Source organism: Spinacia oleracea, chromosome 6, assembly GCF_020520425.1.
Source record: "Spinacia oleracea cultivar Varoflay chromosome 6, BTI_SOV_V1, whole genome shotgun sequence".
NCBI lineage: Eukaryota > Viridiplantae > Streptophyta > Magnoliopsida > Caryophyllales > Amaranthaceae > Spinacia > Spinacia oleracea.
The window spans coordinates 47,401,480-47,473,568 of NC_079492.1; the positions used below are offsets into that span (position 1 = coordinate 47,401,480).

Consider the following 72,089-nt stretch of genomic DNA (forward strand, 5'->3'; position numbering starts at 1 on the left):
GTATTTAATACGGACGGGAGTAATACATATCTGATATGGGTTTTTACTTCCTCCATCCTTGTCTCCTTGACTTGACATATCTCTTATCTTAACACTTCTTTTTCGTCTACAATCTTGACATTAAATCACCACTTTCTCTCACCTACTTTTTATTCTCACCTACTTTCGTCTACATATATATATATATATATATATATATATATATATATATATATATATATATATATATATATATATTACCTGACAGCTATGCTTGCTACCTGTAATAGAAGGTCCGTACGTATTAGTATAGTACTTTTGAATGCTTTTTCTTATCTATCTTAACAAAAAACAATATTGTCTTGTAAAAATAGAAGAGAATTCTCGCTAAAATAAGATTAAAGACGAGAGACAAAACGTCACATCGATATGTCATAAGCAAAGCAAGCATAAAGAACAACGGAGATTGCCTACAAGTTCCTCTTGTATGCAAAATGATCAAAATAAAGACATGTTCTCCCTGTTTCATCTGCAATCAAAAGGTCACAACTTTTACAGGCTTCGTGTTTCATTTTTTTCCCTTTATATATGTATTTTATTAGTAATAATCGAACTAATGACCTTGTTTACATTAATGTAAAGTTTAAACCACACTCTAATTGTGTGACTTATTTCTCCAAAACCATCAAAAATAGAAAATATGTTCCTACTAACAGTTTAATTGCGGGAAGAAGAATAACCACAATCTTGCTCTTTCCTTTCTTCGGTGTTGCCCTTTTCTTTGTACTACATACCACATCATTGGACGGCTCGCCTAAATGCCATTTTTTCCGATGTCAACTTCGCCGCCGTCACCTGCAAGATAACGCCAAAAACTTGACCTTACCAACAAGCAAAGAAAAGAAAGACATAAGAAGCTAATCTAAGTATGGATCGATCGAGTAGCAACTTTATCTCTAGATATTCTCTGTTATCTTGCAAGATAAGGCCAAAAACTTGATCTCATTGTGTCCTCTATGAGTTGGATGTATGGATGTAGCGACTTTATCTCCAGTGATTCTGTTCTTTTTGTTCTGAACATTCTTGTATTGGAGCTATCCCTAACTAAGTGATGACCTTTGTCTAACTTTTATTGATAATTAAACTTTTTATTCTTAACTTGTATACTACATATAATATAATATAATGACATTTATAGCCGGTGAATATTTTTTTAGAATAAATATAAATAATTTTAAACTGTATGTAACGATAGAGTTTTATCCGGATCAATAACCAGTTGTGTCAAAAAATCTCCTATACTTGCCACTCAATTGATAAACGTAGGCTTTGGTGTAACAAATACTAATATATACTCGTATTATTTCTTATATTCATGAGCTCACAACTCACAGGTTTTTTAGTCTAACGCCAATGATGAGTTAGACTCGCTACATTGCATTGGGACGTTAGTGGGTAATCGTTTCCGTACCAGTCCCTGTGAGACAGAGAGATTGACTTGCGGATGTCTGAGGGAGTACGTTGTATGTCAGCTGGAATATGGAGTGTGTTTCATCCGTTTCTTACTCTATTCTTATTAATGGGAAAAAAGAAAGAGAAAAAAAATTTGAATCCAAAATTTGTGGCAAATTGGTTGATCTTTCCCAATTATTTTGATCGGAACTCGGTCCTCCAAGGCCTGTTAGAGCTCTCTTCAGCCAAGCTTTAGTGAATCAACTTCCTCTAGTTGAAGCAGTGACTTTCCTACTGTTTTCATCACTTAAATGAATGCCAATAGGACAAAGAGTGGAACGAGGAACTACGCTTTCTATCTTTTAATTATTTACTTTCTTAAGTGAAGCTTTTGTCACCAAAGTTGCCTCTCACTCTTAACTTTTTAAAACTATATTTTTGTGGGTTTTTTATGTAACTTGGTCTTATTAACGCTATTATTACATTATTAAAATTTTATTGATGTATTATCTCTATTATATAAGGGAGCACATGAGCGGCGTCAATAGTGATTGTCTATTTTACCTTTTACAAATATTTATAAAATCAAAGCAAATCAAAACGCAAAATATTTTATATTTCAATTAAAAGGGAATTAATTTGAAAGACATTTACTAAAATCACCAAATAATAAAACTTAGAAAAAATATCAATAAAAAGAACAAAAAGTTATTAACTAAATGTAGTAAGTATTATTGTAAGTGCATTTTTAAATTATAAGCACGCATAGCGAGCATAGAAACTTAGTTAATATTATTCATTCTCTTGTTTTGTATTTTTAAATTTTTTGCAAATTGTATTTTTTTATTTTATTTTTGTCGTACCCGTAAATTTTAAATTTTGTTGTTTCCCGTCCCCGTGCTCGTATTCGTACAATATTGTTGACTCATTTATTATTGAAACTATAACTAAGCTTGAATTAACAAATGAATCAAACTATTTGTGAAATATGTTCTAATGGTGTCGAGTCAGCCTTCCACGCAATGTGGGAATGCAAATTTGTTAAAAGGTGTGTGGGAGGAGTGTGGGGTGGAAAACATGATCGGAGTGCCCACGAGTAGGTTTTGTAGTTGACTAATTGGATTGGTGGTTGCAAGTAGTAATGGTGACTTGGAGTGTATGGAATGAGAGGAACATAGTGATCCATGGTAGGGGGAAGCTCGTCTTCCTGCCGAAGTTGTAACAGCAACGAGCTCATTGTTGGTAGCATTCACACAAGCTAGAGAGGAGTGTATCGTAAGGAGGGGTGGAGTATGTAGGGAAAGGGAGGAGGCAAAATGGAGACCACCTGATGTTAGTGTATTAAAATCAATGTTGATGGTGCAACTTATAAAGAGAGTGGAGTGGGGATGGGAGTTATAATAAGGGACAATGGAGGAAACATAGTTCGTGCGGTTTGCTAATAGGTGAGACAAAGTTGGGATGCAAATGTTACACAGGCAAAGTCAATCATTCTTGGCTTGAAAATGGCGATTCAATGCAATGCTAGTAAGGTAGTAGTTGAATGTGATTGTTTATAAATAATTGATTTAATTAACATTAGGAAGTATGATGGCTCTTAGCTTGGCATGCTTAGCCGAGAAATTAACGTTATCGCTAGTTCATTTGATGTTATTTCCTTTTGTTATGTTTATAGCGAGGCTAATTTAGCGGCTAATGTTATGGCTTACCTTAGCCCACTTGAGTATTCTACTAGAGTATGGGTAGGGAGTTATCCAAGCGTAATTGAAGATGTAATTGCTTTAGTTTTTTTGCTTAAACGTTGATGAAAGTTAGAGGCCGAAGCCGTTCCCCTCAAAAAAATAAAAAATAACAAATGAATCAAACTCGAACTAAATTTTGACCGAATACGATTCTTGAAGTGTCCAACCACTTAGGGGTGTCAACTCTGGAAAATGGGTGGGGTATGGGTTGACCCACGATGGTAGGTGGATCCATATTGGGTTGACCCACGACGGGTCGGATAATTGGATTCAAGTTATAACTCATTTCATTTCATTTTTAAATGGTTTTAAACTAGTTTAATTGGGCCCGTGTAAACTTTGGGTCAGGTAATTTTGGTTTCGGATCTGGTCATTTCAATCTCATTTAGATTATGGGACAATTATTATCAGGTAATTAGCTAGTTGTTATAGATTGTTTTTCATATAGTGTTCGGCCTTATCAATTTGTAACAGGTCATTATTTAGATCAAATCATTGTTAGATCACTTGCTCACTTCGATCAATTGCAATTTTCAATTATGATTATAAAAATGACTTAATTACGAAAAGGATTAAAATCGTTTATTAATTATCCATAATTCCATATATAACCGAGGATGAAAATAATAAATGCATAAGTGATAAACTGATTGTTGTTAGCGGCATGGAGTAATAGACCGGTTCAAGTTGAAGTTCGGTTGGGTATAGGTCATCTCAGACTCAATTTTTTTACGGGTTAAACCAAGTCAATGAAGCTCAAATATAAATCACTTGACAAATAGGGTCAGTTTTTAACATCAAAATACACAATTAGTTATGCAAAATTAAGGGACATCCAGGTACATACGTGTTTTGTTTTGTTTCCAAAGGACAAAAGTCACAAAATTTCAACAAAATACGCGCGTGGTTTTAAAAGTTGGCGTTTTAGGTTAGGGGGTGGGTCCAAACAAGAGGAAAGTTAGAGGATGGCCATGTTTAAACAAATTTGATGTTAAATAAATTAAGAAACAATGCCATATTGCCATACCTCTCCAACTAGCAATTTTGGCCATACTATAACGGCCAATTGCTTAATCATGTGATTATTATGTTCTTCATTTTGGAATAAAAGGTTATCAAATATAAGTACACTTGTTAAACGAATGCCAATAGAATATAACTGTTTATTGATAAGTAATACTTTATCAGCTTTATATGACTATGTCAATAGAATGTTAGAGCAACAATAAGGAGAGACTCTTATTTAGGTGATTCTTAATCTCTTTTCTATGTTACCTAAGCATAAACTCAAAATAAGAATCTTTTCCTAAAAATTGTAGAATGGCCAACTCTTAACACTACCTCTTATTCACTCTTATCCTATATTTGTATTTTATTTTCATGCACAAAGAATGATGTGGCACTAGCTAGTTCTTTCAGAAATTTCTCTTACCATCTCCAAATAAAAGACTTCCATTACCTACTTAAGAGCTAGGTCTTATTTTTTCTCTCCCCTAAAGACTCACCTAAGAACTCCCCCTTATTCATGCTCTAACTCTTTATTGATAAGTAATACTCGTCCGCTTTTTTATATGATAAATAATAGAATGAACTGTTTATTGATAAATAATACTCCCTCCAGTTTTTTATATGATTACACTTTAATTTTGTGGTCAAACTTTATAAACCTTTACCGTAAATTCTAACTAAGCACTTAATTTGTCACGATGTATATTGTCAAAGTATAAAATTTAATTTTTCCAAATTAAGAATTGAACACATTAAACAATCAAAATTATGTATTGACAAATTGTGGCAATCAAAGCGGAATTCAAAACACAGGAAGTAACAATTACTCTTATCAAAACTTTGTTTCGAACAAAACACTCGAGATTCATTCACAATATCACCCGAAAGCCAAAGGCCTTTGAATATGAATATTCTGCTGAGATTACTGCAGCTGATGAATGCAGAAGAATTTTTTATATAACTTCAACAATTGCTTTCTTAAATACCTCAACAAAACTCCCTAAACATCACATTTTGTGAGTTCTCTTGACAAAAAATAACGAATTTTACGAAGTTACAAAATACAGTCAAGTAATTCCATGATGTCAAGGTCCAGAGTTAAAACCTGCATTACCATTTACCATATTGATGGGTTCTCCTCAGCCGAATATGCAGCTTGTCCTCTTCTCCTGCTGCTACCTACAAAAGACTTGAAGTATAAGCTTCACAACCACTTATTGACTTGTTTAGCAAAACTAATACTCGATCCAAAAGAAAATCTACAAATTCAACAGCTTGAGCAATGTGTACCCACATTTTTCGAAGTAGTGCTGCCATGCAGACCGTTATCTTCAGGATGAGTCAATCTCCAAGAAAAATAGAATCATAAGGGATTCAATTTGCAAGTTCACGCAAATTGCTAGATAAACAACAAATGCTTATTGATTCTGACCCCACAAATGCTTCGGCTTAAATAACAGATGACTTAGATTCTGACCCCACAAATGCTTCAGTTGCAGATGCCACGAGACTGTATACGATCACAGGGAAGAAGAAATGTGGAGGACTCAATTCATATCTCTCTAATATACTTCATATGTAATACAGAGATACACATCACATCCAACATTTCTCTAGGAAGCCAGCTATGCTTTGGCATGATTAAATAAATGGAATAATGCTCAGGCATCTACTTTCTTCACCAAATACCAAGTTCAAAGACTTCAGTTGCATGTTGATCATGTACTTCAGATCCAAAAACAAGGATTATATTGATTTTCAACAGATTTTGATGATTTCGACAACACTTGTCGAGTTGAATGTTGATCTGGATGATAATTTTTACAGAAATAGTCAGAAAACTGCCCGTCAACTGGTCCTCCTCTCAAGCAGAGAAGAGACAATCTTTCCAAAAGAACCAAACCTGATAACAGAAATGAAGTAAGTGGCATTTAGAAAAGATAAAAACAAAATGCTATATTTTTGGCCCCACCTCTTCTCCGAAATAACTAAAAAGAAATAAATACATACACAAATAAGCACGGAAAATAACACATAAAACCATATATGCAGCTTCATATTCAATTCGTCTACTAGAGTAAAAGTGCATATGTGAACATAAATGAATTTCAAACTTCAAAGCATTATGGCCAGTTAGTTATACGTCTACATCATCACTTTTCCCATGTCAAGTGTCATTCTTGCCCAACAATACTTGGGTTTTGAAGCAGTCACCTCACAACCTCCCCCACTTGAAGAGCAGTTAAACTTGGAACTCATTAACATTAGTCTCTACATAATAACATAAAAGTACGGAACGTTTGGAGATCTCATATTAGAAAGTCGAAAGGCTGGGAACTTGTACATAAGTAGGACAGATCAGGTTTCACAATAACTCTACGGAAACGATAAAGTTCCCATCAGATGACCAGATCTGGTTTCACAGAATACTCTAAAGGTTACCTTTAAGCCTTCCTGTTTGATAAATAAAAATTACCCAGCATGCCTAGCCCGAAGGGGGAGACAACTCTCTTCATTTCATTCCCTCATTTTCTAACAACGGATAACTAACAACCAGGCTGAAAAATATTGAAAACAAAAGTAAACATGAATAGAAAGGTGCCTACCTGAAAAGGTAGTGGCTTCCCCAGGCTCTTTATCCGACATTTTTTACCCTCAATCAACATAATTTTTCCCGAGCAGGTGTACTGAAAAGAGAAACCAATTTTCAGCAGGCACAGAAGAAAGAGCAACCACTTGTTAGTGAATTATCATGTATTTGTGTACACAAGCAGCTTGGATAGAGGGCATAGAAAGAAACAGGGCCGAAGGGCAAAGGGATAGACAACAAGAGTTATTTCACGAACTCAAACAAATCTTCTAGCCATTAAAATTAACAACATAGGTCAAACTGTCGAAGTCAACCATTTAAGTCTGAGCTCCCAGCAGAGACACATTATATACCTTGAAAGAGCAACAGAAAAATCAGCCCTCCTCTGACAAATCCCCGATCTTGCTCTTCCCGAATCATCTACAGACCCTGGCCTTGTAAAATGCGCTATTCCTGCACCATGAGAATGTAATAGCACGTTTACCCATAAGAAGTATTGAAAGATTTTAAAACCTGTAGAACACGTCTCAATTTACTGTCCCCAACTTCCTCTAAATACACGTGAAATACAGAAATAACATATTTAGAAATTTTGGTGCTGCCGTTTTAACATGAACAATTGTACTGGTGATAAAGAACATTAGAAAATCATATGTTAGATAAATAATACACTTTTGGTGGTAAACACCATCAGAAAATCTGATGGTTAATTGTTATCAAACTGGAGAACTCCTACAATCTTCATTTCAAATTACTTGCTCCTTTAGCCTCACTCATTTTTTGGGTTTGTTTTGTAATGCTCGTTGCATGAAAATACTAGTGGGGTATAATTTGCCACTTAAAAGTGCTAATGAAATGTTGTCTATCATTCTACAAAACCAATGCAACAATCACCAAATCCATAAATCTTGCTAACCTAAAACAATGAGAATTCCGTAATTAAATGCATTACTCTGTATATAATGTTTTCTTTTACAATTCCAATGTGTAGTGAACTTCTGTCAACCCACTCTAGTGATAAAGCATTAATTGCTGTTAAATCGTTCTTATGAATGGGCAAAAAATTTAAACAAAAAGCCCTCAATCCCTCATCCATCCAGTGACTCCAGTCAGAAACCGGCAATTGAACAGATAAACATTAAAAGCAACAATTGAACAGATAAACATTAAAAGCAACATACCAGCAAAGCTGACAGCCAAAAATATCTCGTATGGACAAGGAAACTTTATGAATATGGAGCTGCTTTGACATTTAGTATACCTGTCAGAAAAAGAGAACCCTTAGTGTGTGACATAGTTATGCGTAGTTAGTAGCATGTCGATGTTCTATATTCCTATTCATTGTGCTTGCAGATCTGATACTAATCACAGTCACATATTCTTGAAACCAAATGCTTAATGTCAAGGATATAAGTAAAAAAGTTCTTCTGAACTACCAAGAAGATGCTTATCCAGCTGTCTCAATTTCACATGCAAATGTTAATCAAAGGACACATTGTCAAAATTTAGATTTACAGAACTTACAAGAAATATACACAAATTTCCACCAGCTTCGATGCTCAACCATTGAGCTTTGACAGAAACTGGTCAAGATTGTATTCTTCAGTGTATTGTGATTGATCCCAGAGGTCTTCAAGACCATTAAGAATGGCTTTCAATCCTTTACCGCTTCCAGACGCTTTTTTATTTTCATTTGAATTGCCATCAGAGTTCTTCATTTTAAAGCCTCCCTTTCTGGAGTTCTCAGCAGGTGTGAAAAGGTCTAGGAGCTGATCTGTGTTCATCGTTTTCAAGCTGGCATTATCTGAATTGATAACAGAATTAGCAACTGAAACTTTGAATTTTTGAAGGCTCATAACTTTCTCTTCCAGAGTTCCCCGCATGATGAGACGATGGACATTGACTACTTTCTTTTGACCAAGCCTGTGTGCTCTATCCATTGCCTGGAGATCTCGCATCGGATTCCAATCATGCTCCATAAAGATAAGAGTGTCAGCTGATGTCAAATTCAAACCAAGCCCACCGACATGTGTTGTAAGCAGCAATACATCAATGGTAGGATCAGAATTGAAAGCTTTGACTATATCAAAACGCTTTTCTGTATGAACAGATCCATCCAAGCGCAAATACGCCACATTCCTCATATGGGCACGGAACAAATCTCTTTCTATTATGTCCAACAAAGCCTTGTGCTGAGCAAATATCAGAACTCTATGCTGACCAAAATTAATCATGCTCTCAGAGTTTGATGTATCCACACCTATGCCACACTCTTCCAATATCTCCTGAAGAGCAATCAATTTAGGAGAGTGGTGAATTTTATGTAGTTCAGAAATAATATCAGAATTTCCAGGGAGGAGATCTGACAAGATATATCTCAGTGAATCAACAGCTTCCACACTAGCTACTAACAGCGGATGACTGCAAAGTTTGAGCAGGTACTGTAGTGCCTGGAAGATATGTGATGATGCTTTAGGTGCAACTTTTTCATCTTTAGTCTCTTTGGAGTCATCCAGATTGACTATACTTGAAATTTCCTTTTTAGCATGAGAGCCTGAAAACTGCTCATAAAGTTTCAACTGAACAGGGCTGAGGTCACAATATCTGTCCTGTATGATTTTCTCTGGAAGATCAGATAGGACTTCGTCTTTTGTTCGTCGGAGCAAGAATGGCATGACCTGCTTGTGCAGTGCTTCCATAGCTAAAGCGCCTGCTTCAGCATCCTTGGCAGAACATTTCGGATCTCTCGCAGCTAACAGAGGCTTTCCATATGTAGCTTGAAATTGTCTATCTGATCCAAGAAAACCAGGCATCAAAAAATCAAAAAGGGACCACAAATCCAGAATGTTATTTTGGATTGGAGTCCCACTGAGTATAAGACGGTTTTGGGCTTTCAACTGTTTCACAGCAGCAGTAATTTTAGACCTGGCATTTTTTATAACATGCCCCTCATCCAAGATGCAATAATTCCACCAAAGCTGCCCAAAAAAATCTACATCTTTACGCACAACATCATATGAAGTTATAATGACATTATGCTTGTTGAAGAGACTTCTAATGGAAATTCGTTCCTCAGCAGAGCCAACATACTGAAGAGTACTGACAACAGAAGGATCGATAAACTTCTCTATCTCATACGCCCAATGACCAACAAGGGTTGACGGGCAAACAATTAATGAAGGAGGCTGCTCTTTGCCGTTATTTATCACGCGATGTTCGGCTACATCTGATGCAACAATTGCAGAGGCTTGAAGGGTTTTACCAAGCCCCATATCATCACATAAGATGCCATGCAATTTAAAACGCCGAAGGAAAGCTAGCCAATTGATGCCTTCCTGTTGGTATCTCCTTAAGGTAACCTTTAACTCAGTAAAAAGTTTATAGTCATCGATGCTAGAGTTATCAAGTAGCTGCTCCAAGAACTTTGCGTCCTCTTTGTCGCGTAACAGGCTTTCATTGATTCCAGTAGGCGGAGGAAGGCCACGTGCCAAAGGAAGAAGAGGCACCAGTGCAGCAAAACTTCGTGTCACACTCTGCCTCACAGAAGCATCAGAATCACTCATGCACCTAAGAAGAGGGACAACTAACAAGGGGGCATATGGGACCAGTTCCATCCCTAGTCCTTGGACTAGCAGACCAATAAGCATACCGGCTCCTTGTCTTGCAGGAACAGATGCTGTATCACCTAACATAGGCACGGCATTCTCAACCACAGACGCCATCACACTTACTATCACGGACTTTGCCATTGTAGTAATACATCTGGAAGCAGCTAATCTAACAGCAACATGTGAATGACTAACACATCTGAAAATGCACGGGAGGAGAGTGAGCAGTTTTTGCTTTAATGCATCATCTAGCAAAGGGGCAATTGAGCGCACCAACTGTATGTTGTTTATCAAAAGTTGAGGATCCTTAACAGATTCAATTGCTACTGTAATCTTTTTCTCTTCAGCAGGAACTTCCCCTTGCAGATCAACGGGCTTAAGAACTTCTGATAGACATTCCCATAACTTGGGAATTTTGTCAAACAAAGAAGCCCCAAATTTTTTACACAAGTGCTTAAGGGCAAGTTCAGCTCCTCGTCTGCTGATGAAACCTTCAACCTTTGATCTATCTTCACCACTAGGTGCAGAACGGCCCCTAGACCTCTGATTTACACTCATGCTTCTACATAGAAGGAGTTCCTGCTCTTCAATAACTTCCATTGATGTTATGATTCCTACTTGAGGTGTCTCAGAGGGATCTAAGCAGGTTAAACTACAAAGATTCTTGACCAATTTTTCATTTGGACTGGGTTTACGTGCAATGCAATCATCAATAAGCTCAGCAAGAGCCTCGGCGGCCTTCTGTTGCAGTATTTCCTCTTGTTCTCTTTTAAGAGAAGCCATTAGGGGTAAAATAATTGGATTAAGCCTTTTAGGAAGATTTGAAATCCATACAATTGCAGCAGCCATTAAAGAAGAAACAGTAACATGCAGATTGCTTTGTACACACTTCAAATACCCAGTAGTTGTCAGTAATCGCTGTTTTGAGGACTCCACATCATCTAAAATAAGCTTTTCTGCAGGACTATCTACCGAGCTGTCATAGCTAGGCAGCACAACTTTCAGAGCGAAGTCCACTGCGTCATCCATCCCCAAGTTACCAAGGTCAATATTAGTAGTCAACAAAAGATCCTTCAACATTCCACAGGATTCAACAACATGAAGCAAGTGACTGGCTTCACTGTGCATCTTGGAGTATGTTCTTGACAGCTCAGCATAAGGTAAAGATGAATCTTTTGTTGGCAAAGAAGGATCAGTACAGGCCAACAAATCCAACAACCAATTCTTAAATTGTTCAAAAAGAGCAGAATTAACTCCCTGTGCTGGTGAAATTTCCCCATTTTTAACTTCCTTGAACCAGGAAATCAGAACCATCGAAGATATCTGCCGCTGGACACCTGATAAAGAGGAAATATCTTTCCACAGTGGATCAGTTATATGGTTTATTGATGACTCTGGCCACTTTGAAGCAAGAACACCCAGAGCTGCTGCTGCCACTACTCGCGTGCGAGTTACAGACTTCTCTGAATCGGCACCAACAACTATCTTTAGAGAGGAACCAGAAGCATCGACACAGTCTTCTAGAATAGTCCCTTTTGCAGCCCCTACATTACCACTTCGGCCAGCATAATTGTCCATCTTTGCAGCCCGCATTTTTGCAGCAGTTACAAATTTTCTCTTCTGAGGTGGGGCAACAGGCCAGAACATCTTTGAGATATTCAATTCGGAGCCATAAGGTGTAGTAGCTAACTCCAACCAAGAGGTAATATGGGATTTTGCAGCAGTCACAAGATCCATAACAGGGCAATGAAGCAATAGCTTCCACACCCTCTCACTGCACAATAAAATATCTTCATTTGATTCCAGCAGCAAATTCTGGAAGACAATTTGAAGGGTATCGCCCAAAATTGAGGAAGGCCAGAAAGAACCAGCAGATGGCTCAGTAATGTGTCTTTTATATCGAGCTTCAAGCAGCCTTTCCAGCGTTCTGATGGCCGAATAACGAACCGATGAAATACTGTGTCTCATAAATGGCCATAACCGTGGAGCCAGAGCTGATAGCATATAAGGATTTTCGTTTGATGCTGGTAACTCCAACTCATCAATGTAAGACAAATCTTCATTGAGATCAAGTTCCTGAGGCCCCTGCAAGGTCAATGTGTCAAGCATATTTCCAGTCAACCCTGCATGAGTATAAATTTCTGCCAGAAGATTCATGACACTACTGGTAGACGGGCTAAGATCATCTAAATCAAGCAAAATATCCCATAACAGCATTACGATAGGATGCAACAGCTGGTTCATGTTAGCAACTATAGAAGATGCAGCAGGTATAAGAGCATCAGCAGCAACTGCTCTGACATCATCATCGGGGTCCTCCAGGCCACACTTACAAGCAGGTAGTACAAATCCAAGCAAATCAGACATCATCTCTTTCCGTACAGCAATCAGATATTTAATTCCCAACAGGCTGCCATGACGAATTTCCCATTCCGGTCTCTCCTGCATTTGCAATAAAATGTTCATAGTTTCGCGCACCAATTCAGGAGCCATGTATTTGAGCACAGCCCCTAACGCTTGAGCACATGTTTCTCTCACAGGAGCAACAACTTGATCTGAGACATAATCTCCAAAACGATCCAGAGACAGCACGCAAAGGAAGCATATAGCACAGTCTTGCAGAAATTCGCAATTTTTAAGCCACGAGTTCCTAGCTGATCCAACCAAGTTGATCAGCTCAAGATTCCCGCTAAGATTATCCATCATGTCTACCTTTCCCGCAATGCCCTTCTCCTCTGCAGTGTCAACTGACCCTAACATCAGGGAATCAGCACCATCACTAACACTTCTGGCCTCTAAAGCATCAGGTTCAGACTTCATTATTACAGAACCAATATTAACTTCAGATACAAAAGGGCTAGAAGCATTTTCTCCATTTTGCTCGGCCTTCACAGACATTTGCACAGAAGATGGTTCAATGCCTTCATGCTTCACCCTTTTAAAACTCTCCATAGAACCATCTTCTGAAACTTCCAAATTTAAGTCTATTTCCCTCTCCCTTTTCACGGGCAAATTCGCTTTCTCATTCGCACTTTCCGTTCCCTGACCACCGCGAGAGCTTGGGTCGTTCATAGACACGCCAGCATAAGCACCCTGATATGTCAAAATTTCCCTCAAGGCCATAATGCTCCCATGACGAACCTCCCAAACAGGATCAAACATATCAACAAGAAGCTGTTCAACATACCCATGAAACTGCCAATACCCATCTTCCTCTTGTTCCACACTATCCTCATCAGTAGCCGACTCGACCAAGCCTTTACCTGTACCACCACCTCCTACAAACGGCTCAGAACCACCAGCCGAAGCAACCACCACCTTCTGCGCACCTACAGTAACCCCACACCGTACATCATTCGAATTAACCTTTGCTTTCCGCTTCAAAAGGTTCAATTCTCTCGCACTCGGCCTCTGAGACCGAAACGCACGATACCCGCCTCTTTTCCTACTATAATCACTGGAGCTTTTTGAGGATTCCATAGGAAACATCACAAGATCCTCATCCCTAATCATATCACTCACATCCATAAACTGTTCACACATATCAAGCCCCAGTCTCCTACGTAGATTCTTCTTTTGCCTAGCCAATCGTTCTTTGGAATTCTTAGCATTATTATCATCATTTACATCATATTCTTGCCCCCCAGAAGCCAATAAAATCCCAAATTCCAATACTTTATTAATATCAAAACTACGAAACGACGAAATACTTGCCTCATTCTTCGGCTTCAGCTCCGGACACCCGAGCCCGGCCTCGGAAACCTTCCTCGCCGCGATACCAACAAGCTGTTCAATCGAAACCCGCTTCGAATTCTCAGCAATGGACCCAATCGCCTTGGCAGCAGCCACACGCGTGTCCCAATTACGACTCCTGAGATACTGCGACACCTTCCGCAGCAACGGATTCAGCTCCTGAGGGTAAGACCTAGCGATGTCCCCGATTTGCCTAGCTGCCGCGAATCGAGTCTGCTGAGTCGACCCGGTGTCGAGCAGAGTAAGGAGGCGATTGAGCCGCGAAGAGGACTGTTGTGGTTGCGGTTGTTGCTGTGGCTGAGATTGCGGTGGCGGAGCCTGCTGCGCCATGACATTACAGTTAATCCGAGGAGAGAGACAATGAGATTGAGATTATAAGGAAACCCTAAAAGGGGAAGAAATCTAGGGTTTAAGAAGGTGAAATTAGGGATCTGAAGATAGAAAAAGATAGCCGGAAAATGCGACATTGGAGAGTATATATAGAGAGAGAGGAGAGGGTTTGAAGGAAGAAGAGAGCTATGAATCCTCATTTTCTGTTGTCAATCGGATTTACGAAATACAAACCCCAAAGGAGGGGGCACCCCACCCCCAAAAATAAAATATTAATTAAATTAATTAATAATTTATGATAATGTGGATAATGGATTAATGGAGAAAATTTGTTTGTTAATGTAATTTGGGCCTCCCGTCAAAAAAAAAAGAAGATATAATTTGGGCTTGGGTTATACTGTTAAATGTTATGTACTCACTTCATATGGGCTTGACCCAAAAGGGCTCTAGACAAATATGTGGTACATTTTGCCGTTTTGGTAAAAGGGTGTCTTGGTGCAAATGAGCTGAGCCGGTCAATAAACTACTCGGGTTCGAGCTCGTTCATGTTCGTTCATTTATTAAACGAGTCGAGTTTGAACAACTTTTGAATCTCTCTTAATAAACGAGCTTGAACATGAACATAGGTATGCTCGTTCATTTAAGTTCACGAACAACTCGTTTATTAATGTAAGCTCGTTCATTTAAGTTCGTGAACAAGCTCGTCTAGTTATGTTATGTATCATAGGTATCATATGTACCATATACACGTTTTTAAAGTATAGATAAAATCATGTTTTTGACTTTTGACATCTATAATAGAATAAAAATATTTTTAAATAGAGTTATTCAGGAACTATGATGTCGCTTGAGGAGCTGAATATTTTGTAGGACATAATTTAATTTTTTATAATGTTATTCAGGATTGTTAATTTAAATTATTAGTTTGTTTATCAAATAAAGTAATGTACTTTAATCTTTATTATTAGATATGATTAAACTTGTGAGATTTTCAAGTGGTTAAACTCTAAACTCGTTTAAGAAAACTCGTTCATGAAAAAAGCTCGTTTATAAACTCAGTTCGACTAATAAATGAGCCATTCACGAACAGTTCGCAACACAAAATATCTTAAACGAACCGAGCTTGAATAGATTTTTGAGCTCGGTTGAAAGCTCGGGCACGAGCTCGTATAAGTTAAATGAACATCAACAAGGTAGTACTCGGCTTGGCTCGGCTCGTTTGCACCCCTATCACGAAGTAATGTTTTTGATTGGATTGGATTTCCACTTCGAAAACTTCACATCATCATGTAGTTCGAATTGGGGGGAGTGCACAAACCAGTCCGGACTGGAATAAGTCGGATTTAAGGCACCTGGTTCGGTCTTTGGGTCAAAAACTATTATTTTTAGATATTTGATCCGGTCCAAATCCTTTAAAATTCGGTTTTAGACTGGTGTTAGGAAGTTTTCTAAATTGTTGGACCTTTTTTTTATATTAAACAAAGGCGTTGAACAATAAGTTTTTATATTCATTTTCTCCTCTTTTTTATTATGTTCTGTAGATAAAAATAGAAATAAGTATACATCCGATCCAAATCAGTCTGGTCCTTATTTTGTACAATTTTTTTTCCGTCCAATCTGGGTTTCAGATCAATTTTTTTTTTGGCGCAGTTAAGGTTCGGCCTAAGCATAACTAGCCTGGTCTTTGTTTCTCGAATTTTCAAAAATTACGACCTTCAGTCCAGTTCGGATAAAGATCAATGAACTAGTTCAAATTTAGGGTCAACTACTAATAACTAATGTGTCGTTCTGTTCTGATATGAATTAAGGGTGCATTATCTTCACCTTAAAAAACATAATACGTTTCAAGTACGGTAAGTTCGTATAAGTCCCAACTAGGTTTATTAAGTTACAATGAGTTTCAATTAGGCCCATATAAGTTTATTATCTAAAACTGTACTCTATTGCAATAAGGAATTACAAGTCAATAAATTTCAATTAAATCCAATAAGTTTAACTAAGTTCATGAGTTTGAGGTAAAGAAAACACTCCCTTAAATGATTTTTAAGTTCTAAGTCGTTTGGTTGTGTTTGTGGTCAAGTACAGGAAGTTGGTCGATTTTTAGCCATGTCTTTTACAGGTTTGGTTTGATTATCCAGTAGGTGTTGGTCGATTAACTTCTGCCAAATCTACTTATTAATAAAGACTTGATCTGCTTTTGAAGTTATGTAAGTGCGAGGAGACAAAAACCTCATAACATGAGAAGTAAAACGAGCTCATCTAAAGTGTACTCCGATGTACCTAAGAATTATTAAAGTAAAATTTTAGTAACTTGGTCCTTAAACGGCGTGCCACAAGTTTGGGTTGCCAGCCCCCAGCCAAAATACTAAATCTGGCAAAAATTGGCCCAACCCACCAACCCAACCCGAACCCAACCCGACAATAAAGGGTTGGGTAAAGATTTTCAACCCGTTTAATTAAATGGGTAAACCTAACCCAACCTGTTTAATTAAATGGGTTGGGTCAGGTTGAAATTTTCAACCCGAAAACAACCCGCCTAACCCGTTTAAGTTCAAGCAAGTATGTAATATAGATTTGTAGAATGTTACTTGAAAGATTTTATTTCTCATTTTTCCTTCAACATTGAATAATTATTTGATGTTTTGATTCATGTCAAATACATATTGAAATGTTACTTTTTTCTATGAGATATGCCACAAAAAAATCACCTCGCAATTCTATAGTCAAGTCAATTTACACTTAAAATGGAAAAAAAATTTAACGGGTCAACTTCAGGTCAACCAGTTTATAGTTGGGTTGGGTTGGGTTGAAAACCTCAAACCGTTTAATTAAACAAGTCGAGTTCGGTTGGGAAAATCTCAACCCGTTTATAAATGGGTCGATCTGATTTCGACCCAACCCAACTCATTGCCAGCTCTACAAAATGCTGATTGAATTTGGTGGGTGGGGAGTAAAGTGGGAGGGGAGGGACTTGCGCTCTTTTCTTTTTACAAGGACATAACCGATTATCTTGTGAAGGAAAATGCCAATCAATGCTCTAGTATCGAAAAGAACTAGATTTTCATTTTTGATTGAAGGTTGTTGTAGAGAGATAAGCTCCAACTCTTCGAAGTGTGAGAAGTTTTTTATAAGTAAATGAAAATAATACTAACCGATAATTAAAAACATTAATGTCAACGACATACAATAACAATCGTTAAAGTTGAAGTGTTACGATTAGAAAGAAACAAAGGGAGTATCACGTATACGTTCATGTCAAATTACAAGGTAACTATTTTTGAGCTTGAGGGATTAGTTAAATATAATTGAAAGCCAAATAATGAAGTCTTGATCTAAGAGTTTGTTTCGGGGTTAAAACTATGGTATGAGCGTCGTTGGTGTCTTGAGATTCGGCCGCGTACGGTGCCTGCAAGATGAAATCCGGGCTAGGGGGGTCCCCAAGGCGGAGCCTCCTACGCTCAATTCAATACAATTTATGTATAAATTGAGAGTATTTTGGGGAGAGAGAGAGTAGGGTGGCTTCTCTAGGGTTAGAGAATGCCCCTTTTACCTTGCCCCTTGAGGGGTATATATAGTTCTCTATTGGGCCTTTGAGGCCTTATGAGTGATATTTGGCTTGAGTGGGTTTTAATGTATGAGGGTGTCGATTTTTCCCTCTTCTGGATGTGGCAAGCATATTAAGTAAACAGGGACTAACTGTGGGCGTTAGCCTCTTTTTACTAGTCTTTAAGAGTCGTCATTCAGTTTAAAAAAACTGACAAAACCCGGTTATCGTGACATGCCTAGAGTGCAAACATGTGTGATTCACGACGGCCATAGATTCCCTTGTGATCCTTGGCGTGGAGATCCCTCAACGTAACATCCAGCGGAGCAGAGATTGAGAGTTCGGGGGATGTTTACTAATACGGGGAGTGCCCAGCATTAGCCACGCGGGGCGGTCCTTACTAGTTCAATTGTGACGATGATGGGACATGCATTATGCTACATTACTACTCTTGATTGATTTTAATGCACATGTATTTACTAAACAAACGTCAAAAGCTGATTTAGATTGATTAAAGGGGCTTAACAATAAATCGGTTTGTCCAAGTATTAACTGATTTAGGCGTGAACAATATAATAAATTAAAGTTAGCAGATTTATATGGTGGGGAAAGCAATAAAAAGATAATTCACGTTACAGCAAAGCGTAGGCTTTACTGCGGTTCTCAAGAACACCTACCACTTGACTTTACTTGCTTTCCGTTTGGCTTTCGAACTTTCCGACTGACTAACTACAGGACAAGATTCTTCCTGAGTTTTGAGTATTTTGGGGCTTAGGATTGTGTTTAGGTTTCTGCAGCACTTCGACAGGATTCAACGATCAGGCGGTCGTGTGGGCAGGGTCTGCTTAACAATGTGTTAAATACGGCAGACACACAAATCGAGACTTAGAAAGATTCTGTCAATACTCAAGCTTAAGGGTTTAGAGTTGGAATTTTTGTGTCCTTTTCCGGTTTTCAAAGGCCCTATTTATAGCAAAATAGGCCAGAATAAGATAAATTTCGGAAAGAGAATTTTTGCACTCAGATCAGCTGAGCGTTAGAAAATTCCAGCGCTTGGATCAGGAGCGCTGGTTATTTCTAGCGCAGGCATTCTGAGCGCCAAATCTGCTTTATATGTCAGCTGGATAATTCTATCTTCTTGCGTGATTATATTAGAATCAAACTGTAGCGCTGAAATTAATCAGCGCTGGTGGTTTAAGCGCTGGAAATTTGTGACGCTTACCCTGCCAGCGCTGGAATTTTCCAGCGCTGGTGTTTTACTTCACTTGTACCAGTCTTGGCGGTTTTCACCGAATCTTATCACGTTTTCTAACCTTTAGGAGCATGAGTTGGACTGCAACTCTTAGTCCTTACCTAATGATGAATCGTAAAGCGATCCGAACACTAGATATTTTATCTTACATGGCTGCTATTCTGGGTAACGTTCAGGTATGGAAGTTACTATAAATAGTAGCTTCTAAAAATGGAAATGTGGCTTACGGGATTGTTAGTCAGTTTGGATCGTTCACTGCATGTTTAGGAAAGCATAGTCAAGCGATGTTTAGTTTCATCATCGAACACACCGTGTCGGGCCTAGGGACAAATGTAGGCGTCTACATATTGGCTTTTGAGCATAAAATGGTATGCCCATTTTAGCACCCAAACAACATGCCCCCCAGACCCAATTCTATTTGAAAAATAGGTTGGGTTTTGATTTTGATCACGTCCAAGTGAAAGTCGATTTCAACTTGGACTTTATACCTTGGCTCAGATTTTTCCTTCGAATTTGTCCTTCGGATTTTACCTTCGGATTTTCCCTTCGGATTTTCCCTTCTAATTTGTCCTTCGGATTTTTCCTTCGGATTTTACTTTCGGATTTTTGAAGGCGATGCCGATGTTTAATTTTTTTCCAAGATTCTTGTGATCCGTAGATACATCCAAGAACCTACTCGTTTATCCAAGCGGATGAAATTCGGTTGCCCTCAGGAAATTACCGATGCTAAGGTTTCCAAACTCTTGTGATTCAAGGATCTGGGCAAGAGTTTGCTGAATATCCGAGCGGATGAACCTTGGTTAGTGATATGTGCGTTTTATATAGTGTTTCACCCCCGCCCCTTAGTACTTTTTATGTGTCAAACGTGCTCTTAGGAGCCGTTTCTAGTACTAATGTGTGTTATTGAGTGTGCCTTGAGTTTCAGGTTTGATTATGAGAAATTGGTCTTTTTAGACCCGTTTCATGTTGATCTAGGCCACTATATGAGCCCGAGGAAGTTCGGGACCTCCATCGTCGACTTTCGGGAGCCTTGGATGCTTATGGTTGATCCCCGAGAGTTAGACTCAGTGATATGGGCGAGTTATATTGAAGATTGCAAATCGCCCTGGAAGCTGAGGGTGAAATGCAACCATCGGGCGGAATTGAAGCAAATTAAACTCATCAACGTGCGCCCGATCGGGCGCAGCTCGCCCGGTCCGGATCAAGCGGTCATCCGGAAGGTTATGTGAGAAGTTCGCAATCCGCCCGATCGGGCGGATTTTGGCCCGATCGGGCCGACTATCGAGTACTTCGCCCGATCGGGCGGAGCGCCGCCCGATCGGGCGACGCCAACCCCTGCTGCTTATGCGCGTGTTTTCTTTCCGTTTTTTTGGCTTGTATTTTGGGCAAACTATAAATACTAGTCCTTTTATTTTTAGTAGACACTTTATTTTCTAGTATCAAACACTTAGTTTATTTTCCTAAGCTTAGTTTTCTCTCTAATTTGTCCCAAACACTTAGTTTTATTTCCAATCAAAAGTTCAAACTTTATTATTCCATTGTTCTTCAATTAGGTATTGTTCTTTATTTCATTCATTTCTTTTGCTTTAATTATGTTTTCAATTATGCTAATTGCTTTGTTTATTATCAACATGCTTGAGTAGTTTAATTTCTAGGGTTGGGGATCCATGAATTAATATGATGGGATATTGAATAATTGTGATTGTTGGCATTGTGATTAATTCCTATTGATTGGTTTATTCCACTATTCAATTAGATTTGCGTAGGTTTAATTGCGTAGTTATGCAATATCAAGTTAAGATTCGAGAGATGCAATTTGATGTTTAGGCTTGTGTCAATAGGTAGAATTGGGATTAATTAATACGTAGCGAGAGCCCGTTAATTTTAAGTCTATGACTAGTATCGATTCGAGAGAGCATGCTAGTCTAATTAATTACTTTGTTGATTATCGTGATTGTTCATTGACCTTGATTGTTAATTGCTGGTGAACCTATGCCATAGATTTCCTTAATATATTGATTCATACTTATTTAATTATCGTTCGTAGTCTTAGTTTACAAACAATCAACCAAATCTTGTTCCCAATAGTTTAGTTTAATTAATTAATAGTAGAAAGAACGCCTATCTCCCTGTGGATTCGATCCTGACTTCCCTTGCTACCTAGCTAGTGGACCTTAGGTTATTTTTGATTAGGTGATACGACTTTAGCCTGTCAAATTTTGGCGCCGTTGCCGGGGAGACGGTTTTATTTTCTGTTGTTGATTGCTTATCCTAGATTATTGTTTGTTACTACTCAAGGAACTCACGTTCCTTGAGACCGGATCTCACGTTCCTTGAGACTGGATCTCACATTGTTTTGTAGTCTTTGTCTATGCCCAGGACCGTAGGTACTAGTAATCTTACTCCATTCGATCCTGAGCCCGAAAGAACCTTTCGTAGACGAAGAACTTTCATTGCACAGTGTGGGAATTACTCTGATTCTGATCATAATATTGGCGATCTTTTTCCTTCAGATACAGATTCAGTTTCAGAGATAGAGATGGGTGACGAAACTCTACTACCGCCACCTACCCCACGGCTTACAGACTATTCTAAGTCAAGTATGTCCGTGCTACCAAAGGCGATCATGCCTTCTATTGCAGCTGAGACCTTCAAGATTGAGCCTGCATTGATTAACATGATTGAGAGACGCCAGTACGGTGGGGAACCAGGTGAAGATCCGAATCTTCACATACAGTCCTTCATCCAATATTGTTCCACCATCAAGCAAAAGGGATTGACTCCGGAGCAGACTATGGAGATACTTTTCCCGTTCTCTTTGAGTGGGAAAGCTAAACTGTGGATTAATGGGTTGAATCGGGCGGCTTTGAAAATCACTAATTGGGAGTCCTTGGCTCTTGCTTTTTATGTTAAATATTTTCCACCTGAGAAAACGGCTCGTCTGAGGGGTCAGATATTAGGTATCTCACAACAAGCAGATGAGAGTTTGTTCGAGGTATGGGAGAGATTCAAGGATTTTCAAAGAGAGTGCCCGCACCATGGTTTGGAAGATTGGTTCTTGATTCAGCAGTTTTATGATGGTCTGGGCAATGAGTCTAGATGTTTGTTAGATTCGGCTGCCAGTGGGAGGTTCATGCAACTTGAGGTGCCTAGAGCTATGGAGGTGATTGAGGAGATAGCCATTCACAATGCCCAGTATGGGAATCCTAGAGGTCTATCTAATAGGGGTGGTAAGCATGATTTAAATTCTATTGAACAATTAACTGCCTAATTGACTGCTTTACACTATAAGTTTGATAATATGCAAGCAGCCAATGCTCAATCTGCCCAACCTGCTAGTGTAGCTGCTATGAGTGCCCAACCTGCTACTGTTTGTGAAAGTTGTGGAATGTCTGGTCATTATGCACAGGAATGTAGGAGCTCTGTTGAACAATGTAACATATTTCAATCCTAAAAACAAAATAACCCATTCTCCAACTCTTACAATGAGGGCTACAAAAACAACCCTCTACTATCCTACAGGAGCAACAATATCCAGAACCCTCACCAAGTCCAACATCCACCACAACAACCATACCAACCCCCACATCAACAATCCTACCAATCACGGAACAACTACAACCAACAGTCTAGTGGACCACCTAGGTTCCCTAGACAACACACATCACCTCCACCACCACAACCTCAAGCCACACAGCCTGACCCTATGCTAGTAGAGATGAGAAACATGATGCTTCAAATGCAAAAATCTCTAAGTGAAAAGGATGCAAAGATCGATGCTCTTACTGCTCACAACAAGATCATTGATACACAATTGGCACATATGGCTACTACTATTGCAGGGAGGCCACCATGCCAATTTCCTTCACAGCCCGAAAATAGGGAGACTTCTAATGCAATTACATTGAGGAGTGGTAGGGATTATGATGGTCCTTCTATGCCGGTTGAGGTTGATTCTGAGGTGTCTGCTAGTGGTCTGGTCAGTGAGGAAATCCCAAAGATAGTTATGGATGGTAAGGAAGCTGAAAAGGTAGTCAATGAGAATCAGGCTACAACTGAGGTTAAGAAGGGGACAGATATTCAAGTACCACCTATTGCACTTCCCTTCCCAAACCGGCAACTCAAGAATAAGCTAGACAAGCAGTTTGGCAGATTCTTGGAAGTGGTAAAAAATTTGCAGGTAACGGTTCCCTTTACTGAATTAATTTTACAAGTTCCTGCTTATGCTAAATTCATGAAAGATATTTTGACCAGGAAACGTGCTTTTTGTGAGGTAGAGACTGTAGCTTTTACTGAAGAATGTAGTGCTTATTTGCAAAACAAGTCTCCACCTAAACTTAAAGACCCCGGGAGTTTTTCCATCCCATGTAACATTGGCACTGTATTTATTGATAAAGCTTTATGTGATTTAGGTTCTAGTGTGTCAGTCATGCCTTTGTCTGTCTGTACTAAACTGAATATGGGTGAGCTTAAGGTTACTAATGTCACTCTACAAATGGCCGACCGTTCTGTCAAATACCCCTTAGGTGTTTTAGAGGACGTCCCTGTTAGAGTAGGTAAATTCTATATACCTGTAGACTTTGTAGTACTAGACATGCAGGAGGATTCTCAAATTCCCATAATCTTAGGTAGACCCTTCCTTCACACGGCGGGGGCGGTCATTGATGTTAAAAGTGAGAAATTGACTTTGTCTGTTGGGGATGATAAGGTGACTTTTAATCTGAATAGTGCCTTAAAAAGTCCCATGCTAGAGGAAGAACAATGCTATCGTATAGATGTAGTTGATTTTATTACCCGTGATAACGTCTCCCAAGTTCTCGAAAGAGATCCCTTGGAGGCACTGCTTTGTTGTGAGTCTTCTGCAGGTGATAGCAGTTCTTGGAGTGCTGAAGTGGATGCTCTGAAGTTGGCTCTTAATGGTGGAGAATCTGAGCCGGAGAGCACCAAATTGAAGAGGTTAGTTCGGCCGGTTTGTCCTGTTAAAGAGGTAAAGAAACCCGAACTTAAGCCTCTTCCTGCTAACCTTAAATATGCGTTTTTAGATGATGAACAACTTTGCCTTGTGATCGTCAATACTGCACTTGATGCAGACCAGTTATCCCAACTTCTTATTGTGTTGAAAAGGCACAAAAAGGCCATTGGGTACAGTATTGATGATTTAATGGGTATTAGCCCTGACTTTTGTATGCATAGGATACATCTAGATGAAAATCATAAACCATGCATCCAACCCCAGCGTCGTTTGAACCCTGTCATGCAAGATGTTGTAAAAGCTGAAGTTATGAAATTGCTTGATGCGGGTATTGTATATGCTGTGTCTGATTCTAAGTGGGTGAGTCCTGTTCAGGTAGTGTCTAAGAAAGGGGGGACAACTGTGGTGAGAAATGAAAAAAATGAGTTGATACCAACTAGGGTAGTCACAGGTTGGCGCATGTGCATTGATTATAGGCGTCTTAATGTTGCTACTAAAAAGGACCATTTTCCCCTTCCCTTCATTGATCAAATGTTAGAAAGGCTAGCCTGTCACAAGTTTTTCTGTTATCTGGATGGTTATTCTGGTTTCTTTCAAATTCCCATACATCCAGACGACCAGGAAAAGACCACCTTCACCTGTCCCTATGGTACCTTTGCATATCGTAGGATGCGTTTTGGTTTGTGTAATGCACCCGCTACTTTCCAACGTTGCATGATGAGTATCTTTTCTGATTTTATTGAGTCTATCATGGAAGTGTTTATGGATGATTTTAGTGTCTATGACACTTCTTTTGATTCTTGCTTGCTAAATCTGACTAAAGTTCTGAAAAGATGTGAAGAGTGTAATTTAGTCTTAAACTGGGAAAAGTGTCATTTCATGGTTACTGAAGGGGTGGTCTTGGGACATTTGATATCTGATAAAGGCATTCAGGTGGATCGATCTAAGGTCCAAGTGATTGAACAATTGCCCCCTCCAGTTAATGTGAAGGGTGTTAGAAGTTTTCTTGGTCATGCGGGGTTTTATCGCCGCTTTATCAAGGATTTTTCTAAAATTGTTAAACCACTTACCCAGCTCCTCCTCAAGGATGCCCCGTTTGTGTTTACTGATGCTTGTCTTGAGGCCTTTGACAGGACTAAACAGGCACTGATTTCGGCTCCCATCATTCGTTCGCCCGAATGGGATCTTCCGTTCGAGATAATGTGTGATGCAAGCGATTATGCAGTTGGGGCTGTTTTGGGTCAGAGAAAGGAAAAGGTTTTGCATGCCATTTACTATGCAAGTAAGACCTTAGATGAAGCTCAAGTTAATTATGCTACTACTGAGAAGGAGCTTCTAGCCATAGTCTATGCCTTGGACAAGTTTCGCACCTATCTGATTGGGTCCAAGGTGATAGTCTATACTGAACATGCGGCTCTTAAGTATCTGCTCTCAAAGAAAGAAGCCAAGCCCAGGCTTATTCGATGGATACTACTGCTACAGGAGTTTGATCTGGAGATTCGCGATAAAAAAGGGGTTGAGAATGTTGTTGCAGATCACCTATCTAGATTGAGATATGATGACGGTAAAGTGTCTACACCGATTGATGATTCATTTCCGGATGATCACTTACTTGCACTTGCCAGTCAGTCACCATGGTTCGCAGATTTTGCTAACTACATTGTAGGGGGTATTCTTCCGGCCGATCTTACATATCAACAGAAGAAGAAATTCCTACATGATGTTCGGTTCTATTTTTGGGATGACCCTTATTTGTTTCGTGAGACTGCTGAAGGGTTGTACAAGCGTTGTGTTCTGGAATGGGAAGTCCAAGGTATTATCAGTAGGTGTCATTCTTCACCTTATGGTGGTCACCATGGACCGGCAAAGACTAACGCTAAATTGTCACAATGTGGTTTTTACTGGCCTACTATGTTCAAGGATGCACAGGCTTTTATTATGGCTTATGATGCGTGCCAGAGGGCCGGCACTATTTCGAGGAGGTATGAGATGCCACAGAACAGGATTCTTGAGGTTGAGGTTTTCGATGTGTGGGGAATTGACTACATGGGACCATTCCCATCCTCCAAGGGTAATCTGTATATCCTTGTTGCTGTAGATTATGTGTCCAAGTGGGTGGAAGCCGTTGCCTCACCTACTAATGATGCCAAGACGGTCATTTCTCTGTTCAAGAAGGTTATCTTTCCAAGATTTGGGGTTCCGCGAGCTTTGATTAGTGATGGAGGGTCACACTTTCATGAGAAACATCTGGATGCGCTCCTGCGCAAGTATGGGATTTATCACCGCACCGGGCTAGCCTATCACCCTCAGACGAGTGGGCAAGTTGAGGTCTCTAACCGGGAGATCAAATCTATTCTTGAGAAAGTGGTGGCAAAGTCTAGGAAGGATTGGAGAGATAAGCTAGATGATACTCTATGGGCATATAGAACCGCCTTTAAGACACCTATTGGTACCTCCCCGTATCGGTTGGTGTATGGCAAGGCGTGTCATTTACCAGTAGAAATGGAGCACAAGGCTTATTGGGCAATCAAACAGCTCAACATGGATGCAAAATCAGCCGGTGAAAAGCGGTTACTTCAATTGGGTGAGTTAGATGAATTCCGACTACAAGCCTACGATAGTGCCCGGATTTATAAGGAAAAGACCAAGAAGTGGCACGACAACCACATTCTACATAGGGAGTTCGCGGTGGGCGACAAGGTTCTGCTGTTCAACTCTAGGCTTAAGTTGTTTCCTGGGAAACTTAATTCTAGGTGGTCTGGGCCGTTCACCGTGACTATGGTAAGCAAGTTTGGGTCAGTTGAGGTAGAGAACACCAGTGGTGAGCGCTTTAAAGTGAATGGGTAACGTCTGAAGTTGTACCACGAGGGGGCTACTGTAGGAGTGGTTGAGGTTCAGCACCTCAATCCTTCCGCCCTATGAGTTGCATATTCGAGGTAACGAGGTCGAGCGGGACCTAGAAAATAAACCAGCGCTTTGCGGGAGGCAACCCGTATTTTATCGCTTTAGTAGTATAATCTTGATTTTTGATTCTATTGTGTGTGTTTAGTTAGTATTTCCCCATACCTAAGTGTGTTTAAGTATTGTTTTTGGTGTTAGAGAGGTGAGAAGAGGAAATTACGCTGTTTGGGTGTTTAATAGTGTGCAGGCCTAAAGTTCCAAGCTCGAAAAAGTGAAGTTAAGGCTGAAACGGAGCATACTGCAGACCGCCCGATTCGGATCGGGTGAGGTGCGCGTGTCGACATCATTAAAGAAGTTTGTTTTTGCCCGACCGGGCGAAGGATGCCCGATCGGGCGGGTTTGTCGAGTGGAATGCCCGAAACGGGCGAAGATCCGCCCGATCGGGCGGATTTGGCGAGTAAAATGCCCGATCGGGCGAAGATCCGCCCGATCGGGCGGTTGCTGATGACGTCATTGCAAAGTCAAGGGTGATTTCTGGGTTGAAAAAGGTCAACAAATAGAGGTATCGCAGTTTGCCCGATCCGGATCGGGCGAGGTGCGCTCGATCGGGCGCGCACGGATCAAAAGAAAAAGATCGCAAATCGCCCGATCGGGCGAAATGAGATTTCAGCGATTAAAGAAACACGGGATGCCCAAAACCTCATTCTCCTCTTCATCTTCAACCTAACTTTCTCTCTCTTACTCCATTAAACCCCAACCTCCAAAAACTTCCAACCACCATATCTCCCTCAAATCTCCACCAAATTCACCAATCTTTTCACCAAAATCATCCTCTCACCATCCTCTACAACCTATACCCAACCGATTTCAGTTTACTCCAATCTCCACAAAACCCCCAAATTCACCCAAAAAGCTTAAAAACCTCAAAAAAAAAATTCAGATTTTCATCCATGGCAAACCGACCAAAGAGGAATTGCACAAGGGTACCAAGGAATCAGCATGAAGCTTCAACGAGCCGACCTCGGGAGCCGACACCACCACCTCCACTGCCCCAATTTGAGCCCGACCGGGATTTTCCGGATATTATTTTCGTTTCGGAGGAGCAACGAGCACGTTTCATCCACCTCAAACAGAGGGAGGTAATCCCTACTCGCTTTATCTGTCAAAAATCTTTACATGAAATGGGTATTGAAAGAGATGTCAAACGGGTCTTTATTGGTGTTGGAATGAGAAATATGCATAGCATGCTGCGTCTTACATTTAGACGGTTAACTTTGGAATTTTTGAGCTCTTTCAACTTGCGTAAAGATGGTTATCGAACTGTGTCATCGGTTCAATTTCGTTTGATGAACCGAACTGTTACTATGAGTTTAGCTGATTTTGGTAACATTTTTGGGTTGTCCACCGCCCATATTAGGAAACCTGGGGGAGCCCATAATAACTGTGAAATGTGGGGAAAGCTTACGGGTAATGCCAATCCCGGGAGTATGCAACATTTGCATGCTTCCAAGATACAACACCCGGTCCCTATTGTCTTCTACAAGTTTCTGGGGTTTAGGATTTTTGGGAGGGAGGAGACTCAAAACATCAGGATCACAGAGCTTGAGATTCTGGGTGGCTTTGTTTTAGAAGGGGAGAATAGTTATAAAATGAACCTTGCCCACCATATGGCCTCTCAATTCTATTCCATAGCCACCACCACCCATAATCCTCGCATTACCATTGGTGGGTTGATCACCCACATAGCCATGACCACGGTTAACTTCACTGAGGCTAACCAGACTCCAGTTCTGGGTAGCAACCTACTTGACTTGGCCTACTTTGCTGGACTCCGCCGACTACAAGGTGAGCACGGGTTGTTTAGGCCGGGAGCCATGTATTGGATGTTTGAGGGGCAGAGGCTTTTCACCTTGCCTGACCCTCAAGGCCGCACTAGTTTCAGATCCGGTCAGGCTCATTACTTATATGTTGGATATGAGCAAGAGCAACAACCTGACCCCTAGCCCCAGCCTGACCCACAGCCAGAGCCCCACCAGTACCAGCCAGAGCCTCGCACCTACTTTAGGAGGGGGCGTCGAGGGGATGAGGGGAGGTCTCAGGGTGGCCCGACATTAGGGGAGGAGCAGGGGTCCATTCATGAGCGGTTGAGCAGACTTGAGCTCAGTTTCCATGAGTTCACAGCTGATCACCAGAGGACCATGTTCACGTTCTACGATCAGTATGCCAGGCAGGGCTACATTGCCCCAGATTATGAGCACCCTTCCTGGTTTACCTATCCCGCGGAGGGATATGGAGCTCCTGGTTCTATGGGCACCTTCACACCTACCCAGTACGAAGGGTTTGGAGCGGATCCTATCGGGCATGGTGGCAGAGGCGATGGTGTTGATGGTGATGATGGCCAAGGCCATCAATGATGGTGTTGATGATGATGATGGTTCGGTACCCCTTGAGCCAATGAGGACATTGTCTGATTTGGTTTGGGGGGGGGGGGGGGTTTCACATTACCTGTACATATTAGGTATGTTTTTTTTCTTTTATTTCAGCATTTACTTATTGTTGTGTGTTATTTTGGTGTGTTTATTGCTTTCTAGGGTAGTTTATTGCTTTGAAAATAAAAAATAATACAAAAATACGTTCCGATGAATACAATATCATGCTTCCCTGTGCCCCTTGAACGAAAATTGTTTTGATTCTTGGTATTGATGATGGGCAATGTAGATGTGTCGGCCATGATTTGATATTCGATTGCTTTGATGCCTTAACATGAGTCAACTCCGACTAACTATTTGTGGACTTGGTGCTTGACTAGTTGACTTGGTTAGGATGTGTGATAGCTTCCTGGTGTGTCATTGATTTTGAGTATTGGTTTGCAACTGTTAGTAGTGTTTTATGACTCATATACATGCACATTGTGGAAGACGAAGGCAATTTTCTATTTAGGTAGCCTTAAGATGAATTTAGATATTTTGTTCCCTCTTTTTCTACCCATGTTGTGCTTGTGCCCTTTATTCGGTGACTAACCATATTACAAGCCCATGAAAGCCCCATTGGTTACTAGTCCCAAGCCTAGCTTGGGGGGAGCTAATAGTATTGAGGTGAGGGAGTTGTAGCGTGGTACATTTTGAGCATATTGAGTATTGAAAAAGGGAGTTTCTCTCATCATGATAGTTGTTGAAAAAAACAAATGAGTTGAAAAATGAAAGAGATGAGAATAATGAAAAATAAATAAATTGTGTGAAGGTTTCAAAAAGAAAAAAAAAAGGAAGAGAGATTGAAAAAGAAAAGAAAGAGAAAAATCTATTACTCTCGAAAAAAAAAGAGTTCAAAGTATTTGTTCCAATCAAGTTTTGTAATTTCATACCCTTGTGATGATTGATTATAATTGTGAAAAAAAGTCAAGAAAGTATGGTGTTGGTGTTTGTTGTTTCATCATGTGTTGAGTGGGAGAGTTGTGATCATTATATTGTTCGATCGTGGTTGTATTTAGGATTCATGCTCCCCAAAGCCAAGGGCTTTAAGCTCACATTATATCCAAATTTACCGCACCCTTACCTAAGCCTAACATTACAAGCTTTGAAGACCTTCCGACCTTTGTGCCTAGAGTCGTACTTATGTGAAAATAGTTGTTTATCAATGCAAGTTATGACATGACACATTCCGAGTCGACTACTAGGCTGAGTGTATGTTTTTCTAGACACACGAGTGTTGTGAGTTTGGGAGGGCATTGTTCACTTATATGTTGGGAGGGGAGAGAACGAGTACATCTTTTATCCGCCACATAAATGAGTGACGAGTGTGTGAGCACTAGTCTTGAATTCCAATGTGCATTTGTGGTTCGCTTTGCGTGACGATTGTTAAGGAGGATTAGCGATTGAATGGATTTGATTGGTTGACATTGATGCATGCTTGTTGGATTTTACTTTGGACTATGTTTTCGTTTTGAAATATGTTGGGGGTGAAGTTGGTCTTGTGTTCATCGATGATTTCCTTGCTTAGGGACAAGCAAGGATCTAGCTTGGGGAGGTTTGATATGTGCGTTTTATATAGTGTTTCACCCCCGTCCCTTAGTACTTTTTATGTGTCAAACGTGCTCTTAGGAGCCGTTTCTAGTACTAATGTGTGTTATTGAGTGTGCCTTGAGTTTCAGGTTTGATTATGAGAAATTGGTCTTTTTAGACCCGTTTCATGTTGATCTAGGCCACTATATGAGCCCGAGGAAGTTCGGGACCTCCATCGTCGACTTTCGAGAGCCTTGGATGCTTATGGTCGAGCCCCGAGAGTTAGACTCAGTGATATGGGCGAGTTATATTGAAGATTGCAAATCGCCCTGGAAGCTGAGGGCAAAATGCAACCATCGGGCGGAATTGAAGGAAATTAAACTCATCAACGCGTGCCCGATCGGGCGCAGCTCGCCCGATCCGGATCGGGCGGTCATCCGGAAGTTGATGTGAGAAGTCCGCAATCCGCCCGATCGGGCGGATTTTGGCCCGATCAGGCCGACTATCGAGTACTTCGCCCGATCGGGCGGAGGGCCGCCCGATCGGGCGACGCCAACCCCTGCTGCTTAAGCGCGTGTTTTCTTTTCGTTTTTTTGGCTTGTATTTTGGGCAAACTATAAATACTAGCCCTTTTATTTTTAGTAGGCACTTTATTTTCTAGTATCAAACACTTAGTTTATTTTCCTAAGCTTAGTTTTCTCTCTAATTTGTCCTAAACACTTGGTTTTATTTCCAATCAAAAGTTCAAACTTTATTATTCCATTGTTCTTCAATTAGGTATTGTTCTTTATTTCATTCATTTCTTTTGCTTTAATTATGTTTTCAATTATGCTAATTGCTTTGTTTATTATCAACATGCTTGAGTAGTTTAATTTCTAGGGTTGGGGATCCATGAATTAATATGATGGGATATTGAATAATTGTGATTGTTGGCATTGTGATTAATTCCTATTGATTGGTTTATTCCACTATTCAATTAGATTTGCGCAGGTTTAATTGCATAGTTATGCAATATCAAGTTAAGATTCGAGAGATGCAATTTGATGTTTAGGCTTGTGTCAATAGGTAGAATTGGGATTAATACGTAGCGAGAGCCCGTTAATTCTAAGTCTATGACTAGTATCGATTCGAGAGAGCATGCTAGTCTAATTACTTACTTTGTTGATTACCGTGATTGTTCATTGACCTGGATTGTTAATTGGTGGTGAACCTATGCCCTAGATTTCCTTAATATATTGATTCATACTTATTTAATTATCGTTCGTAGTCTTAGTTTACAAACAATCAACCAAATCTTGTTCCCAATAGTTTAGTTTAATTAATTAATAGTAGAAAGAACGCCTGTCTCCCTGTGGATTCGATCCTGACTTCCCTTGCTACCTAGCTAGTGGACCTTAGGTTATTTTTGATTAGGTGATACAACTTTAACCTGTCAGTTAGCTGAGATGCTTTATCACAAAAAGGAATTTAGACATTAGTCCTTGTTCATTTTGCTATTATGAAGTTGACTTGTAAATTCGATATTGTGATACATCCACATATAAGTATATATGAATATATGCAAATTTGCACTGTTTCACATATGTTCATGATTTAAAAATGAAACTTGATTTCAATTTTTAAAGAAATATTATATTCTTACTCTTCAATACATATTCTCAGCATGCCCCCCACTCATGAGTTTTGGTCGACTTATGAGTAGTATTGGATAAGGTAAGTATAATGCTTGAGCTCTATATTTAGCGTATTTATGCTTGTCAACCATTTGGGATAGATGCATGGCTCGATGAATCCGGCTTCTTGCAGCTTTTTCACCTCTTCAGCGATGGCTTTGTTTTTCTCTGAGGAGTAATTCCTCTTCTTCTGCTTTATTGGTCGTGCCTCGACGTTGACATCCAGTTTGTGACAGATCATCTTCGGATCTGTCCCTGGCATATCGTCTGCCAACCATGCAAAAATGTCCTTGTGATCCCTGAGCAGTTGGATTAGATCGATTCGGAGTCCCGAGCTTAGGCCTTTGCCTATTCGGACACTCCTTTCTAAATCATCTTTGAGGAAGATATCCTCCATTTCTTGGTCTGGCTCGGGAGATAGGGTTTCGGGCCGAGCATCAACCTCTGCGGGTTTCACCAGACTGCTCGTCCCTGCCTTTCTCCTCTTCGCCTCGCTTTCCTCTCTCGAGGGATCCTTCTTTCCTTCCTCATCTTCAGAACCGTCTCCTAGCCTTGGCTTTCGGATGGCGGTGTGGCAGGTTCTTCTTGCGACCTCTTGATCACCTCTAACTCATTCGGCAAAGCCTGCGTCCGAGACATATATCATCATTTGATGGTATGTGGATGGTATTGCTTGCATCTTGTGGATCATGGTTCGTCCCATGATGACATTGTACACTGAATTGCAATCCATCACTAAGAATTCGTCTCGGAGGGTTCTTGCTGCTTGACCTTCGCCAACCGTGACTGGTAGGGTGTTCTTCCCTCGGGCAATCACTGCGAATCCGTTGAATCCGATAAGGGGATAGCTGACTTTTGTTAGTGATTCCTCTGATTCCTCGAGGATCAGCTGCTCGAAGCAGTTTCTGAAGATGATGTTTGTAGGGGGCGTTTTTGAGTTCGCATCGCAAGTATGCTCTTTCCCTACAAGGGGAGGTTTTTTAGAAAACCATTGTATTTTTGTACCTCGAAGGAGTCGCCACCAAACATTATTTAAAGTCTCGTTTGGAAAGACCGCAAGTGACTCTATTTTGGATAAGGCTTTGAATCCTCGAAACGGATGGGTGAGATCCGGGCACGGGAACGAGATGCTTATTCCGCGAGCTTTAGAAAATATTCGAGTACGTGACATAGCATTTTCGAAAATATACCCTAGATTAGACTATGTGGGTTTGAAATTTAGAGCAAATAGAATCTCTAATTGTATGGTGGTCACTTTGCTTTAAAGGTAATTTAAGGGAACCTAAGATCGGTTTGTCCAAGAAATTATCTTTGTTAAGCGCGATGTAACCTTGTATTTTGTTGTATTTAGCATGTATGGTGATGAAAGCAATAAAGCAAATAAAGCAACATCACAATTGTAAATAAGTGCGGAATTAGTAAATACAAGACCCCCTAGAAACGGACTAGGGAGTAGGTCCACATTTCCTAGAAGGACTAGGCAAGTAAAGGTGCGGAATTGAAATGCGGAATTGAAAGTGCGATATTGAAATTGCGGAATTGAAAGTGCGATATTGAAATTGCGGTATTGAAAGGTGCATAATTGAAATTGCAATATTGAAAGGTGCATAATCGAAATTGCGATATTGAAATTTGTACTTGGGCACATGAGATTCGAACGCCAAGCGGCTCCTTAAAAATAAGTGCGCCCGACACGAATTCAAAGCCAAAAATCTCAACTTGGGAGAAGTTGCTCATCCCAAAGTATCCTAGATTTTGATATAGAACTTGAACTTGAAAGTTTGAATCTTGAAATATTGAACTTGAAATAATTGAACTTGAAATATTGAACTTGTACTTGAAATATTGAAACTTGAGAGACTTGAATCTCAAAGATCGGGCCTTTTAATGTTGAAAAGGTTAGATCTTTGATGTGCTCTTAGTTTGAAAGGATCCTAGTTTAGGGAAGTAGTCATGAGCAACCCTAAACATTGTGGGATCTTGAAATTTGAAAACTTGAACTTGTATATGTTGAAAAATGGAGTCTTGAATCTCAAAAGATTAAACCTTTAGAAGCTAAAAAGGTGTCATATTTCATTACTCCATACTTGAAAGTGATTCTAGTTCAAAGAAGTGATTGCAAACAACTTTGAACATCCTTGAATCTTGAAAGTTTGCATTTTTGTATTTTCAAAAGTTTGGATTTTGAAAAGTTGTATAATTGTTGCAAGTGACATTTTTAGTAGTAAAAATGCCAATTTGCTAATCATTTTTGAAATAGGAAAATCAAAAAAACATGATTGAATATTGTGGGATTCGGAATTACCTATTTAGGTTTAGGAAAGAATTCCTTTTAGAGCTCCCAATTGCTTAGAACTTGAAGTTTGTATGTATTTTTGAAGGATTTTTGGACTTGAATTTGAGGCGTAATTTTTATATTATGACGTTGTATATTGAAGTTGCCTCCCTAAATGCTGAACTTAGGGGGTATTTATAGGAAAAATGGCTGGAAACCGCCAGCCAGTGCCAGCGTAGCACGCCAAACCAGCGATGGGCGCTGGTGACGTGGCATGCGTGCTGCCAAAATCAAGGACGCGGGCTCCGTCCTTGATTTGTCTTGTATTGATGTACCTTCGTACGAATATTACGATGCTTGGCACGTAGTTCTTTCTTGGAGGTTAAGACTTGATTTTTCGTAAAAAATAAGCCGTTTTGGGTTTTGAATTCCGGTTGTACGGGACGGGGACTGGCTTGCTCGGTTTTGTGGGTTGGCGCCCGAATTTGACTTGCCTTATATGATTTTGAGTGGAAAAGGCCTAGTAAAACCAATGGAATGGTCTACTAGATGAGATTGTACTTGGTGAAGGAAATATGTCCTTCACCCAAGGTGCATTAAGTCTAATACCAAGGTTCAGATTAATTGCGAACAATTAATTCAGTGAGATCAAGTGATCGGAACAGCTAGCTGGAGCAATGCTTCCGATCAGTGAGTTCTAATGAATATTGAACTCACAGCTTACTCTTGACTGAACCTACAAGGTCACACCAATGACACGCAACAGATCACCGGATTAAATGAATCGAAAATTCATTTAATAGCTTTTCGGGAATTAGTTGGAAAACGTATTATACGATACGACCTTGCATCGGATTCGTATATCGTATCGCGAATATTCGTAAGCTAGGAGAAACGAATAAATCGTATCGTACGACGGTGATTCGTCGTATACGAAACGATAAATAATATATCGGAAATATATTAATCGCGGATACGAAAGGGGCAACGCTGCCAGCCCAACGAGCCAAGGCGCGCAAGCGCGCAAGGCCTACTGGGGGTAGCAGCGAGCCAGCGCGCAAGGCCCACACCTTGGCTGGGCGCGCGCGCACGCAAGGGGCAGCAGCAGCAACGCACACAACGCGGCCCAAGGCCCAGCGCCTGGCTGTGCGCGTGTGGGCTTGCGCGGACGAAGTGCTGGCCGGCCTTGCCCTATGGCTTGGTCGGTTAGTAATGTTATGTAAATAACCTTCTAACCCCTTTTCCAACATAACACAATTCATACACAACCCTAGGAGAAAACAGAGAACCCTAATTCTCTCTGTGCCTCCAAAGTGTGTTCATCCCAAAAGCACAAACTCTTGATCGATTGTCCAAGCTACGATAATCAAGACGGATCTGATCGTGTCGGTGAACCAAGTAGAGGAACGACAACTGGAGTTCTAAGTTCGTGTTCGTTGACAATTTGTGGAAAACACGCTTCAAACGTAAGTCTGCTTAATCTGTGCTTTATACATGCTTCCTGGCTTTGGGGATTGTTTCCGCACATGTTATTATGTTTAACTGTATTCCCCTACACTTGGATTTTGAAATTGGTTTTTGAGAGTTGTATTTTGTACCGAGTTCCGGGAGGGGAAAGGTCTCGGGGAATGGATTTTGGATCTTGTATTTTGGAGATGTTCTTAGCAATTGGGATTTCCGCACGGAGTTGCTCCAACCGCCTAGTAAGGATAATGGTATCGTCATCATCCCAGAGGGGAGACACAAATTAGGTATCTACAATGTTGACGACGTTTCCTCCGTCAACTAGCACTTTGTGTACGTTGTGGTTTTTGAGATCCATGGAGATTACCAAGGGATCATCATGCTTGTACTGGACTCCGAGGCAGTCGTCGGCAGTGAAAGTCATGTTCGGAGGATGGGGCTGACTCTCTCCTACGGCGCTGAAGTTCACTCGGTGGGAGAGAGCTCTCAGGTGCTTCTTGCTGGCGTGGCCAGATTTCTGCCCTCCGAACACCACCAAGATGTCATTCTTCTTTTTCCCTGCGGCCTCGTAGATTCTTTTTTGGGGTTGCTCTTGCGGTTTGCCACTTGCCTCCTTTTCCTTTTCCTCCCTTCGGTCCAACAAGTATTGTTTGAGGTAGCCTCGGCGGACGAGGTCCTCAATGTTATCCTTTAGCGAGTTGCATTCTTCGGTGTGATAGCCGAAGTCATCATGGAACTCGCACCACTTGTTCTTGTTCCTCCGATTCGGGTTGGACCTGAGCTTCCCTGGTAGCTTCCACTTTTCGTCGTTCCTGTGGAGGCTGAAAATTTCTTTTCGGGGCAGAGTGAGTGGAGTGTAGTTAGTATATTTGGGTTGAAGTTCACGCTTTCTCCCGTCTTTCTCCGGGCTCGCATCTCTTGCACCCACTTTCTCTTTCCCTTTTCTTGAGCTGCCCTCGGGCTTGCTCTGATTTGTTCTTGTATCCCTCGAATCCGAAGATCCTTTCAATCTTGCAGCGGCTTTGATGAACTCTTCTGTTCTGATAAACGCATCTGCCATTTGGAGCACGTCAGCTATTTTGGAGGGGTTCTTCATTGACAGTTTATCACGGAACTTCCCCTCTTGGAGTGCGTGCTTCAAAGCGAAGATTGCCACGTCAGGCTGCAGATTTGGGATGTTGGTTGATTCCTTCATGAACCTGGCCATGAAGTCTCGTAGACTCTCGTCTCTTTCTTGTTGGATAGAGGTCAGTTCTGCAGTAGTTCGTTCGGGGCGATTATTGCTCACAAACTGTACGCAGAATCTCTTCTTCAATTTCTTACAACTTTTGATCGATCCCTTCGGCAGCGATCTGAACCACTCTCCCGCTACTCCGGTTAGCGTGGTCGGGAAGTACTTGCACCAAAAAGCTTCGGAGTAGGGACTTAGGAACATTTGCTGCTCGTAGGAGATGACATGATCCCTCGGATCCGTGGTCCCGTTGTATGTTAAGTGCGCTGGCAGCCTAACCTTTGGGATATCCTCCATGATCAGCTCTTCTGTGAATGGGGAGGACGTTGGGGTCATGATTCTTCTACCTAGCCTCGCTCTGATACCTCCACTTGCCGAGGTTCTGTTGTTGGAACGCTCGGGTGTGCGTCGGGGGCTAGGGGCTCGATCATTCCTCCTGTCTCTCCTTCTCGCCGATCAGCTACTGACCTCGGGTCGTTCGCTGGATTTGCTTGACTCACCTAGCCTGTCGTGAACCGATGGCCTCAACCTGCTGAGTACCGAGCTTCGGATCCGAGTGTTCGGGGTGGTCGATTTTCTTTGTAGAGCTGATGGAGTAGGTGCTGGCCTTGCAAACCAATCTGGCTGCTGCTGAGCCCTTTTCTGAGTATCCCACGTGTTTTCCATCCACCTCGATGTTAGGTGAGTTCCTGTCATGGAAGGAAGTTCTCGTTCGGGTCTGGAAACCTCTTCATTGGGCGACATGTTCAGCCGTCGCCTGGTTCTCCTTTCCTCTCAGCGGTCGTTTGCCAGTCCCTGCTCCTTCTCGTTGAAGAGGAAGTTTTGCATGATGGTCATGGCCGCGTTGAGTTCTTCCCGGGATGGAATTGGGGGTCTTGCGATCGTGGCGGTCGTAGCCCTACTTGGCTGTGACCTCGCCACCGACCGCGGTTGCGCCTTCGCTTCAGATTCTGAATCTGTGCGGACTATCATGTCATTATCACCGTTGTTGATGTCGTTGTTATCCATTTTCAGAGCGAAGATGGTTGATTTTTTCAAAGCTTTGAAGTGTTCTTCCCCACAGACGGCGCTAAATTGTTCCGGTGTTGAAACAATGGGCTTCGTATGGGCCCTTTGTGTTTGTGTTGAAGATCTTGCTTGCTTGAATGAGTTGTGTCCGAATTTACCTGCACAATGACAAAGTCACTAGCCTCGGGGGTGTTTCCGAGGAAATCCCCTCTGATGCCTAAGTAAGAACGATGCTCGGATTCTAGAGAGAAGTTCTCTAGAGAGTAGTCTTAAGGCAATAAATTGGACGTACCTTGAGGTGTGAGCTTGACGGCCTATTTATAGTGTTTGTGTAATAAATGCCCATAGGTCATTTATTGCTATTGGGTCTTGGGCCTTGATTGGTGGCTGGCCAGTCATGTTGAGTAGAAGTGGGTTTGATGTTGTTGTTTTGAGCCATTGGTCTTTGGACTTAGTGGCCCAATTGGTATCTAATTGGGAGCCCAAACACTCACAAACTAAAAAATTTCAAGTTCCCAACTATACAACGTCCATGTTCAAGGTTTCTTTGACTTAGAGAGTGGTAGTGCCAGCTTACTTTTAGAGGAGTATAGTTAATTTTGTGAATTGTTTTAGGATTTTGTTTTTTATTTTTTAATTTATTACGGAGTATTGTTTTTTATGTTTTTCATAAAATTTGAGCGGGTTTAGTTTAGGGTGTAGGTAGGATCTGGGCCTTAAGGGTCCATGGGTAGGGTATGAGTTTGAAAAAATGGGACCCTTACCCTGCCCTACCCTGTAGGTTGTAGGGTCTAAAAATTTAAGACCCATACCCTAATTTTAGGATAGGGTCCAATAGGATCCGGGTGGGATCATGGACCCGCTGCCATCCCTACCGACAGATTAATAATTAATAGATAGATAGCTATGCACCCATCTAAGCGTGCATATGCAATTAAACGACCGTGTTTCTGGAAAAAAAATCACATGCCTATTCTATATAAAATACCCATTTTCTCTCTCCTCTAACCTCTCACCATTTTCTGAATCATCAAAAACCTCTCACTCTCTCTCCTCCATTGATGTCACTCCTTCTCTCTCCTCCCAAACAATCCAGCCTCCTCCCCTCCACTTTTCGTCGCCGCCGTCGATTTTCTCTAGGTACGACCAAACAACCGCGCCACCTCCCAAGCGAGCCACAGCCTTCTCCGCCACCGGCTAACGCCTTCTCCGAACACCGACGAACTCTTCTCCGAACGTCATCGCTAACGCTGAAGAAATCTGGTATTATTTCTTTTCATTTTCATTTTCATTTTTGTTTGTGTTTTTCTTTAGTTTAATTGCGTTTAAGTGTTAATATACAAAATATATTAGTTCAAAATTAGTTATTTCGTCCATTTTTATTTAGATCTGAATGTTTTTTTTATTCCTTTAGATGGAGTAGTTCAATTAGTTGCGGTAAACTGGTATAATTTTTAATGTTTCGATTCTACTTTTTAACTTATTTTCTTTGATTGATTAAATTTCAATTTTAGCAAAAATTATAATAGGAATTTCTGATTTCTGTAGATTAATTTTATTATTTGGTTTTTGTTAGTTTCATTCTTCAATTCCAGTGAATTTTAGTATTTCAGCCTTTCAGATCTATCACCTTGCATGTTTAATTTATAAAGTTCGATGTTCATAATTGTAGAATGAACTACACATGGTAACTTGATAATGTTGTTGTTGTTAGTATATTGTGGTTAGGATTGTCGTTCTTGGTGGTTGTGTTAGTTATTTCTGAATATTAATTCTGAATTTGTTACGTTCAGTTTATAATTTATCATGTTCAACTTATAAAAGACGATGTTCACAAATAATAACACTTTTGTGTGATGTTCAGTTTCTCAACTCTCGTGTTCAACTTATAAAGAATCATGTTCAATTTACACAAAATCATGTTCAACTAAATTTAACACTTTTGTGTGATGTTAATTATTTTTATTTTTTGAACGATGTTTGTTTGTGATTGAGAGAGATATGCTTCTGTTGTAGTTTTTGTTAATTGAAATCAGTTTACTAGAACAATATATGATGTGATTATCTATCAATTATGTTTTCCACCAAAAACATCTATCTAATTAATTCTTAATTTGTTATGTTCATTTTATAACTTATCATGTTCAACTCATATGAGAGGATGTTCACAAATAATAATACTTTTGTTTGACGTTCTGTGTTTTTCAACTCTCGTGTTCAATTTATAAAGGATCATGTCCAATTTACACATAATCATGTTCAATGACATTTAACTTATAAAACTAATATATCTTCAATACTTTTGTGTGATGTTCATTTTCTCAAGTCTCATGTTCAACTTATAAAAAATTATGTCCAACTAAATTTAACTTATATAACTTATAAAGAATTATGTACAAAATCATGTCCAACTAAATTTAACATATAAAACTAATACTACGTATATGTTAAATACGATTAGTTTACTAATATTAGTTCACTTTTTTTGTGAATACGATTAGCTTACTTACTTTCCTCTTGAAATGCAGACCTAAAAATAGTTAGCCGACATTTAAAGGCATTGGAAATGATGAACTCTATGAAAGTAATCTAGCTTCTGTGTGTAAGTTGTAAAGGCATATATGTCAAATGTTCCTGCTGTGTCTTTGAAATTTAATCATGTTCAGATTTTATAAGCAGATGTTCATTATTTTTAATGATCTGAAGTGGTGTTGTATAAAATTTGTCATGTTCAAATTGTAACAGTAGATGTTCAAATTAATATTGTTGATGAAATTAATAATAACAAGATATTCAGTTTCTCAAGTCTCATGTTCAACTTATAAAGAATTTTATTCTACTAAATTCAACTTATTAAACTATGATATGTTTATAAATAAGAACACTTTTGCATGATGTTCAGTTTTTCAAGTCTCATGTTCAACTTATAAAGAATCATGTTCAACTAAATTCAACTTATTAAATAAATTAGTGTGATTTGTATTGGAATTGAAATTTCAGGAGTTATAAAATTGTTGATGGCGTTTGCTTTGATAATATACACTGAGAATTTTGTGTAAGGTAGTGGATGAGTGTAAGGATACTTTGTTTTTTGGTGTTTTCCTCGTAAGATGAATATGCCACTAAAAAGTGATCCCTGTTTAGTTTATAATTTATCATGTTCAACTAAATTCAACCTATAAAACTATGATATGTTCAACTCTTTTGTGTGATGTTCAGTTTTTCAAGTCTTACGTTCAATTTATACAAAATTATGTTCAGCTAAATTTAACTTATAAAACTAATATATATTCAAACTTTTGTGTGATGTTCAATTCAATTTCTCAAGTCTCATGTTCAATTTATAAAGAATTATGTACAGAGTCATGTTCAACTAAAATGCAAGCAGCAACAGTAAAAAGAAGATGTTTGTTATTCTTTACTAAAATATCAAAAGTGGCATTGTCTAAATATTGTCATGTTCAGTTTATAATTTTTCATGTTCAACTTATAAAATATAAAATTCAATTTATAAAAGATGATGTTCAGAAATAAGAACACTTTTGTGTGATGTTCAGTTTCTCAAGTCTCATGTTCAATTAAATTCAACTTATTAATTAAACGTACTATGATATTTTCATAAATAAGAACACTTTTGTGTGATGTTCAGTTTCTCAAGTCTTATGTTCAACTTATACAGAATAATGTTCAATTAAAAACATTATGATTTTCCTGCAGGAAGAAAAAGTTCAATAAGAATGCGACAACAAAAGAAGAAGACTGATTTAGAAATGGAAGATATGGTATTAAGAGAGCTAGGCTGTAAGAATTGAAGAAGAATTGAAGGCAGGAACAACCAAAAAATAATCTACAAATAAGTAAGAAAAATAAAGAGAAAAGAGATCGTTGTAGCGAAAAAAGTGGAAGCCGAAAGGAAGGAAGCTGAAAAATTAGAAGCCTAGAAAGAGAAGAGGCAACAACCACTAAAATAGAGGATGGAGATAGCAAACAAATGTCATGTTCATTTTCTGAACATGAATGTTCAATTCATTAAATTACTTTAATTGTCCATTTGTTTGTTCCTTATGTGTGCTTCCAGCTTACTAAAATAATGAGATGTTTTTTTCTAGAAAACATGTGTAATAAAAAAATTAAATTTAAATTTTTTATTTTTTTTAATTTTTTTAAAAAGGAAACATAATAATGCACTAAAAAAAGAAGGCTGAAACTACTAAAACGAAGCATTGAAGCTCATATGCATGCAGAATTAAAAATTTGGGACCGACAGATGACCTAATTTGACAATCGGAGATACGTTTAAAGTGGACTAGAGAAGTAAAAGGAAATGGGTGGAGTAATATATTTCCTTCGTCACTTACAAGTTACAAGTCGCCCCAGTATATTTTTGGGTGCTAAATGCAGCATGATTTTACTTGACGCAACCCTTTTTTCTTTCATTTGTTTCATTCTGAAAAAAAAAAACCTAACTCCCACTTTTATTGTTTTCTCTCAACCTTTTCCCCTATTATTAGACATGTCATTTGTGTTCCAAGCGTGAATTAAGTTTTCTAATACAAAATGAATCGTAATTTGTGATAAATAATCAAAAAATTGACTTAGCTTTTATCCTATAGACTACATAGGGGTATTCAATAACAAGCTGATAGCCACGATTTTATGATTATTCTTGAAGAACATAATGTCAAGTCACCCGAAATTATGCTAGGAATATCATGATTATGAGCTTTACCCTTTTGTTCACGTAAACTTGAATTTTTTTAGTGTAACGTGTACGTGATAAAATTAGAATACGTATTTGGATTGACATGGACGATTTTTTTGACTTGGAAGACCTTGGAATTGAGGTAATATCCGTTTTTTTTCTGTTTTTTTCGAGTCACTTCATGTAACTTATATGAAACATACACTTTCATTTTGTACAGATTGAACAAAATAGAATTAGCTATTTCGTATATATTGAATAAAGTGGAACTAACTATTTCGTACAGATTGAACAAAATAGAGTTAACTATTTCATACAGATTGAACAAAATATAGTTAACTATTTCATACAGAAACCAAAGAATTAAAAAAGGATATTTCTGGTTTTTTACAGGGGTGCGCCAAAGTAATTGAAGGTTGCGTATATCCCTTTAAAAATTTTGACTACAAATTCTATGTATAAAAAATATTTAGTGAAGTAGGATTTTATTAGACGTCAAAGTACAAATATTTTTGTTAACATTGACTTTTATAGTTTTTGCGCATATACAGTTCATATTTTAGTGTTCTGATACATGTTTTGAACATCGTAAAAAAGTCAAATGAAATGATCTTTGAATGCGGGAGGAGGGGGCAAAACTTTTGAGCGCGCAGTTTCTATGAGATTATTATAACATCCTATGAAAAATGAAGCTTAAACTTTCTCTAACAATGATTTTACCAAATCATGTTAAAACATGAAAAGAAAGCAAGGGAAAAAGTTAAAAACAATTCATAAATGTATCAAAAAATCTTCTTGGTAGCTGCTGCATTCATCAAGTCCTTGATGAAACTATCAACATTTTTCTCAGCAGACCCTTTTGTAATTTCTAGTAGTCGCTTGATCTCCTTACTTTTATCATTGAGCTCAAAACCCATTGATCCACCAATTAAATCCTTTATTTTTCGTAAAACTTCCTCTCTTTTTACGGGTTTTTCGTCACAAAGGTTGCGCCCGATTTTCCAATCGTCCACAATTAATTTACGGTTTGTGAATTGATCCGTCAACAAGGGGAAGCACAATAACGGAACTTCACACCATATACTTTCTATTGTCGAGTTCCAACCACAATGCGTTAAGAATCCTCCTATTGCGCGATGAGCTAACACCGCCTTTTGACAAGTCCACTTAACAATCATTCCTCGATCACAGACCTCGCCCCTATACCCAGCCGGGAGTGGGTCCGGGTCGTCAGAACTCACCATATCGGGCCGGATAACCCAAAGGAAATTTACCCCACTAAGCTTGATCCCATTTGCTATCTCCTCAAGCTCCTCCTTACCAATATGTGCATAGCTACCAAAAGAAACATATAAAACCGAGCCGGGTGGTCTCGAGTCTAACCAAAGGGTGCAATCAGACTCGGCCCAAAGGCTAGTTGCCACCGGGCTTTTGTTGAACCCAGGTGCAAATAGAGGCCCGATAGCATAAAAGGGGACGTGGGGTTGGATGGCCGAAATTGTTTGAGACTCGAGCTCTTGAACCGTGTTACCGAGTATAAAATGAGCTTTTCGAGTGTCGTCCAAGGCTGATAAATTGTATTGAGGATGAAATGTTGTTAAATCCTCTTCTTGAAGATATGATGTCAAATCCTTTCGTTGAATTGATTTTATTCCTGGTATGTAGTCTATGGTATCCTTGCGCGTACTTGATCCTAATTAAAAGACATGAAGGTTGATTAGAGCAAAAATAATTTGAACACAACATAACCTTAAACAATCGTTTTATTACAATTTACAGAGACATTTTTTGTGTTTGGTTTTTGTTTTTTTGACACACTACACATAGACATAGAGTAGGAACATTTCACCAAAATGCAAGTCATTTTTTGTAAAACTAGTACCACTCATTCCTTTCTTGACTGCTAGTCTTTTTTCCGTATTGAGTTATTTTTTTGTAAATCTTTTGTTATTTGTCCAACATTTATATAGTCATTGTACTATTTTAAATACGGAGTATTCAAATGACTCACTTATTTACTCCTAAACTTTTATCCTATTAAACCTCTTAATTATTTATATCCTTTACCCACGTGGGTTAGTTCTATTGAGATTCATGTGACAAATATACTTATGTTGCATTGTCTTAAAGTCCGAAATGAACTAACATTCAACAATGGTGAGTAATAAAAGTTCTTTTTTCACTTTATCTTTACTTTCTTCTTTTTTGAGAGAAACATTCTTACTTTCTTCTCTAACAGAATGTAACACGATTATACAAAATTACAAGTGTGGATTACTATTCCTTCTCCTCCAGAATTTACACTACTCACTCTGTTTCAAGTTGATCACAACATTTTGTGATAAACACTACTCACTCGGTTTCAAGTTGATCACAACATTTTGTATATCACATTTACCAATATTCTGCTTTGACCATTAATGTCTTTGGTTTCAAGTTGATCACAACATTTTGTGTATCACATTTACCAATGTTCTGCTTTGGCCATTAAACATCGTTAATTATCTTTTATTCTAGTAGTACCTTTTAGTAAAACATATTGTAAAATTATCGTTAAAATAATTTCTACTCCCTCCGTTCCAAAATGTTTGTTACGTTTGGACTTTTGCACGTTTATTAACGTATAATAAAGATTCTTTTGGTTTTTTATTAAAAAAATAAACCAAGTAAAACCCCAATCCACTAATAATTACAACAACCAATAAGATTGTTTTATTTATCAAAATGAACCAATAATGGAAAAGCACAAAGATTGCTAACTTAACATACTTGGGAAATTGTAAAGAAATTTAATGAGTTGAAAAAATTGGACCAATTAAAATTAAAAGTTGGCACAAAAAATAATATTATAATAAGTTTATAAAAGGAAAGATTCCCCATGTAACAAACATTTTGAAACAACCTAAAAGGAATACGTAACAAACATTTTGGAACGGAGGAGTACTATGTTTTACAACCTACATTTGTGTTTTACATTCGTAGTAAAAAAAATGTGGTCAAAGATAATGGATAAGTGGAGTAAAAAAAGTTAACAAGTTGCCATTTACCTGAAACAGATATAGTAACAATTATATTTATGTTGTAGATTCTCCGAGAATATGCTCTTTTAACCTAATAATTCCGGGCCCCGTTTAGCAATAATTTTCAGTCAATTATTACACTTGATCAAGATTGACAATAATGCGAATAATATTTTCTGTCAAACAAAATAATGAAATTCTTGGAATTACAATTTTGTAAACTACATCAGGCTTTTGACCCAATCTAAACAAATCTCAACTCGTTTTTGCCACTAATTCATCATTTCACCTAAAATCATCAGATATGGACAAATGCACACTAATTTGAGACTAAAAAAACCGTGAAATTTTTATGAGGAAATATTCCGAGTACCAGCAATGCGACAACAGAATTTGAACCGAAGCAATTAGGGTGCACCTGTATAATAATTTTCAGCAAAAACAGAAAATAGTTTGAAAATTTACCTGGACCAATGTGGCCATTTTGATGAAGCAAATGCCGATGAAAATAGATATCAAGAACCATAGCAGATTCAGTCCAAAACGACACATGAAACAACCCAAATTTACGAGCCACCTTAGACGCCCAAACAAAATAGCTATCAGCAATCAAGCAGCATGTCGTTGATGGCGACGACGACGACACAGATCTCAAGATCTTGGACAAAGCTACCTCCAAATGCGCCGGAAAACAATGAGTAGTAGCCCCAACCCACTGGTCATGATTCAACGACCGATCAAACTCCAACGGTAATCCGTCGGTAATTGTCATGTAATCGATGTCGAGGCTTGTAGAACTCTGTCTTCGAGCCTCGACAAAGATATCATTAGCGATGTCATTGGAGCGAGTAATCTTATGGTGAATGTGATCGGTGTTGATGAAAGTGACGGAAATGCCCTTTGATGCTAGCTTGATTGCTAGCTGCACGAATGGGTTTACATGGCCTTGTTGAGGAAGTGTTACTAGTATTGCGTGAAGCTTTTTCTTGGTGTGCCCATTTGTGTGAGATTTCTCCATTTTTGTTTTTGTTTTTTGATGTAAAAATTGTGAGATTGGGATTTATTTCCGGGTGCGAGTTTATGTATGGAATATATATATCCCAATAATGGGGAATGGGTTCGGCCCTCCAACTTGGTTCTTTACAGCAAAACATGACCACTTATTTGCCCCAATTAAAATTCCTTCACGTTTTTTCTAAATAAAAGCATGATAGATTGATACTCCGTAGATAATAATTGATGAGGCATCGTCCACCTTCTTTTTAAAAAAATTTAGTGGGGGTTTATAATTTTAGAATATAATAAATCTGTAAAAAGTGATTGACTTTTCATTGTTTGATTGCAACTACATTAGTAAAAATATATAATTATAGCTTGCAAGATGCTCAATTTCAATTATTCTGAATAAAATGGAATAAGTTTAACTCAAAGTTGTAAAATGATTAAGGATCCGCTTAGTTTAGTTTATTTTAAACAAAATAAGTACATGTATTAGGTTTGACAAAATAAGTTAAAACGAATTAAAGTACGGAGTATAATGTAAAGTACTCACAAGTTTCAAAATTCAGACAAACAAGTTAATGTGATTTAGAATTGGAGTTGGCTCAAGTAGTGCGGTTAGGGTTCAATTCCTATCCTTAAGGGGGGAAAGGGATTGGGGGAAACAGGATTGGAATGAGCCTTTGGGTGGGTGCCCTGTACAAGGGCAACATAGAGGATTTCTTCTTATCATTAAAAAAAGAAAAGTTAATGTAATTTTAAATGAGTTTATATGGAGCATCAAATACATTTAAGTAACACTATTCTCTGCCTCGTGATGTTCTTTGCACTTTTTATTTCAAGTCGTAATATAAATTTATAAGAAATAAAGTGATACATTATCTTGATATACACTTAGAAAATACTTAATACTACCTCCGTTTCAGAAAGTTTTTTACATTTACTATTTGCACGGACTCCAATGCAATATTTAACTACTAATATATCCAATTTCGTATGTGGAAAAATTATAAAAAGTTGATTTTATGAAAATACATAACGAGACCAATCTAACAAGATCTTACCTGTAACGTTTTGATGTATATAATAGTGAGAATTTACGGTCAAAGTTTTTATATTTTGAACACATATTCCCAAGCGTAAAGAACTTTCAGAAACGGAGGAAGTAATATAAATTTAGAAAAAATAAAGTGAATAACGTAATTAATGTACAATAAACATTCTCATGGATTGGTAGGTAGGAGATAGAACTGTGGGGCATGCAAGTCACTAACTGCTGTCTGGAATCCAAAGGACAAGACTACAAGCTAAATGACCGAGCCGAGCCCATGGGATTAAGATCATGTGCATTGTTAAGTGTTAGGGGCCGTTTGGTTGGAGAAGGGGAAAGGAAAAGAGAATGAGAATGGGAATCAAGGAGAATGGAATGAAAACCCTTTGTTTAAGAATGTTGTTTGGTTTGTCCATTCTTCTCCCCTCTCTCTCCTAAGTAAGATAATAAATAATAAATAATAAATAATAAATAATAAATAATAAATATTTATTATTTATTATTTATTATTCATTATTCATTATTAATTACTAATTACTAATTACTAATTACTAATCACTAATCACTAATCACTAATTATTAATTATTAATTATTAATTATTAATTAGTAATTATTAATTATTAATTATTAATTATTAATTATTAATTATTAATTATTAATTATTAATTATTAATTACTAATTATTAATTATTAATTATTAATTACTAATTACTAATTACTAATTACTAATTACTAATTACTAATTACTAATTACTAATTACTAATTACTACTAATTACTACTAATTACTACTAATTACTAATCACTAATCACTAATCACTAATCACTAATCACTAATCACTAATTATTAATTATTAATTATTAATTATTAATTATTAATTATTAATTATTATTTATTATTATTATTTATAGAGAGTGGTCAAGGGAAAGGGAATGACAAACCTTGGGGGTGGTAGGGTATCATTGTAGAGGGATTTGGGGGTAAGTGAAAAATAAAATAGGGTAAAGGGAATGACGAAAACCACCAAACAAACAACAACAAATGGAATGAAACCTCATCATTCCCTTTCCCTTTCCTGAAAACCCCCAACCAAACGCCCCCTTACTCCTCTCATTCTCTTTCCCTGTACATCATTTTTCACTAACTTGACATCTCTTTATAATTTATTTTGAAACTTCTTTTTATTCGACAATATTAATTTAAAGTCATCGGTTCATCACTCTGTCACCTAATTTTTAAATATTAATTATACTTCAAATTCTCTTTTAAAAAAATAAAAATACTAAGAGTAATATTCTTTTACTTTAGTGGCCCACATACATTTTGCCGAAGGCATGACCATTATGGTTGAGCAAAACTATCCGTAAAAATCAAAAACCCGAAATCCGAACCGATACTGGTTTGTATATTCGATCCGAAATTCGGGTATTGGGTATGGTTACGGTTATCGTTTTAAAAATAAAGGGTACCCGATAACTATCCGATAAACCCTTTTTTAAAAGCTTTTCCCCGTTAAAATATTTTTTTCTCAAGCGCACAAAATCTTAAATGTTTATAATCAATGTGTAATTTGAGTAAATTGTAATTTCATTAGTAATATAGTCAAAATCAAGTGCTAATGTTTGCATTTAGTGTTGAATGATATTACAAAAATCTAGTTACCAAGTCTATTTTTTCCAATTGGATATCATAACGGGTACCCGGTATCCGATCCGAAAGTTTAGGTACCTAAAGTACGGGTACCCGAACTTAACGGTTCGGTTCATGTATATCAATTTTAGCATTATTGATTATTGATTACCCGATCCGATAATGCTATTGGTTTAGGTACCCAGCCCATACTCACCACTATGACCATCGATCACATATATGAATGTGACCCATGTCCCGGAAAGCTACAATCTCCTTGTTATCTTCTGTCAACATTGTGGAGTTTTCCAATGGTCTACTAGTCATTGACGACACCTTCAAGGCAACATTGTGCATGCTCTACCAACTTAACTTGTTACCCTTGCATTTGAACTAGAATTGTGTTGATCTCATGTTGAACTTGTTACCCTTGCATTTGAACTCAGAGCCGTGTTGATCTCGTGTTGAACTTGTTATCCTTGCATTCAAATTCGAGCCATGTCGATCTCAAGCTCTTTTAAGTTAAAATTTTGAAGTTCAACTTATAATAAACTCAACATGAGTTCGAAGATTATAACTTCTTAATTCTTATATGTAGTAGTTTCTTTTTGAAGAAAAAGTCATAATTCCTTATTGCCTTATACTCCGTATTGATTTTTTTTGGACCCTTATATTGATACTTTCCCTACTTCACAAGAAGAATAGTTTTCCCATACTTGCTTGGTTTCAAAAAGCAATAAACGAGCAAGATGATGGACGATAAAATTCTCATCTCTTTTAACACAATTTCCAGAAATAAAATCAAACCAACTACTCAAAGAGAGATCCTTTAATATGGAGTCTAAGTCACTGAAAAAAACCTTTGCGCAAACGAGAGATGACCCTTTGTCTATCCGATTCAAGCATCACATGTAGTAGTATGTTATAACTAATAACTATGAGGAGAAAGTAGTTGTTTAAGGGTTAATCCTCCAACATAACTACGTACGGATCACTCCATGCCAGACAAAGCTACAAATCTCATTCCCCTTAAGCAAACAAGTAAAATGTACACCAAGTAGTACTTGGTTTAGTTGGTGGGGATTAGATTTAGAGTTTTTTCTTATGAACTAGTATGATCCTTACTATATGCGGTTCAAGGACATTCATTCCCTTATCCTTGCCTCTATTCTCAATGAAGACATTTGAGTTTTGATTATCATGCTACAAAATCAGTGCTCTTTACTTCCTTTGCAAGCCAGCCATTTTCATTCACTGTAATAATTATGTTGTTGCTCAAAATGAGGCTTACAAGTCTTTAAATAGGCGGCGGATTACATTCCCAAAGTTGGTGACAATCCCCCTACCAACCCTACAATCCAGCTGTCCTAAATCAACTTAGAAACCAACAAAAGCAATATTGCTATATTTGGCAAAAAACAAAAACATAGGCAGTGATCATTTTAGGAATGAAAACTGATGCTGGACATGGGCTTGATACTTGGGCTGGACTTGCATCTTCTATCTTCTCTTCTTAACACTCCCCCTCAAGCTGAGAGTGATGAGGATGAGCACACTCCCAGCTTGGAAAGAAGGTGCTTGTGTTGAGCAGAACTGAGTAGTTTGGTGAAGACATCAGCTAGTTCATGTTTGGATGGAACATGAGTTGGAGAAATCACACCATCTGTAGTTTTGTCTCTGATGAAATGACAATCTATGTCCACATGTTTGGTTCTCTCATGGTGAACATGTGAGGTTATGATACATATGACAATTCATAAATCATGCGGAAAAACCATATAGCCAGGAAATCATATTATTTACACATAATCATTTAGCATAGAATAGATGCATACATGTTGTAGCGTGCCTTCCCTAGCTGCGCTCGAACCGAACAAGAACAAGTCTTTAGGACTCCAAATGTCGTCCCTCCGTAGATAGTCCACAGTACGTCCGGATCCGCCTCAAGTTAGACCAACTAGAATCGCCCTTAAGGTGCTTAGGAATTTCGGCTAGTGTTTGCAAGTGTATGGCTGATTTTTATTTCAAAAACTTACCCTTTGAATACTTCAATCGTGCCCATAAATTGTGACCCTAGGCACCTATTTATAGGAGTATGGAAAAGGAATTGTAATCCTACTAGGATGTGGATTTGCTAGTTAGAATTTTATTAGGACTCTAAATAACAAAACAAATCTAATAGGATTAGGATTTTAATCTTTGCACAAATCCTAATAGGATTAGGATTTCCCGCACAAGCATTGCACGAGCCGTGCACCCGCGCAAGCCTTGCGGCCCACGACAGGCGCACATCCCACGCTGCTGTGCTCTCGCGCGCGCGCGCCCTTGGCTGGGCCTGGCCTTGCGTTGGGCCTGGTCGAGGCGTGTGTTGGTGCGTGCGGCTCGCTGGGAGATGGCCTGGCTTCGTGCTGGGCCTTCGTCTAGCGGGCCCTCGTCCGATGCTAATTCGTACGATACGCTTCCGATTAAATTCCCGATTCCGGAATTCATTTCCGATACGAACAATATTTAATATTTCCGATTCCGGAATTAATTTCCGTTTCGAACAAATATTTAATATTTTCGTTTCCGGAATTATTTTTCGATTCCGATAATATTTCCGATTCTGACAATATTTCCGTTTCCGGCAATATTTCCGATTCCGGCAATATTTCCATTTCCGATAATATTTTCCGATACGTACCATGTTTCCGTTTCCGGCAACATCTACGACTTGGATAATATTTATATTTCCGATACGATCCATATTTCCGTTTCCAGCAATATCATCGTTTCCGGAGTATTCATTTCTTGCTTGTGACGATCTCAGCTCCCATTGAAACCAAGATCTGTCGATTCCGAATATCCATAGATAGAGTATTTAATGCCATTAAATACTTGATCCGTTTACGTACTATTTGTGTGACCCTACTGGTTCAGTCAAGAGTAAGCTGTGGATTAATATCATTAATTCCACTTGACCTGAAGCGGCCTCTAGCTAGGCATTCAGCTCACTTGATCTCACTGAATTATTAACTTGTTAATTAATACTGAACCGCATTTATTAGACTTAACATAGAATGCATACTTGGACCAAGGGCATTATTTCCTTCAGTCTCCCACTTGTCCTTAGGGACAAGTGTGCATTTCCTAATTCCTTTGTCGTTTGATGCTTGCTCTTGAACATAAGGTAAGAGTTGTCATCCTTATTATGTCCAGAGGTGTTTCTCGGTTTCAGAGTTCAACTGATCAAATAAACAGATAATCATAGCCTATGATTCATCCGAGCACGACCATGCATTTCACAGTTTCTAGCTCTCCGAGTGGCCTTGTACAACTTCTAAGCATCTCATCCCGATTTATGGGAGGACAATCCCAATCTTGCGATCTTGAGATTAGACTTCGTTTGATAGGTGATTACCTGAGCGTTGCCTTTATAGCCTCCTTTTACGGTGCGACGGTTGGTCAACGTCAAAGCAACCAGTTCTCAAACAAGTAATCTCAAATCACTCAGGTATTGAGGATTTAGTGTCTAATAATTTTAATGAAATTTACTTATGACAAATTTTCATCTCTTACAGTAAAGTTTCATAGGTCTGTCTGATACTAGTCTTCCCAAAGTAAGTATCTATGCAAATGATTATGACATTGCCATGTCCACATAGTTCAAGAAACAGAACTACTAGTCATCTTGCATTCTAGTCGTCTAACGTTTTCTATGCGTCCAATTTTATAGAAAACTCCGACCAGGGACCTTTTTCAACTTTTGACATTCAAGTTCACTTGATAGATATTTCTTAGTCACAGGACTGGTCCTGACAGTCTATCTTGAATATTTTGTCAAATTGAAGGGACTGATCATTTAATACTAAACCAAGATTAAATGGAATATGAAAATACATTTCATATATGATAAATGTTCAACCCCAATGTTTTACAACCATGGGCCTCAAACCCATCTTTAAAACAGTTCATGGAATTCAAAGCTATTCTTGATTTCCAGTGCTACAATGTGAGTGTTGCTTCTCACTTGTTGCATAGGTTTAGTTATCATGCTTTGCTAATCTTAATATCCTTTTCATGGAATGTTCTTCGAGATATGATGATAAGATCTTTTTGAGTTTGTTTATTATGTGATCTAGTCTTTCTTACTTTGATAGTGGTTTTACGCATTTTGCAATGAAGAACCATCAAGTTAGCAGACGTTTTTCTTGCTTCAAGAGTGGTTCTACGCATTTTTCAATGAAGAACCATCAAGCCAGCAGATAGGTGATCTACCCAAGTTTAGTGAAGAACTTTAAACAACTCTGTTTTATTGCTTCTTAGGCAATAATTACTTTTACTTCAACTGTATAGGTTGCTAGTGATTCTTTGTTTGGATTTACCTATCCAAGCAGTTCATAGATATGTGGAAGACTCTCCAACTATATCTTAGAACATAGAAATTATTATTTTAATTTCCCACGCAACAACTCATGGTCTTCAATCCATGTTGCCATTTCAAAACACGATGCTGTATAGCTCGTCCTTGTCAATGGTTAACTCCAAAGGGATCTTGCTTGATCCTTTGCCAGTGTTTATGCGTGTAGCATCAAAGTTTAGCATATCTTTATTTCCTTGAATCAAGAACTAATCCTATGTACCTTTTCAAGTACCATAAGTTTTTCTTGATCTCATTCTAGTTGATCTTTACTTAGATCAATAGAGATTAGTATATGTTCGTCATGCCTAAAGCCATACGATACGTTTTTGGCGATCCTCATATTATATCATACATGATAAATTCTTTTGCATAATAATTCCCAATTGAATTCTATTCATGTAACTTTAGCTCATCTAGTTTCAGTAGATACTAAATCCAGCTAAATTCTTTGACATATAATATAGATTAAGAATTTTACTTAGATCCTTTGATGTTTAAGTTAGTAAATGCTTATACATAGTTCAAACATTCTTTACTTAGATTTATTCACATGGGTCGAATATCTCCAATGGAGTCTTTCGTGTTTGATTTAGTAAATGCCATTACTTAATTCAAAACATTAATATAAGATCTTTGTAAATAGATCTTAATACCCAGTATGTACTAAGTTTCTCCTTGGTCCATCATTGATGAATAATTTCAAATCTAAGTCATTAGCATTTGAATGTTATTTCACAATAGAGAGATATGTGTGTGACACACATAGGACCAATTAAGTTTTTATGTACTCCCACTAAACTTCTTATACATATATAAGAATCATGTACATTTTATGAAACTAAAATGCTTATTAGTTTCACTAAAATACAGTTCCAATTCCCAATTGCTTGCTTAAATCTGTACTTAGATTTCATAAGCTAGCATTCCTTTTCAAGTATTTATTTGGATCCACAAATCCTATGACATGCCATGTACATAGTTTTCTTCCAACATTTGATTGAGGAATACGTTTTGTCATCCAATTGCCATATGTACCAATATGCAATCATTGCTTGAATTATAGACTTAAGCATTACGATTTTGCATGAGGCTTCAACACAATCTACGTCGTGCTTTTGCTTGTAACCTTTAGCAACTAATCTAGCTTTGTGTATGAACACAGTTCCATGTTTGATGGTTTTTATCCTTAAAACCAACTTGCAACCAATAGGTGTGAAACTATTCCTGCAAATCAACAAAATTTCAATTTTGTCATCAAAACATTGAGTATGTTTTATGGCCTCTGACCATTTAAAACATTTGAGTCTATATATGGCCTCTAACCATTTTAGGGAATTTGGGTTTTGTCATAGCTTTCTTACAGGTCACAAACTCATTAATCTACATGATAATAGTTTGACTGCAAGTTGTAGGTTTGTTTACTATCTAATAGAAGAATTGCATAGTTTCAGTGACCTGAACTCCATGTTTCTTCACTATCTAATAGAAGAATCTCATAGTTTCAGTGATTTGAACTCTATGCCTACTTGGGTATAGAACATCAAACAATAGAATATCAATAGCCATTTGAAAGTCCTTTGAATATTCTGTTCTCCTTGAAGCACTTGTAAAGTCTTCTAAGAGATGTCTATTCTTTAAAGCCACTTCTAAAGTCCTTAAAGAATAAGTTCGGATTTTCTGAAGCACTTCGAAAAGCCTCCGGAATGTCCGTTTATGTTTGTTGTTCGCCTCGAAAACTTTCGAGGTCTATTTTCTCCCACTTGTCATTTTGGAAACGAATCTCCAAAAGGACATTATTTCGAGCAAACAAACATTATGTTCTCAAAAATTCGTGGTAGAAACAATACCCTTGTATCTCATTTGAATAAATCACAATGAAACATATATCTATACTTGGGCCTTAGTTTGTCGAATGACAAACACTAAGCTCCCACTGAGTTTTGCAACTCTCTAGATATATTTTATGAAAAGTTATTCTGAAATTACTTTTCAATAGCTTTGACGAATTTGGTTTAGTTTGGTGGTAGTTGAGCATTTTGTTTTAGAAATTATAGGAAAAGTCTTTGTGATTCATCATTAATCGAATCAAGTACTAATTGACTTCGATTATTCCAACTGAGATATGCCATATCTTATGGACCTAGATTGTGAAATTACAACACACAATCATTGATGATCATATTTGGTCTCAAGTAATCATCAACATGATCTAACCTAGATCTTTATGATTTCTTGCCAAGTGGATTTTATACTTCTGAATCTTTGAACTAGCCAAACAGATTCAACTTATATCACATTTGAGTAAATAAACCTATATTCACTCAAATCCATGTGAAATAATAAAGTCATAAAATCTTTCTTTAGCTTCGAACTCTATTGTCTAGGCATTCTAACAATAGTTCATATCTTTTGTTACTTTCAACAAGTAAGACTAGTCGTCTTAAATTGATCTAGAAATCAATGAACTTTCAAAAGTCCATCAAAATAGAGCTTTTGAATGTTAACTTGTTGATATGGTCTAAGCAACAATTCCAAAGATTAGTGGAACTCAAATCAAGGGGTTGACTTGAACCTAGTAAAGTTCTTTAAAGAGTTGTTTGTTTTAATCAAGCATATTGACTCAATCTGTAATTGACCATTTCATTCAAATAAACAAACAAACATTGTTTTTGTTTTTCTTGAATGTGAGTTTTTCTGTTGTTTGAAAACATAAATTTAGGTATGTTGATTATGGAACAAAATAGCCATTAAGTTCCAGCCTTTGAAAGGACTTAAAACAAATAGATGACCCTACAACTAATGTAGCATTGCCATGCTTCATTTCCCACTTGTAGGCCATTAGTGTAGCCTAGCTTCCATTGTTTGAGTTATTACCGAAGTAAGAACCTCAAGCGGTATATGATACCAAGGAAGTTTGATTGCTAGGACACTTCTCTTTAAACATAAACTTATAGGTAGAAACAGAATCGTAAATTCCTTCCATTTGTTCCTTGTTTTCCTATTTCTTGTACCCTTTCTAATAGCCTTAAGAATACAATTCTTTAGTGTTGACTTTTATACTTTGTTAGACATGTCCAATGTCACTCCAACAAGGTTCTTAATTACCATTTTAATTTATGTTGAATATTTTGTTTCAACTAGATGATCTTACCAGAAGCTTTTAAAGTTCTCTAAGCATCGATCTATTCGAATGTCTAGTGTCTAGACTTATTCGAGAATTAAATGGAAAAAGATTTTAGGTTGTTAACCATTGGTAAAGCTGAGCGTTTAAACTCAATGCTTTATGATCTCAAAACTACCGTGTATTTTGAATTCACAAGCACCAATTGGTTTGCCATTCGATTTTGATACTCGAAAACAACCATAAAAGTCGCTATAAGAAACGTACATTTTAAATTGCTCATTTTCTCTCATTTCCGTGAATCGTTCTTGGATTCACTACCAATCGAGGAAATTTACTGTTACCTTTCTAAAAGGATTTACTGCAGTGCAAGATATTTAATTATAATCAATAATTAAAACATTCATTGAAGCATGCAAAGTCTAAACATTTATCAGGAATAATAACTTGAAAATTAAAGCAATCATGCAATTCAAACAAGTTATTAACATTTTATTCGAATTTATTGTTCCGGCAGGTGTGAATAAAATGATTCCAAGATCCTAAAACCATTGACGAATTAAGCACAGTTTGTCGACTCAATCTTAAAACATTTTAGGTAAGGAAAAACCTTTTGCTAATAGTCTAGAAACTATTCTTGGTTGATAGGTACGTCTAAGAACTTATTAGGTAAACCTATCGATTTTGCCACGACATAAAAGGACTCCTTACTTATATCGTTTAGTTTCACCAAAACTAACATGTACTCACAATTATTTGTGTACCTTGCCCCTTTAGGACCAATAAGTAACACCTCGCTGAGCGAAAACTATTACTAGATTGGTGTAAAGGATATCCAAGCAAGTGTATATTTTGGCATGGCACCTTTTAACTCAATTTTTAAGTTTGGAACTTAAGGCTCTTACTATGTTGGTTAGATTTTAAGTGAACTAAAATCCTTAATCATGCAACATAATCAAGCCACAATCTCATGCATAATTAAGACATATTTAAAGCAATAAATAACTTAAAGCATGCATAAGATAAATGTAATCTAGTATGGCCCGACTTCATCTTGAAGCTTCAACTTCAAAGTCCATCTCGAAAATCTCCGTGGGAGGCACCATTTTCTTCAAATAGGATAAGCTATAATTAAACAAATTACAACTATTTGATGGTACGCAAACCATATTTGAATTGAAAAACAATTTTGGTACTTTAGACCAATTACATTCAAATTAATGGTACGCAGACCATATTTTCTATCCTATTTGGGCCATACTAGTCACTTCATAACCTGCAAAACAGTACATATACAATATATACCATTCACCCATTCATTATCATGAATGGCCCACATAGCTGGTTAGTAAAACACATCATGCATCACATAAACATTTGCAGCAATTAATCAAGGGCACCAATAATCTATCAATTATTCAGTCCTTATTAATTCTAATCAAGGTCTTTTAACCTTAAGGATTTGTAGACCTAATCAAGAGTTTATGACTAAAAGGGGTTCCCACTTAAACCAATAAATTCATATGCTTTACTAATTTTAAACATAAAAATGTATTTCTAGTCTAACCGGAAACATACAAATTTAATTAAAATTTAAAGCTCATATAAATTTATAATTGAATCCGCTTATTTAATTTATTTTTCAGTCGTATTTAAATTAATTCATGATTTTAATTTTAGTAAAATAATTAGAATAAATAAAATTTATTATAATTATAATAATCAAAATTAAAATCCAAGAAAACAATTTAAATTATTAATTTTAAAATTAATTAAAATTACGAAAACTGAAAATTTCAAATTAAAATTTTAAAACGATCTAATCGTAACGCAACAATCCCACGCAACGAATGGCCATGGGCCACACGCACACAGCCATCTCTGGCCATGTGCGCGCAGCCCATGCGCTGCGTCGCATCGCTGCTGCTCACCATCGCAAGGCGCGCGCCAGCGCTCGTCGCAACAAGCACGCCGCTCACCATCGATGGGCGCAGCGCTCGTCGCACGCGCATGCTGCTCACCATCGCTGGGCGCAGCGCTCGTCGCACGCTTGCGCGAGGCAGTGCGCGCTGTGGCGCAGCTCGCTTGCTGCCCACATGCGACTGCTCGTGCCTTGCTCTCGCCCTTGCCCATGCGCCCATCGCACACAGCCCACGACACAAGGCAGGGCTGCTGCCTTGTGCTCGTGCACCATGCCCTTGCTCGCTGCATTCGTACCGCATGGGCGACGAGCTCCCTTGCTCGTCGTCGCATGCCCGCACTATACAACACCCCTTAAGGGTAACACGTAGCGTCCATTGCTTTGTGCGTGCAAGTTATATGAGCGAATCGCATAAAAATTAAAAATTTTATTTTCAAAATTAATGACAAATTAATAAATCATATTAATTTCATAATTTTAGGGCGAAAAATCGAAAATTTATTAATTTATTGATTTCCGATTAACATGGATTCAAGTCTAGGTCATAAAAATTTAAAATTTAACATAAATTTACAATTTTTATGGTGGTTTTTAATCATAGGTATCTAATTAAATTACAACTAATTATGAAAATCAAATTAATTCTAAATTATTCCAATTTTCAACAAATTAATCATAATTACAAATTAGATTGCATAATTAACAAGGCTAGGCATTCAAACTTGTTAAACATATACAGTAGGTCAATCAAAAATTCAAGATTTAACAACAAGAATCGCAAATATTTAATTTAACATCTTAAATTTACGAAATTTTGCGTTCGAAAAACTAAAACCTCCGAAAAGTCATAGGTAGGCTTCGAATTTAAGAATTCTGGGTTCGGCCGAAAAATACTAATTTTATCAAAATTTTAGAATGTCTTTTACATGCGGAATTGACACAAAAATCACTCGATTTGGATGAGTAACGAAGAAACTGCCGAAAAACTGCGTACGTATAATTAAATAAACGCAATTTGCAATTAATTAACAATTACGAAAATTAATCACCACTTTTAATTCTTGCAAATTTGTAATATTTAACCATGTTTATGCAATTTAGATTATGAAAATAATAAGAGGCTCGTGATACCACTGTGAGGTTATGATACATATGACAATTCATAAATCATGCGGAAAAACCATATAGCCAGGAAATCATATTATTTACACATAATCATTTAGCATAGAATAGATGCAAACATGTTGTAGCGTGCCTTCCCTAGCTGCGCCCGAACCGAACAAGAACAAGTCTTTAGGACTCCAAATGTCGTCCCTCCGTAGATAGTCCACAGTACGTCCGGATCCGCCTCAAGTTAGACCAACTAGAATCGCCCTTAAGGTGCTTAGGAATTTCGGCTAGGGTTTGCAAGTGTATGGCTGATTTTTATTTCAAAAAATTACCCTTTGAATACTTCAATCGTGCCCATAAATTGTGACCCTAGCACCTATTTATAGGAGTATGGAAAAAGAATTGTAATCCTACTAGGATGTGGATTTGCTAGTTAGAATTTTATTAGGACTCTAAATAACAAAACAAATCTAATAGGATTAGGATTTTAATCTTTGGACAAATCCTAATAGGATTAGGATTTCCCGCACAAGCATTGCACGAGCCGTGCACCCGCGCAAGCCTTGCGGCCCACGACAGGCGCACAGCCCACGCTGCTGTGCTCTGGCGCGCGCGCGCCCTTGGCTGGGCCTGGCCTTGCGTTCGGCCTGGTCGAGGCGTGCGTTGGTGCGTGCGGCTCGCTGGGCGATGGCCTAGCTTCGTGCTGGGCCTTCGTCTAGCGGGCCCTCGTCCGATGCTAATTCGTACGATACGCTTCTGATTAAATTCCCGATCCCGGAATTCATTTCCGATACGAACAATATTTAATATTTCCGATTCCGGAATTAATTTCCGTTTCGAACAAATATTTAATATTTCCGTTTCCGGAATTATTTTCCGATTCCGATAATATTTCCGATTCTGACAATATTTTCGATTCTGACAATATTTCCGTTTCCGGCAATATTTCCGATTCCGGCAATATTTCCATTTCCGATAATATTTTCCGATACGTACCATGTTTCCGTTTCCGGCAACATCTACGACTTGGATAATATTTATATTTCCGATACGATCCATATTTCCGTTTCCAGCAATATCATCGTTTCCGGAGTATTCAGTTCTTGCTTGTGACGATCTCAGCTCCCACTGAAACCAAGATCCGTCGATTCCGAATATCCATAGATAGAGTATTTAATGCCATTAAATACTTGATCCGTTTACGTACTATTTGTGTGACCCTACGAGTTCAGTCAAGAGTAAGCTGTGGATTAATATCATTAATTCCACTTGAACTGAAGCGGCCTCTAGCTAGGCATTCAGCTCACTTGATCTCACTGAATTATTAACTTGTTAATTAATACTGAACCGCATTTATTAGACTTAACATAGAATGCATAATTGGACCAAGGGCATTATTTCCTTCAGAACAGGGTTTGCAGCAATAGCAAGAGCAGCTTGGTTGTCACAGAACAATGGAGTGGTACCAAGACTTGTAAGACCAAGATCTTTGAGAAGTTGTTTCAGCCACATAACCTCACATACAGTGATGGCCATGGACCTGTATTCTACTTCTGCAGATGATCTGAACACCACAGATTGTCTTTTAGACTTCCAAGAGATTGGAGATTGACCAAGGAGAATGCAGAAACCAGAAGTAGATCTTCTTGTGGATGGACACCCAGCCCAATCACTATCATAGTAAGTAGTTAGAGTTGCAGCAGAATTGTTGGCTAGAAGTATGCCTTGATCAGGAGAAGAGGAGAGGTACCTTAGTACCTTCTTGGCTGCTTGAAGGTGAGCTGATGTAGGGGAATGCATGAACTTGCTAAGGACATGAACAGTGAATGCAATGTCTGGTCTGGTTATGGTAAGATAGATTAGCTTGCCCACCAGTTTTTGATATGGTTCAGGGTTAGGAAGAGGATCACCAGCTTCTAGAGTGAGAGATACATGACTGTCCATTGGAAGTTTTAAAGGTTTACACCCTTGTACACCATACTCAGTTAGAAGATCCATCACATATTTCTTTTGAGAGATAAAGATACCTTCCTTGGGTCTGTCAATCTCAATTCCAAGGAAGTATCTCAGCTCACCCATGTCTTTCATGTGGAATTGAGAAGAGAGAAATATTTTTGCCTCATTGATTGACTCCATGTTGTTTCCAGTGAGAACTAGGTCATCTACATAGACAAGAATAGCAGTAAAAGTGCCATTGATATGTTTTGTGAAGAGAGAGTAGTCTGCCTTAGATTGAACAATCTGATTCCCTTTGAGTGCAGAGCTGAGCTTGGCAAACCACTGTCTAGGGGCTTGTTTAAGGCCATAGAGTGATTTTTGCAGCTTGCAAACTTTGTTTGGGTCTGGATTAACAGAGTACTCCCCCTCAGCTGAAACCTTCAACCTATCACCAATTCTTGTGTATCCCAAAGGAAGCTTCATATAAACATTTTCCTGCAGATCACCATGCAAAAAGGCGTTCTTTACATCCATTTGGTGCAAAATCCAATTTTCTAAAGAGGCAACAGCAAGAATAGATCTCACAGTGGCTAGTTTGGCTACAGGAGCAAATGTTTGATCATAGTGTATGCCATGTCTTTGTCTATTTCCAAGAACTACAAGTCTGGATTTGTGTTTTTCAAGACTTCCATCAGAATTGAATTTCTTTCTATACAACCATTTGTTACCTATTGCCTTTTTTCCTGGTGGCAAGTCAGTGATGTCCCATGTGTGATTCATTTCAAGGGCATCCAATTCTTCATTCATAGCAGCTACCCACTTTGGATCTTTTATGGCATGTTTAATGTGAGTTGGTTCATTGAATTTGGATTTTGGTGCTGTCTTGGAAATATTGGACATAAAGCATGAAAAGTTTGGAGTGGTTGTGGCTGGGATAATGGTTTTCATTTTTTTCTGGCGAGTTTAGGTTGACTAGGTTAGTGTAGTAATCACCTAACCAGCCTGGTGGTTTAGAGTGTCTTCTGGACTTTCTTTGAGGAGGTGGTGGAGAGTTGGGTTGAGGTGAGGCAGGATGATGTTGATGTGTTGGTTCAAGTTGTTCAGTGTTTGGTTCTGGGTGGTTTTGGTCAGTGTTTAGTGGATCTGAGGTGGTTTCAGTGTCTATCCAAGGGTGACAATTGTCAGTAGTGTTTTGGGTTAAGTTGGAGCTTGTGGAGTTGGGTTTAAACATTTGGTATGGAAGGATGTGTTCATGGAATTTCACATCTCTTGTGACAAAAACTTTATTTGTCAGAAGGTTGAGGAGCTTGTAACCTTTCTGGTTTGTTGGATAACCAATGAACACACATGGAACACCCCTTATGGCAAATTTATCAGTTGATCTGCTAGGATTGGATGCCATTGCAAGGCATCCAACGTTTTTCAAGTGATCATAAGAGGGTAAGGACTGATGGAGTACCTCATATGAAGATTTGTCATCAAGAATTGAGACAGGTAATCTGTTGGTGATGTGGACTGCAGTGAGCACACAATCCCCCCAGAACTGAAGTGGGAGACCAGATTGGAATCTTATAGCTCTAGACATTTCAAGAACATTCCTGTGCTTCCTTTCCACCCTGCCATTTTGCTGTGGTCTATCCACACAAGATGTTTGATGAGTGATCCCTGAAGGAAATAATGCCCTTGGTCCAAGTATGCATTCTATGTTAAGTCTAATAAATGCGGTTCAGTATTAATTAACAAGTTAATAATTCAGTGAGATCAAGTGAGCTGAATGCCTAGCTAGAGGCCGCTTTAGTTCAAGTGGAATTAATGATATTAATCCACAGCTTACTCTTGACTGAACCCGTAGGGTCACACAAATAGTACGTAAACGGATCAAGTATTTAATAGCATTAAATACTCCATCTATGAATATTCGGAACCGACGGATCTTGGTTTCAGTGGGAGCTAAGATCGTCACAGGCAAGGAATGAATACTCCGGAAACGATGATATTGCCGGAAACGGAAATATGGATCGTATCGGAAATATAAATATTATCCAAGTCGTAGATGTTGCCGGAAACGGAAACATGGTACGTGTCGGAAAATATTATCGGAAATGGAAATATTGCCAGAATCGGAAATATTGCCGGAAACGGAAATATTGTCAGAATCGGAAATATTACCGGAATCGGAAAATAATTCCGGAAACGGAAATATTAAATATTTGTTCGAAACGGAAATTAATTCCGGAATCGGAAATATTAAATATTGTTCGTATCGGAAATGAATTCCGGAATCGGAAAATTTAATCGGAAGCGCATCGTACGAATAAGCATCGGACGAGGCCTGCCGGACGAGGCCCAGCACGAAGCCAGGCCATCGCCCAGCAAGCCAAGCGCGCCGCACAAACAGCCACGCCAGGCCCAGCGCAAGGCCAGGCCCAGCAGGCTGCGCGCAGCGCGCAGCGCGCACAGCGCGCACAGCACGCGCAGCGCACAGCGCGCACAGCACGCGCAGCGCGCGCGGGCGCTGAGTGGGCTGCTGCTCGCGCGCACGCATGGGGCCCATCGTGGCTGCCGTGCGTGTGTGTGCAAGTGTTTGTGTTCGTGCACGTTTCCTAAAACATGCAGAGTTCGGTTAATGATTAAATTCCTAATTCTATTTGATAAATTAATTAAATTAGAGTTCTTGTAGGATTCTAGGTTTGATTAATTTGTATCTGAATAGGATTTCGATTCCCTTTCCATACCGCTATAAATATGAGGCTAGGGCTCACAATTTATAACACAAGTTTCAAAGTATTCAAAGTGAGTTTTTGAGAGAAAAATTCAGTCACACATTTGCCTATAAAGTGCCGAAAATAATAGTACCTTAAGGGCGATTCTAGTTGGTCAATCTTAAGGCGGATCCGGACGTGCTGTGGACTATCTACGGAGGGACGACACTTGGAGTCCTAAAGACTTGTTCTTGTTCGGTTCGGGCGCAGCTAGGGAAGGCACGCAACAAAGAGTATGCATCTAATCTATGCTAAATGATTATGTGTAAATAATATGTTTTCCTGGGTTTATGGTTTTTCCGCATGATTTATGAATTGTCATATGTATCATAACCTAACAGTGGTATCACGAGCCCCTTATTATTTTCATAATCTAAATTGCATGAACATGGTTAAATATTACAAATTTGCAAGAATTAAAAGGGGTGATTAATTTTCGTAATTGTTAATTAATTGCAAATTGCGTTTATTTAATTATACGTACGCAGTTTTTCGGCAGTTTCTTCGTTACTCATCCGAATTGAGTGATTTTTGTGTCAATTCCGCATGTAAAAGGCATTCTAAAATTTTGACAAAAATAGTATTTTTCTGCCGAACCCAGAATTCTCAAATTCGAAGCCTAACTATGACTTTTCGAAGGTTTTAGTTTTTCGAATGCAAAATTTCGTAAATTTAAGATGTTAAATTAAATATTTGCGATTCTTGTTGATAAATCTTGAATTTTTGATTGACCTACTGCATATGTTTAACAAGTTTGAATGCCTAGTCTTGTTAATTATGCAATCTAATTATTAATTAATTGAAAATTAGAATAATTTAGAATTAATTTGATTTTCATAATTAATTGTAATTTAATTAGAAACCTATGATTAAAAACCACCATAAAAATTGTAAATTTACGATAAATTTTAAATTTTTATGACCTAGACTTGAATCCATAACAATCGGAAATCAATTGGATAATAAATTTTCGATTTTTCGCCCTAAAATTATGAAATTAATATTATTTATTAATTTGTCATTAATTTTAAATATAAATTTTTATGCGATTCGTTCATATAACTTGCACGCACGAAGCAATGGACGCTTCGTGTTACCCTTAAGGGGTGTTGTATAATGCGGGCATGCGACGACGAGCAAGGGAGCTCGTCGCCCGTGCGGCACGAATGCAATGAGCAAGGGCGTAGTGCACGAGCACAAGGCAGCAGCCCTGCCTTGTGTCGTGTGCCACGACCAATGGACGAATGGGCATGGGCGTAGGGCGAGCCAAGGCAGTCGCGTGTGGGCAGCAAGCGAGCTGCGCCACAACGCGCGCAGCCTCGCACAAGAGCGCGCAGCCTCGCGCGCAGCGAGCGCAAGCTCGCGTGCCACGAGCGCTGCGCCTAGCATTGCTCGCGCGCACAACGAGCGATGTCGCCCGCCCAGCGAGCGATGTCGCGCGCCCAGCGAGCGATGGCTCGCCCGCCCAGCGAGCGATGTCGCGCGCCCAGCGAGCGATGGCTCGCGCGCCCAGCGAGCGATGTCGCGCGCCCAGCGAGCGATGTCGCGCGCGCACTGCGAGCGATAGCCCGCGTGCGATGAGCGCTGGCGCGCGCAGCGAGCACCAATGCGTGCGGAGGCTTGCGATAGGGATGCAGCAGCTATGCGACGAGCGCATGGGCTGCGCGCGCATGGCCAGCGATGGCTGTGTGCGTGCGGCCCATGGGCGTGCTACGCGTAGGGTGTTTGCGTTACGATTAGATCGTTTTGAATGTTTAATTTGAAAATTTCAGTTCACGTAATTTTAATTAATTTTAAAATTAATAATTTAAATTATTTTCTTGGATTTTAATTTTGAATAATATAATTATAATAAATGTTATTTATTCTAATTATTTTACTAAAATTAAAATCATGAATTTATTTAAATGCGACTGAAATTAAATTAAACTTTTTGGATTCAATTATAAATTTATATGAGCTTTAAATTTTAATTAAATTTGTATGTTTCCGGTTAGACTAGAAATACATTTTTATGTTTAAAATTGGTAAAGCATATGAATTTATTGGTTTAAGTGGGAGCGCTTTTTAGTCATAAACTCTTGATTAGGTCTACAAATCCTTAAGGTTAAAACAACTTGATTAGAATTAATAAGGACTGAATAATTGGTAGATTATTGGTGCCCTTGATTAATTGCTGCAAATGTTTACGTGATGCATAATGTGTTTTACTAACCAGCTATGTGGGCCATTCATGATAATGAATGGGTGAATGGTATATATTGTATATGTACTGTTTTGCAGGTTATGAAGTGACTAGTATGGCCAAATAGGATAGAAAATATGGTCTTCGTACCATTAATTTGAATGTAATTGGTCTAAAGTACCAAAGTTATTTTTCAATTCAAATATGGTCTGCGAACCATCAAATAGTTGTAATTAGTTATAGCTTATCCTATTTGAAGAAAATGATGCCTCCCACGGAGATTTTCAAGACGGACTTTGAAGTCAAAGCTTCAAGATGAAGTCGGGCCATACTAGATCACAAATATCTTATGCATGTTTTAAGTTATTTATTGTTTTAAATATGTCTTAAAATGCATGAGATCAAAAGCTTGATTATGTTGCATGATTAAGGATTTTAGTTCACTTAAAATCTAACCAACATAGTAAGAGCCTTAAGTTCCAAACTTAAAAATTGAGTTAAAAGGTGCAATGCCAAAATATACACTTGCTTGGATATCCTTTACATCAATCTAGTAATAGTTTTCGCTCAGCGAGGTGTTACTTATTGGTCCTAAAGGGGCAAGGTACACAAATAATTGTGAGTACATGTTAGTTTTGGTGAAACTCAACGATATAAGTAAGGAGTCCTTTTATGTCGTGGCAAATTCGATAGGTTTACCTAATAAGTTCTTAGACGTACCTATCAACCAAGAATAGTTTCTAGACTATTAGCAAAAGGTTTTTGCTTACCTAAGATGTTCTAGGATTAAGTCGACAAACTGTGCTTAGTTCTTCAATGATTTTAGGATCTTGGAATCATTTTATTCACACCTGCCGGAACACATAAATTGAATAAAATGCTTAATAAACATTGAATTATGCATGTATGCTAGAATTTAAGTTTATTAAGAGAAACTGTGAATGGTTATTTATTTGTTTATTCTTTTCAATTGTAGTTTTAATATGGCAAACAACAATTCATTCAACATTCGATCAATTCTCGAAAAGGAGAAGTTGAACGGGAAAAACTTCCTTGACTGGCAAAGGAACTTGCAAATAGTTCTTATGCAGGAAGAAAAGGAGTATGTCCTAGATGAGGCGATGCCCGAAGCTGCAGGCGACGGGGTCACTCAGGCAGCCCTCAATCGTTGGATTGATGCCAACAAGGATGTGAAATGTCTAATGCTCGCCACCATGAGTGCGGATCTGCAGAAAACGTTCATCAACTCAGATGCTTTCACAATCATCAGTGAGTTGAAGAACATGTTCCAAGATCTGGCTCGAGTCGAAAGATTCGAGACTCATAGGCAAATTCTTGAGACCAAGCTTAAGAAAGGCGAGCCCGTAAGTCCACATGTTCTCAAAATGATTAGACTCATTGAGAATATGAGTCGGCTGGATCAGCAATTTTCTCAGGAAATGGCTATAGACACCATCCTCCATTCTCTTCATAGCGGGTATGATCAGTTCAAACTGAACTACAGTATGAATAGTCTGGACAAAACGCTCACTGAGCTTCACGGTATGCTGAAGACCGCTGAAAAGACGCTCAAAAGTGATAAGCAGGATGTGCTTATGGTGCGTGGGGGCAAGTTCAAGAAATCTGGAAAGAAGAGGAATGCTAAGAAAGGTGGCAACAAAGCCAGCCCAACTAAGCAAACTGGCGCCAAATCTGCAAAGAGAAAGGTCAGTCAACCCACTTCTGAATCCGAATGCTTCTACTGCAAGAAGAAGGGGCATTGGAAGAGAGATTGCTTGAAGCTAAAGGAAGATCAGAAGAACGGAACAGTCGTTCCATCTTCAGGTATTTTCGTTATAGACTGTATACTTGCTAATTCAACTTCTTGGGTATTAGATACAGGTTGTGGCTCACACTTATGTTCCAATCCACAGGGACTAAGAAGAAGTAGAAAGTTAAGCAAGGGTGAAGTCGACCTACGAGTGGGAAATGGAGCACGGATTGCTGCATTAGCTGTAGGAACTTACTATTTGTCGTTGCCCTCCGGGCTAGTTTTGGAACTGGAAGAATGTTTCCATGTTCCAAGTCTTACTAAAAACATCATTTCAGTTTCTTGCTTAGATGCTAAGGGATTTTCCTTTATAATAAAAGACAATAGTTGTTCGTTTTATTTTAAAGAGATGTTTTATGGATCTGCTAGATTAGTCAATGGACTTTATTTATTAGATCACGACAAACAAGTATATAACATAAATACCAAAAAGGCCAAAAAGGATGATTCAGATCTCACCTATCTGTGGCATTGTCGATTAGGCCATATAAACTTGAAACGCTTAGAAAGACTTCAAAGAGAAGGAATTCTAGAACCATTTGACTTAGAGGATTATGGTAAATGCGAATCATGTTTACTTGGCAAAATGACAAAGCAACCTTTCTCTAAAGTTGGAGAAAGAGCAAATGAACTATTGGGTTTAATCCATACAGATGTATGTGGACCAATGAGTACAAATGCTAGAGGTGGTTTCAGCTACTTTATCACTTTCACTGATGACTTCAGTAGGTATGGTTATGTCTACCTAATGAATCATAAGTCTGAATCCTTTGACAAATTCAAGGAATTTCAGAGTGAAGTAGAGAATCAATTAGGCAAGAAGATTAAAGCACTGCAGTCTGATAGAGGCGGTGAATATCTGAGCTATGAATTTGATGACCATCTGAAAGAATGTGGAATTCTATCAGAATTGACTCCTCCTGGAACACCACAATGGAACGGTGTGTCGGAACGGAGGAACAGAACCTTGCTAGACATGGTCAGGTCAATGATGGGTCAGGCCAAACTTCCATTAGAATTTTGGGGACATGCACTAAATACAGCTGCACTCACTATAAATAGAGCTCCGTCTAAAGCTGTCGAAAAGACTCCATACGAATTATGGTTTGGAAAGCCTCCAAATGTGTCTTTTCTTAAGATTTGGGGATGTGAAGTATACGTCAAACGATTAATTTCAGACAAACTTCATCCAAAATCTGACAAATGTATCCTTGTGGGCTATCCAAAGGAAACAAAGGGGTATTACTTCTACAATACATCTGAGAACAAAGTGTTTGTTGCTCGAGATGGTGTCTTTTTGGAGAAGGATCACATTTCCAAAATGACAAGTGGGAGAAAAGTAGACCTCGAAGAAATTCGAGTCGAACAACAAACTCTAGAGAATGCTCAAAATGACATTCAGGATGAAACTCAGAGATCTTTAGAAGAATCTGGTGAGAATCATGGTCAATCTAGAAATGTTACCCCGCGTAGATCGCAAAGATATAGATCTCAACCGGAAAGGTACTTAGGTATTTTGACGAACGAGAGCTATGACGTTCTATTACTTGAAAGTGATGAACCTGCGACTTACAAGCAAGCTATGACGAGCCCTAGCTCCAAGCAATGGCAAGAAGCCATGCAATCTGAATTAGACTCCATGTCTGAAAACCAAGTATGGGAATTGGTCGATTTGCCAGATGGCTACCAAGCCATTGGAAGCAAATGGGTTTTCAAACTGAAAAAGGACAAGGATGGGAAACTTGAAGTTTTCAAAGCTAGATTGGTTGCAAAAGGTTACAGGCAAGTCCACGGTGTGGATTACGATGAAACCTTTTCACCAGTTGCAATGCTAAAGTCTATTCGAATAATGTTAGCAATCGCTGCATATTACGATTACGAAATATGGCAGATGGATGTCAAAACTGCTTTCTTAAACGGCGTTTTAACAGAAACTGTGTTTATGACACAGCCTGAAGGTTTTGAGGATCCAAAGAATGCTAAAAAGGTATGCAAGCTAAAGAAGTCAATCTACGGATTGAAGCAGGCATCCAGGAGCTGGAATATACGTTTTGATGAAGCAGTCAGTGACTTTGGTTTCATCAAGAACGCGGACGAATCTTGTGTATACAAGAAGGTCAGTGGGAGCAAAATTGCTTTCCTAGTATTATATGTCGACGACATATTGCTTATCGGAAATGACATTCCTATGTTGAACTCTGTCAAGATTTGGCTTGGGAAATGTTTTTCGATGAAGGATCTAGGAGAAGCACAGTACATATTGGGCATCAAGATTTACAGAGATAGATCTAAAAAGATGATTGGACTTAGTCAAAGCACTTATATCAATAAGGTGCTTGATAGGTTCAAGATGGCGGACTCCAAGCGAGGCTACCTACCCATGTCTCATGGAATGACTCTAAGCAAGACTCAGTGCCCAAAAACACTTGATGAGCGTAGACGAATGAATGGGATTCCATATGCATCATTGATTGGTTCAATAATGTATGCTATGATATGTACACGCCCGGATGTTGCGTACGCACTCAGTGCTACGAGCAGATACCAGTCAGACCCAGGAGAGGCGCATTGGACTGCTGCCAAGAATATTCTGAAGTACCTGAAAAGGCGCAAAGATGACTTCCTGGTCTATGGTGGAGATGATGAATTAATTGTTAA

General features: G+C 38.6%; 2 protein-coding genes and 1 non-coding gene across 4 annotated transcripts; all 3 read right to left on the minus strand.

Moving 5' to 3' along the window:
- Positions 1-5,116: 5,116 nt before the first annotated feature.
- Positions 5,117-14,673, minus strand: LOC110795672 (TATA-binding protein-associated factor BTAF1). Of its 2 annotated transcripts, none has more exons than XM_056830861.1 (6): positions 8,296-14,673; positions 7,953-8,032; positions 7,125-7,224; positions 6,788-6,868; positions 5,476-5,988; positions 5,117-5,360 (listed from the first exon to the last, which is right to left on the minus strand). In XM_056830861.1, exon 1 carries the CDS (start codon positions 14,460-14,462, stop codon positions 8,331-8,333), a length of 6,132 nt encoding a protein of 2,043 aa, XP_056686839.1. In that variant the 5' UTR covers positions 14,463-14,673; the 3' UTR covers positions 5,117-5,360; positions 5,476-5,988; positions 6,788-6,868; positions 7,125-7,224; positions 7,953-8,032; positions 8,296-8,330. The 2 variants fall into 2 exon arrangements, with proteins under 2 accessions (XP_056686839.1, XP_021856382.1); XM_022000690.2 differs by having other exon boundaries at positions 5,476-6,084.
- A 7,523-nt stretch (positions 14,674-22,196) lies between these two features.
- Positions 22,197-22,303, minus strand: LOC130464460 (small nucleolar RNA R71). Its single transcript, XR_008924871.1, has one exon. It is a non-coding gene; the product is annotated as a small nucleolar RNA R71 (small nucleolar RNA).
- Positions 22,304-44,121: 21,818 nt separating this feature from the next.
- On the minus strand, positions 44,122-47,671 carry LOC110795674 (UDP-glycosyltransferase 86A2). Its single transcript, XM_022000691.2, has 2 exons — positions 46,968-47,671; positions 44,122-45,175 (listed from the first exon to the last, which is right to left on the minus strand). Exons 1-2 carry the CDS (start codon positions 47,518-47,520, stop codon positions 44,265-44,267), a joined length of 1,464 nt encoding a protein of 487 aa, XP_021856383.2. The 5' UTR covers positions 47,521-47,671; the 3' UTR covers positions 44,122-44,264.
- Positions 47,672-72,089: the final 24,418 nt, after the last annotated feature.

Bases quoted from the DNA above. Each gene is read 5' to 3' on its own strand.
- LOC110795672 (XM_056830861.1), bottom strand. From the start codon at position 14,462: ATGGCGCAGCAGGCTCCGCCACCGCAATCTCAGCCACAGCAACAACCG.
- LOC110795674 (XM_022000691.2), bottom strand. From the start codon at position 47,520: ATGGAGAAATCTCACACAAATGGGCACACCAAGAAAAAGCTTCACGCA. The intron at 45,176-46,967 runs GTAAATTTTCAA...TCTTTTAATTAG, and splicing joins AAATGGCCACATTGGTCCAG to GATCAAGTACGCGCAAGGAT.